Genomic DNA, 71,810 nt, shown 5'->3' on the forward strand with positions numbered 1-71,810 from the left:
AGACATTCAGAGCCGCTCACCACCAGAGGAACCACTGTCACAGACACAAACATGTTCCCCACTTTCACAACAAATGCATCACATTTAGAAATAAATTCAAAATAAATAGAACACGAGCAAATTAAGAAACATATTCACCAATTTGACAACACATAAAGGAAATGCACTGTCAAGGCTTACAGAAATGCGGCACTTCATCATCACCATCATCACTCTATTTATTTAAAACCTTGGAAAAACACATTGAGGGACAACCAACAACACAGCGTCCAACCCAACAGAAGGTTCCAGGGCACACTAACACTAATGAACATGATAGTAATCAGTAAAAGGCTAGCACTAGCAGGTGTACAGATAATACAGTCAATAATATTGGAATCACACCATCATTTGCTAATTTCAAACACTGAGGTCAATCTATTCATTCATTTTTAGGGTCTGCTGAAAACTTCCATGTTGTTGTATGAGATTTGCAGATCCAAATGCTGCATATTTCAATGTGATGAAGATGTTTCCTTCAATTGCTTGTGTTTATCTATTTGCAGGAGATTTATTAAAGTCTCACTCCACTCAAAAATATGTATATAATTTTCTTGTTCGAAGTTTGATCTTCGCTGTGCAGAGTAAAAAAGACTTTTCACAAGTGTTTTCACATTAATCTGCTGAAGACGGAAAGTTTCTCTATGCTAATTTGAAATCTGAATTTAAGGCGTGTACTCACAAGCATGATGTGACAGCTAGTTTGGAGCCAATCATGGGCAAGTTTACAACTGACACAAGTGTGATATGGAAACTTGAAGCCTCCAATGCAAGTAACACTTTGAGTTTCACTTTGAATGAAAGGTGCAGTACAAATTAAATGTATTGTTTCATTTTCTGTTATTATTACACACTGAGAATTGGCTTTACAGTGAAGTAGGAGACATCTTGTGTCCAGAAGTTAAACTTTTGAAATGAATCATATTTGCATATTTATAGATTCTCGAATTTTTAATGAAGGAAAAAGAAATATAATTTTAAGGATTTTAACGAGATAATTTAACTTTTTTCTGAAAAAACCATATCAGACACAAGTTATTATTCAAAGTACTGTATTAACAAAGCACTGTCATAAACAAAGCCAAGAAGAATCTTTGGATTGTTATACTTGTTCAGCCTGAGGTGAAGCTAAGGCTGAAAACAGCCAGACCAGGACCAGGCAAGTCAGACTCATATAAACCTGTTGTAAAAAAGTAAGCCTTGCTTAACTGGTAATCATGTTTCATGAAACACTCCTCTGTATTGTGTGTTGGCCTATTATATGATGATAGATGACTGTGAGGGACAGAAAAAGAGATTTAGATGATTTGGTGTGGTGTGGTTTCAGTGTGGAGCAGAGCTTTTACAAAATGATCTGACGAGTGACGTGTGGATGAACACCATTTGACAGGTAAACAGCATTTTCAGATTTATCTGGATTAGTGTGGACATGTGTGCGTGTGTGTTTGTGGTTCATTGCACAAATACCAATCTGTGTGTGTGTGTGTGTGTGTGTGTGTGTTTGTGCGTGTGTATGTGTGACATCAGCCCTGGAACCACACGTCTCATTCACACCTAATGATCGCAGCCTCTCACTGGCAGCCTCTCTCCTCCCCGACCAAATCCAATTACTGGGGACAATAGAAACCGGCTCCAGGCTCAGGACTCCATCAGCTCCTCTGTGCTCCTGCTCCCTGCTCCGAGACTCCTGCTGGAACCCTAATCATGTCGAGGGTCCACAAGGGCCACAAAGTACACCCACAGATACAAGTACAAAGAGGAACACAAATACAAACACATATCAAACACAAATAAAACACACAAAGTACAACAACAGTGAAAAAAAGAATACAAGCAAATATGAATAAGAACAAACAACATAAGTCAAGTTAAGTCAAGTCAATTTTTTTTTGTATAGCCTAATATCACAAATCACAAATTTGCCTCAGAGTGCTTTACAGTCTGTACAGCAATACATCATCCTCTATCCTTAGACCCTCGATTTGAATAAGAAAAAAGTCCCTTGAAAATGGAAAAAGGGGAAGGACAAGAGCAACAGACAAGGGATGCCTCTCCCAGGATGGACAGATGTGCAATAGATGTTGTGTGTGCAGAATAGAATACAGATTACAGAATACAGCACTGAATAAGACAACAAAATTATAATGGATTTATAATATATATATATGAAGAATGTAATGAAGAGGAAACCAAATAGCTGCAAGGTGCCACCAGAACAGAATAGGATCTGGGCCATGCGACAGACTACACATGCACACAGGGGAGACTCACATCACTCCATTCACATATATGAGCGAAGAGACAGGAAAAGACTTTAGGGATAAAGACATCATTCAGAGAGAGAGACAGAGACATGAGGTGAGGCAGAACTCCTGCTTGCCTGATATCAAACAGAACTAACAACTTGTTACACTCCATTTCCATCTTTAGTCTTATTGCCTCCACTCTAACCGAATTCCCTGAGGGAGAGGGATTCGATTTGGTCACCACTAAATGCTGGTGGTGACATGGTGGGTAATGTACTGCCAGTTGGGCGGTGCTTGGTTTTGGCTCGTCTGTTTTGGCAGCTGTGTCACAAACTTTCTCACATTACAGCTAAACAGTACACTAAAATACTGTATGGTCCTGAAAACATTTGAGACAAGAAATAGGCAACGCAGTAACAGAATCTTGATTCATATTTGATCAGCACTGCCTAGTTTACTCCTCCTTGGTTCCGGCGCACATCTTGACAACATGATGCCAGACCAGCAGAATCAGTCAACTTGACTCAGTGGAGTGGGCAAATCAAAGGTCTGGACCCAGGCAAAACTCCTGCAGGATGGGGAACCAGATCCAAAACCTCAGAAAATGGAACCAACAGCTAGGGAAGCAGAGTTCCAAGATGGGTGCTGGTCCAGCAAAAGATGCCCGAGAGACAAGAGAGAACAGAAGGAGAAAATAAGGAGAGAGAGGGAGAGAGGAGAGAGGGGCACACACCTCGGATGCTCATGTACTTGTGGAAAAAAAGGTTGAGAGATGCATTGGTTATCAGAACAGTTGCAGTAATCAATAATCTCAATGACAGGACAGCTCTTAGTAAGTTAATTCAGACAGAAACGAAGTTAGCAGAAGCACCTTAAAGTCTGATCTAACATGAATAGGAAGCCAATGAAGGGAAGCTAGAATTGGTGTAATATGGTCAAATTTTCTTCTTTTGGTTAAGATTCTAGCTGCAGAATTTTGTTTTTGGTAGCAACCTAGCTAACTGTTACCTCACCTATGCAAGCTAATGTTACCTTACTTCCATGGTGGCAAAATGCTGATGTGAAAAGCAAATATCCATTTTAATATCATAATAATTACAAAGCCGTAGTAACAGACTAGTGTAAACTTATAAATACATTTTAAAACTTTCATGTTAGACATAGCCCCTTGTAATTTAAGCATCTTCGCACAGCCGATTTTACCTCCTGTTTTGTTTTTTTGTTTTTTTTTTATATTTAGCAGGCATCAGGGCTCTCTGTGATGACATCACAAACGTTGATTTGCTGAGGCAGTTGTTGTCCTAGGGCTATCATACAAAATGTTGGTCTCAAGACAACAACCACTTGGCAAAATCAGGACATGCGCCCCCAGCCAAGGCACTGGCAAAAAGAACTGGAGTTGGTCCCCAGTCGCTGCATTGCAGCTGCCCATACTGCTCCTAGTGTGTGTGCATAGGATGGATCAAATACAGAGGATCAATTTCATTTCGATGTGTGTGAGTACTGAGAAATGACAATAAAGAAATCTTAATCTTACAGTGTTCAAAGGCTGCACTGAGATCCAGCGATAGAAGCACAAAGGTGGAATCTGAATCCAAAGCACATGACAGAAGCTAATATAAACAAATGAAACAGTTGAGCAAAAAAACAATACAAACACAAATGCAACACAAATAGAAACATGTGCAGACATGACACTGAATATTAACTTTTAATTATTATTAACTAACTTATAGTTCAAAACATTCAATTCTATACTAATCAAATCAGATTCTTACTGATGTCAATCCCACTCTATGCAAAACATTCACATTTTACAGCACCACACAATTCACATTTCAATGGCTCCATCTAGTGGCATATATATGGAACAACAACAGTTTATAGATGGAGCAGAATACATCAAGAATCCTCCTGACAAACCTTTTGAAAATCTATCAGTTACTTAAAAGATGCATCTCATCTAAAGGTCCATTTAGTAGCTTCTCTGGAGCTTGATTGTTCAAATTGAAACGTATGTTTCTGTGAAAGAGTAAAAACAAACAATGACAGAGGAAGAATTGCCAGATTTCAGGTGCATGGGACTGAGTTTTCAAGTTGACAAAACTTATTTAAGGTATTTTGAAGTGATGTTTTAGAAAGATTCATTTTATAAGCTTTCTGGCAGCTGCAACCACAAGTTCAAGAAAATACCACAGTATTGCTTTTATCTCTATATTTCAAGCCTGGTCATAATATACAGTTGGGACTGGATATTAATTGAATATTTGTAGTTGTAAAGCTCCTGAAAGCCACGGTATGTAGGATATCAAAGTTTCTGACTTTGGTGCACCCCAGTGGTAGCATAAATAATACACTAACTTATTAGTCGACTGACAGAAAATTCAGCTTTAAAAGCCAACTGAAATTAAATTGCCTTTTTTTTTTTTACTACAGCATACATATGTGCTCTGTAAATCAGTTGAAACCAAAAGGGAGGGATCTATATTTGAAATTATTTGATTTGACGATTGTGCCCCTACATTATTTCAATTGAAAACCGTTCTATCATCAGCTTACATAGCTGGAGTCCTTATTTTGGTCACACTGAGCCTGATAGCATCCTGCAACACAAAACAAGTGCTACTCTGAAGAACAACCCACATTAGCTTTCCTGCTAAAGTCTCCCTCTTATCTAACTTACAAACATGAACGTAATTATGTCTTGTCCTGCATATTAGTTTGTTGAACAAGGCATCACACATTCACTGGGGAAAAGTGTGCCACTAACGCCAGTTAACAGGCTAGATGACTACTTAGCTGCTCAGCTGCAGCTCATTAAACAGCATATTAACATATCTGAAAATGTCAACTTCGGTCCAGTTAGATGCTGGTTTGGTGATTATGCTTCAAAATCCCTACACACTTGTAGCTACAGCAGTTTGTTTACATTGTCTTTGTTCTGCAACTGTTACACCTCAACACGGTAGCCTGCTAGCTAGAGTCAATTAAATAAGACTCCAAAACGCCCACCCAGCCAGCAGAGGCAAAAAGGAGCATTTTGTGATATTTTTCCAAAGACCTTTTTATGAAACTGTTAACAATACATTAAAAAAACATGTCAACATTACCTTGTAAAGAGGGATAATTAAATGTGAATTCAGTCGCGTGAACGCCTATAATGGACGTGTTAACAGGATATTTTCTGTCGTCTTCAGACGTACACATTTGACGTTTTATTGCGAACATTAACGCTAGATATTTTTGGTCCAATCGGCCTTCCGTACACCCGTTCACTGTCATGCGTGCTGGTCGTTGAGCTTTATTTTGAAAGTTATCCCCGTAGCTGCGGCAACATGGCGAACATCGGCGGAGTGTTAATGGATGCTGAATACAGTTCGAAAACTCAAATGAGAAGCGACGCAGAGATAGACAAGAGGCTGGTGAGTATCTGCTTTCACACCTTTGTGGACTCAGTCAAACTAAACCAGACAGTGTTTTCTCCCTGCTAAAGCGTGTCTTGGTTAGGTAACCTCAATGACCGCTAACGACACTGCCATTGCATCAGGTACATGAGCTAAGCTAGCAATGTTAATAACACGAACTTGAGTCATGTTTTGTCCTCTAGCAAGCTTCAAGATAAATGAGTAGTACAAAAAACACAGCGAGTTAAAATAGAGACTAGACAGTGTAATACTCCTTGAAGGACATTCATTATACTCCAGTGTTGGTTATAGAACTCACCGAGCATGTTGCCTGGTTACAGTGGCACCCCATTCATTTATTGACACACTCATTAAAGTTTACAGACTTTTACCTGAGCAATTAGTCTCTTTTCAGAGTGTTAGTTTAGGATTTATCAAACACACATAATGAAACTGCCTCACAAATGCTCAACTACTCAACTAGCTGTTATGTAACTGCTGGGTGTTTGCTTTTGACAGGGGGGGACGTTGATTGCAGTCGGTCTTGGGGTGGCTGCTGCAGGTTTCGCAGGTAAGAATAGTTTGATAAAGAGCCAATAATTTGCCAAGATTTCTGCTTTGCTTTGAGTCGCTCTCTTTTCAATTTAAATTTTTTGTGTGTATGGAACTGTTTCATATATCTTGTGTTTGGTCCACAGGCCGCTATGCGTTCCAGTTGTGGAAGCCTCTCGGGCAAGTCTTCTCTGAAACTGTCAAGAAGATGCCCTCATCAGTGAGTAATTAGTTAACCACCTACACACCTGTGTCTGCCATGATGTTTATTTCCAGTCCTATTCTGCTCAATTTTTACATATCATTTGTCTGTTGTTGAATATATGGATCATTTGCAAGTTTGCCTGCACATAAGATGTGTTGCATCTTTCCTACTAAAGAATTAGCATCTTCAGCCTATAAAAGCCCCACAAACTGGGCCTGACATTACTCCAGCTGATGTGGATAATAACATGGAGTCCTTTCCCTGAGCTTGAACAGTTGCAGCATTAAATGAACCTGAACCCAGATTTTATCATGATGTTCAATTATCGTCTAGTTTCTGCACATACGACAAAACGCTGCCCAGCTTGATTCTGTGAGTTGGAAGTTGGAGGTATTTTTGTTGCTGCAGCTCTTCAACCAGTTCACTCTTGTAAAGTGTAAAAACAGTCCAAGTATAGGTTCAGACCATCTGATAATTCTAGCTAGAACCTAAGCTAAGTTAGCCCCAATGACTGCTAGACAACACTTCCTGCAGCTGCCTCACAGTACAAGTCATCAGTTCACCTTCACCACAGGCATCTTAATCTGAAGTCCAGAGTTTGCACTGCTCCCTGCATGCTTTCTGACCACTGATGTCTGCAGCTTTGATTCTTCACTGTTTTGTCTCTGAAAGTTGTTGTGCTCAGTATTTCTTTGTACAAGTTGTCGGTGGTCCAAAGAAACATTTGCACTGCAACAAACTAACAAACCAAAATGAAGCCTGTCCAGACGTTTTTGGGCCCACTAAGGTTCAGACCTCTGAGAATCAAACCTCTTGTGTCACCTCCAGGCTTTCTCATCGTATTACAAAGGAGGCTTTGAGCAGAAGATGTCCAAACGAGAGGCCAGCCTTATTCTTGGCATCAGGTAAAAGAATGTTTTTAATGTATTTTATTTAATACCCCTTATTGCTCAGATGATGGTGATTGATTACATGGATGTATTATTTGTTTTATGTTCAGCCCAGTCAGCACTAAGGCCAAGGTACGTGAGGCCCATCGGAGGATAATGGTCCTGAACCATCCAGATAAAGGTACAAGTTTAAACCCTGGATACATCCTGTGTTGCATTTATCCTCTATGCTGTTGATTCTTCACAGCTGAAGTCACCTTAAATCAACGCCATATTTTCTTTTGTCTCAGAGCTAATTTTTTTCTAGTTCTGACCCTCAAGACAAAAGTCAAATATCCACTTTGAGCTGGACAATCAATGAATTCAAGTTTCTATTTTTGTATGATGTGTAGAAATCCTAGCAATCATATTCAATTTGGCACATTGATGACAGACATGCAAGTCATGTTGCATTTTGATATTTATTTGCAAGCATGTGGCACATGGAGGCCTTACTTTAAAAAAAAAAAAAAAGAATCTTGTATCATATTTTGGTCTCTTGTGCAGGTAAAAAAACACTTTATATATTTGACATAACATAGCACAGCCTTCCACAACTTCACTCATTGAAAAGCTTGTGGTGGTGGAATGTAAAAGGAGTAAATGCAGAATCAGACTAAAGTTTTGTTTGTGTGCAGGTGGGTCACCGTATCTCGCTGCTAAGATCAATGAGGCCAAAGACTTTTTGGACAAGGAGACCCGGCGATGACCTGCACTATTAACCAACACTTTAAAGACTCCCATCTTCCTGTGCATGATCTCAGCTCCGTTGTACTGCACCTGAACCTCCGTTCAGGCTCTTCTCTAGTCATTAGAGGAGCAGAACAGCTACCAGTAGAGTCTCTAGTGGTGGCAGGGAACAGTACTGCTGCTGGACTCATCATTTTCTGTGTATGAGTGTTTACTGTCAGGACAGAAAGTATGACATGATAATGTAATCTATTTAAAGAACGGTAGAATAATGCATTCAAATATTTCCATGTTTAAATAGTCACTGTGCAAGTGGTGAAACATTTTTTAAAATAAATTAAATGTGAAAACATTGTTGTGTGTATTAGTGAGTGTGGCTGATTTTGTGGGCAGACCATCTTAAACTTATATTTTTACTACTGTAAACAGTGTCTCTGTCTGTGTGTGGCTTTCTTCTCTTCATAACAAACGCCTGGCTCAGGAGGATTGTTGTAGTCTTCATGTTTGAAGTAATAACTCTATTCTTGTTACTGTAACTGAGCATCTTTGAATTTTCTTTAGAACTTTTCTGAAACCAGTAACATAACACTTTGTGCACTGTGTGCATAACACTTTACATTTTCCATTTTATTGATTCCCTTTAAGCTTGTAAACTGAACATTTATAAATTGGCTTTTGCACTTAACAATTTGTCTGCTCAGCAGAGCATTCTGGCTTTATTTCCTAAAACTTAAATTACATAAAACAACATTAAAGAGGGTTTAACCTTTATAACATGCTGGTTTGTGTGTTTTGCATTTCTTATTCTAATTACAAAACAAAACAAACACAAATTGTGGTTGAGCTCAGCATTAACATCCTGATGCAGGTTATATGATTTTATCTTGATAACAGCAGTTTACTGTACACAGGCCTACAACAGGAACAACGATCAAACATGAAGTAAACAGTTTTAATCTATGACACATGAACCAATTATCTCCAATGGATGAACATGGCCCATAGGTGGCAGTGTTACTGTTGTGTAGCAGGAGGGTGTTGATGTACATAGGATGTGGCCAGCAGTAAAAAAAAAAAAAAAAAAAAAAAAAAGGGTCCAGTCAGGAAGAGGATTATGAGTCTTTCTGGTAAAATCAAAAGTTACATCCTGGATCAAATGTCCAGAATAGTCCCAAATACAATTTTTACTCCTGTTTGAGTCCTGGTTGCTTAAAGTTACAATCTTACCCATTATTAAAATTAAGAGGAATTGGAAAATTACAAGGGAAAATGGCTATTATTATTATTATCATATTTTACTACTCAGGATAATCAGAACACAGTTAAATGTAAAATATTTTAATTTGAAAATCAAAAGTGACATTTTTAAATGGAAAATTTAAAAGCATACGTATATATGCCCAAATGCAAAAGCTTACATTTAAATGTGTAATTGTGAATGAAAATGAAAACATGCTGAAATTTAAAAGAATGAGTTATTAAGATATAAAGTATCTTAATTCTTTGTTCTTTTCCAATTTCCTCCCTCCTTTTTCCATTTTGTATTTACCTTGTGTATGTACCTAACTGTATGCAAATGTAGCCTGCAGGTCTGACTGCTAAAAAGCACAGTGAGTGTAATGTAGCCTGCAGTGTACACAGGCTGGTTGCTCCTGTTTTACTGGTTAGTAACCCTCCAGCTAAACTGTACCCCCCTATAACCATATAAGCCTCTAGCTGCACCATGGCAACAGGTATTGTTTGTATCCATGGCTTCAAATGACTGAAGATAGAATGATTGTGTACATTATCCCAGTAAGTGAGTGTTTGTTATAGTAGTAAGGATTTCAGGGGTTATATTGGAGGGCAGTTTACCTGGCCGAACTGATGGCTCGTTAAGAGTTTTGAGTCCTGATTGGCTGAGGTTTGCACAGCTGCAGAGACCAGTAGCAGGTTATCAGGAGGACACAGCAGTGCCTCCATCACCAGCCCTCTGATCACACTGGTTTATTCCAGAGTCACAGTATAATATAGGCAGTATGAGCTGGCAGCCTGCTAATTATTCCCTATTCCACGTGGACACTACATGTTATGTTTGATTAAGCCAGTAGATGGCAACATAATACTGCAAATGGCTCAGTAACTGAGTTGATAAGAGTGCAGAGTGGTCAAATGACCATTGAAACATGTTTTTCTTACAATGTAAGTGATGGGGGACAAAATCAGTGGATATCTTTCAAAGTCAGTCTTTGTAGTGCCAAATTCCTTCTTTTTACCATACTTCCACTGTTTTATGATTAGTCAGTTGTATGTTAGTTGCCGTCTGTGGATGTTTAATTTGTTGACATAACCATTTTTTGTAATCCTAATTTAAAAATGAAGACATAAAAATCCCACTCTGACAGTAACTTCAAAAAGCTTCTTTATTTAGAGGATGATGTCATACTGATGTCATTGGACGGAGAGGACAGAAAGCAAGATGCAGCATTTAGCGATTACACATACAGCAGCAGTTATTGGTTAAAATACCAACCATTTACAACAAGATTTGCTTGAAAACAGTAAAATAAATAGAAAAGGAATCTATCTTATTCTGATGTCACCATGACAGCAAATGACCACCAGTCCCAGTGCTCCCAGTCTGTACACCAGACTGGCAGCAGAGGTCAACTCAGTCCCTGTGGTCAGTCAGAACCAGAGCGAGTGGCACAGGTTTGATTCTCATCATGAAGGCAGAGGGTTTCTACAGAGCAGTAAAGCGGTTGGAGCATCTGGGCCCTTGAATCATGTACGTATCCCGGATATTATTGTTACAGCTAGGTCGACTACAACTCCCACAGATCATTTCAACAAGAACCATCCAATCAGTGGGTTTTAAATTAACATCTATTTTTGCTAAGAAATCAATACATCCCTCCTTGGTGTTTGTTTCTACTTCTGCACTTCTTTAGTAAAATTTATAATTACTAAAAGAAAATGACTGGTTTTCAGCTGTTGATTGGTTGTTGAACATCAAGAAGGCGGGTCTTATGTTAGGTCATTGCACAACTTGCTGCTGTGAGTTTTTACAGTCTGGTAATTTGCCATCAGCACATTTAGACCCATGAAAAGACAGCTAACGCAGGGCTAACACAGTACTGTGTGTGCAGGAGCTGCCGGTTACTCTGCAGGTATTGAAATAACATGAAAGATAAGAAATGTATACTGCAAAATCAGTGCTAAGCTAGGCTCAGCACTCTGTGGAGTACAACTTCAACAGCATGATGGGTCCTTCCAAGCTTAAATCATTAATAGCGAACACTATGATTTGTTGAAAATGTTTTTAGGATACACAGTGTGATGTTCTCCAGTCAGTGGTGACCGGAGAAGTTGCAATATCTCCTAGCAATGCCAGCCTTCCAATGTCAGTCAGCCGTTGCCATGGAAAACAACCACTTCTATTCTTTTTTAGTAGAAAAATCTGCACAATATTTCCTTGCACACAAAGTGAGGATAATCTGCATTTCAGTTTAGAGGACGACTTAAAATTTTGGAGGAAATTAACTCATTACACCTGAAGACTAGCAGGAGGAAATCACAACAAACCTTACTTGAAGCTGATTGGATGTTGTTTTTTTATTGTTTCCTAATGCGCTCTGGGACTTATATGTTGATGTCGCTATAGATACAATCATGTACCTTTGACTTTTTGTCAATGAAGCAGATTTTTTTCAGCTAGTTTGTAGAGATGATTCAACCAGGAGAGTTTCATGTCCATGCTAGAGTTGAAATGCTCCAGTCACCTGACACGGTATATGGGAGAAATGTTGATGCAGGAACAGGATCAGGTTGCTGCACACCTGATATACTGCAGCTGTGAGATCCTGTGTTGGCCACAAAGTTTATCTTCTGTTTGAAGAGGGAAATACCAGGAGGCGACGCAGCACAGTAAACAGGAAAGGAGAGAAGTTGGAGGAGGCACAGACAGAAACCTTAGTCACCATGTTAGCACCATGGAAGCTCCACCCACTTCGGTGAACAAATGGCATGCTGGGAAGAAGGGTGTTAGGCGTATGTTAGGAGTATTCTTATCCAAAACGGGTTATTTTACCATCAGTCATTATCAGCAGAGCATTTAGAGACACAAGTATTAATAATTCCAGTACTTTACATTTGTGATTCAGCAGGTCACATTTGGAAGGAAATCTGCTGGATCGCCTCATGGCAGCAAAAACAGCTGGAGGGCGCTGCTGTATGTCCAGAGCAAACACTGGTGGAGCTTTCAGAATTCTGCTTTTAACGGAGTGAAAAAATGACTGAGTAATCACATCCAACATGTTTATCCTCTTGCAGGAAGGGTAAGCAATGAGGCTGATGGGAAATGTAGTCTTAATGTGGAGAAATGCCAGCAATAAGAATGATCTACTGTTGCGGTGAGACAGAGGCAACCAACAGCAGGCTTATCTGGCTTAAGAAAGCATCGGAGCTCTCGGTAGAAATTAATCAGCAGCCCTTCGTTAACGAGCTTCAGTAAGGCTGCTTGGTTTAACGTCATCAGCGATCCATTAGCAGTCCTGTGTAGCCCTCTCTAACTCTTCATCCTGTTGCCCCTCCTCCTCTTCCTCCTCCTCTTCCTCCTCATCTTGCTCCTCTTTCTCGCTCAGTTCCTCTCCGATCACGTCTAACCGCGCCTCCTGCCCGTTTAGCTTCTCCTCCACATCGTCATTATGAAGCCCCACCACCTGCAGCTGCAGCCGCCGCTCCTCCACCAGCAGGAGGCGCTCTCTGACACCCTCTGCTGCCGCCGCTGTTTCGCTGGGACTCCCAAAGTACTGCTCGCTCCTGAAATGATACCAATTCCAGTTAGGAGTTTGTACTATATGAACTCGGTCACATCCCACACTCCCATGTGGGTACAAAACACCAGTCCCCACAAGGTAAATTATTACATTTTTGGGTTAAGACTTGGTAAAGACTGGGGTTAAGCAGGTCGTGGTTATGGTTAAGGTAAATGTTCATGGAATTAATTTACATCAATGAAAAGTCCTCTGAAATGACAAAAACAGGCTTGTGTGTGTGTGTGTATGTACCCATCGGGGAAGATAACTGGCATGGTCAGTCTGTCCAGCAGAGTTTTTCCTGAAGAGTCGACTTCATCCAGAGACTCTGGCTCTACACATTCCTGATGTAACACCTGAAACACAGTACACACACGTACTGAAGGCATATTTATGGTGTGGATTGTGTCTGTGTGCATAACAGACTCCAGTGTTTGCCATTATTTAATATGGGCTTTGGAATCTGTTTGCATCTTCATATGTCTGTCACAACCTAATATCAGCCTGTTGATAGTGTACATAGAAGAGGCTTTAGTCTCCTCATTCACACACTGCTGTAACACCTGACACATTAACACAGTGAGGTCTCACCTTCTCTGCAGCGGTGTGGAAGCTCAGAGCCAGCTCCAGTCTCTGCTGTCTCTCCTCAGCGCTGACGCTGAACTGTTTCCAGACTCGGTTGAGTCTGGGCAGAGTGTCTCCCGACGAGCGCGTCGTACAGCGCAGAGACTGACAGAGGACGACAGTCGCCTGCAGCAGCTGACGGCCGTAGTCATAGGTGCTCTGGGGGAGAGAGAGGAAGACAGAGATAAGTTAATGTCAGTCAGTCAGTTTGTTATTTTTTGTTTTCAGAATTATTTATTTATTAAACATAATCTTTTTAAATTTAGATTTGACTGTTTAAATATTTTACAACTATTTGATGGATTGCCATAAAGGTTTGTAGACATTCATTCTTCTGCCCTACAAAGGAATAGAGCAGTAACTACGGAAACAGTGGAGTTGAGTAAAAAGAGTTTCAGACTGGCTGGTAAACTGTGAAACATACAGAAAAGTTGTAATGGATTCATTTTACGCTGACTGTTTTACCCCCAAAAACTCATTTTTCATGTTAATTGTGGATGTGAACAACTATATCTTTACATAAAGATGGATCAAATAACAGCATGTAGTCTGGAAGTGTCTCACCTGAGCAACATCCACAAACTTCCTGTGTTTGTCCAACATGGTCCTGGTCTCCTGAGACTCATCACCCAGTCTGACGTGAGTCTTCAACAAGGCATCCAACAGCTCGCTCAGCCACTCCACTGCCTGAACACAGATACATACACTTATCATCATCTCATCAATACAGAATGTACATATGTGTGCATGTGTGTGTTGTTGCGTTTGTGTGTCTGACCTGTAAAGCGTCTTCCTCACATTTGAACAGTTGGACCATCTGTAGCATCTTCAGCCTCCTCACATCCACCATGTCCTCACACCTACAACACACACACACACACACACATTCCTACTTTTGAAGGCTTCATTCACATAAGATAACCAGTAAGTGCTGCTACTGTCCCCTACAGGCTGAAGTATTCATTATGACATGTACATGCTGTTTAAAGATTGCAGTAACATCCACAAACACACTGTGTTGGCCAATCAAATATTTGCAAGCACACCTTCCTAGTAGATTACTTTAGAACTAGAACAAGAATGTCTAATTTTTACCATGCAACAGAGATAAAATGATTGTTGCTGTGATACTTTCTCAGAGCTGGAAAGTCCTGTCTAAGTGTATTATTAACTGCTGTGCAGTGTTTTGGCATCTTATAAGCCTTCAATCTTATGGATCTGCTACTCAAACTTATATTTGAAGACTCAGCTATACTCCAAGCAACACGCCCCTTTATTGTGCTGTTATTGGTCTGATGCCAGGTAAGACTCATGGGAGCTGTAGTTGTGCAATGTTAAATTAAAAATTATGTCCCAGTGAATGTGTCATGCTGGAAAATTTACTACAGATACACAGTTATTTAAAGTGCAACAGAAATTAAATTGCATTGTTTTTTGACGAGTAAAGCATACAAGTGATTTATACTGTAAACACAGTGTAATACAATACATACTGTAAATCACTTGTCCTGTGTTCTCTTTTGAAAATAAAATCTGAAACCAGAGGAGAGACATTTCTCTTGTAGTTATCCATCTATGTAGATGGAGTCCTTATTTTGATACAAATTAAATGTGATAAAAGTGAAAACGTGGTGTTCTATCATAGACAGAGCAGACGGTCACACTGAGCCTGATTGCATCCTGCTACACAACACAAGAGCCACAGACTCTGAACAACAACCCACATTAGCTTTCCTGTCAAAGTCTCCGTCTTATCTAACTTACAGATATGAACACACACCTTGTCCTGCAACTTAGCTTGTTGAACAAGCCACCAAACAGACATTCACCGTGGGAAAAGTGCACTGCTAACGTCAGTTTGCTGGCTAGATAGCTAATTAGCTGCTCAGCTGTAGTACATTAAACATCATGTAAACCTACCTGCAAATGTCACTTGAGTCTTGTTAGATGCTGGTGTGGTTCTTACTCTTCAATACCACTGCTAACAACACACTGTCTGTCCATGACTTGTAGCTACAGCAATTTGTTTACTTGGTCTCTCTTTTCCAATCACAGCCACCAGGAGGCTGACATAGGAAATAAGTATTTCTCATATTTTCCCAAAGATCTTTTTTTCTTAAATTATAAAAGGCCATTAACAATACATGCTGACAGCTCTGTATTTTTGACAGCTAAAAGGGATGATTAAATGTGATTCAAGTTGGACTTCAAAACTCAGTATCATGTTTCAGCTTTTCAGAAAGACTGATCACAGACACTCTGGCTCACAATGGCTGGAAAGCAGTCTGGACTCAAGCTGAACTCTGCTGTCTGAACTCAGTCCTCAGAAGTTTAGCTTGTTCTGACAGGTAAACATGTCTGATGTCTCTAGAACAAAGATTCTTTCAATCTGCATGAGAGTTTTACCTGGTTAATTACAGGAAAAGGAAAAGAAAAAGAAGAAGAAATACCTCTGCTTGCGGAGCTGCATCTCCTCCATCACAGCCTGGATGTGCTGAACGTTGTCCTGTTGTTCACCCGCTGGACTCTCTGTTTCTTCCAGAGACCACGACGGCTGGCTGCACATCTGCTCCAGCAACAGTCCGCCCTTCTGACGCAGAGAAGTAAGACCTGCCTCTGTAGAGGATAGAGGGGAGTTAATGTCAGAGAACGTTTTCTACACCCATCAGTTAACTGCTCTGTCACAGGTGTTAAATATGTAGATGTACACAGTTAATTAACACCACAAAAATATATAAAAGTTTCATGATTTTAGAGGAAATTTCTAAAGATTCAACATTCAGAGGACGAACCGACAGTCTGCAGCTTCTCCTCCAGCAGTTTGAGGTTTTGTTGAATCGAAGCTCCGTCAGCTGGAGCCACATCAGCACAGAGCATGCCCAGTAGACTGTCCAACTGCTGGGACAACTGCAGAGACAGACATAGAGATAAATCACATACACTATCACACTTTTAATTTCTTGTACAATTTCAGCTGCATAAGTTAACCACCGGAGGAGCTGCTACATTCCAAGAAATCGGATTGTTTATATTTTATCCACTTTTCATGAAACAAAGCAAGCAGTTTCCACCTGACTACAGTCTTTGTGCTAAGCTAAGCTAAGCAGAGACAGAAGACAGAGATGCTACACCTGTCCTCTTCTCATCAGTCAGAACCTTTATGTCCCACATGAACACTGAACTGATAAAGATCATTCTGGTGCAGGTGTCATGTACAGACCCTCTATATGTCCACAGCAGAGAGAAAAGGCTCTGCTCAGCTTCATCTTCTACAATTTTTCAACAGACTACTTCAACCTCCTTCTTTTTCCTCACAGATCAAAACCAACCTGGTAAACAGTGTAGCTACTTTTATTGAGCTTTTTCATACATATAATAAAATGTTTTTCATCCATGCAAAGTTTTAAAATGACCTCCTGATAAAAATTGCGGAAGTATCTAGTCAATTTTTGGTAAGGTTTGCTAACCAGGAAAGTCAAGTAAATTACTTGAACAGAACAGAAAAACTTTTTATGTGGATCAGTCTGGCTGATACTGGATCCATTAATAAGGTCAGTATCTGAGCTGATGGATTTGGTGCATCCCAGTTCAGGCAGTCTAAAACAGGAATACATTCTGCAGGGATAAAATCCATTAAAATCTAGAATCCAAGCATGACAAAGTATTTCATTTTTGGCCATGTCGCCCAGCCCTACTGTCACAATAGTATTATGCTCTGTGCTGTGACTGATAAGCTTTCAAAACTAATGGATGTTTTACTCAAACTGGACTTCCTTGATTGTATCTCATCATCATACTGCTCTCTGAAAAAGCACACCAACACAGCCCCCTGTGGTTTTTTAACACAATGCTGTTTTCAGTCTGAAAACCCAGCACCTGCACAAACAACAGCTGATACAGTGTGTGTGTGTGTGTGTGTGTGTGTGTGTGTGTGTGTGTGTGTGTGTGCGTGTGTGCGCTACCTCCTGTGTGGTGCTGTGGAAGCACTGCGCCGCCTGCAGGACGTTCTGTCGGCTCTCCAGCTGAGCCGCCTGTTGATAGCAGACATCACTCAGCTGCTGCTGCAGCGCCTTGAGCTCCACCACTTCCTCCTCTTCCCCAGCACTGAGCAAGGCAGCAATCTGCTGGTTCAACTCCACATACACCGCAAACCACTCCTGTACATACACACACACACAAAGACAGAATCAGCCCAATGCTCAAATTTACCTTAAGTGTGACTAAAATGGCTTCACTCCACATAGTGCATTGACTCAAAATTTAGCCAACTAACATACATGAGAACACCTCCAGACCTTTTTGAGTCACTGAACAAATCAACAGATTGTGTGACGAGTCTCAGCAATTGAAGTGATCACAACGTGAGAGTTATGTGACCCCGTTTTCAGGCTTAAATGCATTAAGAGTGAATTTGTTTCTGCACTCTTGTGATGTTTTCATGGTCAAACTTCAGACGGCAGAGTGGAAACATCAAGGGACAAAATCCTCTCAGATCTAACTTTAACCTCTAATCTGATTCATCAGTTTGTCCTTATCACATGATAATGTGTGTGTGTGTGTGTTCAGCGTGTTGCATTACACTGTGCTGGCTCTCGATCTCCTCGTGTTTCTGCTGCAGGGCCTGAGCCGCTCGCATAGAGTCTCCGATCGCCTGATGAGTCTTCAACAGCTCTGAACCTGGACCCTGCAGCCAGGTGACCACCTGAGAGAAAGACAGGAAGAAAACACTGTACACTTACAAACTGTAACCAAATACAGACTTAGCGATCTCCTGTAGAGTTGCTAGGTGGCAGGAGCTATTTCAGGCACCCCCGGTTCCATGAAGTGCCATAAATCTTCTCATAGGACAATGTTAGGTGAAGGACGCTGCCAACACAATACGATCTCTAACTTAAATCCATTTATTTCTGGATCAATTCTGAATGAGTTCAGCAACTGGATGTTTTTTCCCACAACTGAAACATTTTTTGTATCCATTACAGCTCTGATTCACGCCTCTGACTGGCTTCTTCTCCCTCATGACCACAGCCAAGGCTCATGGGTATTGTAGTAGTTAGAGCGATCTATCTCCATGTTTGTAGTGTTTGGACACAATCTCATTTAAGTGAATGGGAAGGTGTGTCCATACTTTTCAATGGCACTGTATATATAAATGACCCCAAATCAATCTGACACACTGCTAACCTGGGACAGGTAGTATTGTGGAAGTACTTTGGACATTGTGTTAAAAGGGCTTTATCTCCCACACAGTTCTTTCTATACTGATGTAAACCTCTTCATATTAAAGCTGAGACTTGGCACTTTAATGTTGTATCCGTTATTTTATTTCAAATTGAATGTGCTGAAGCACAGAGCCTGAAGAACAAACAATGTGTAACTGTCCAAATACTGTCTGGACTGTATTTCATGAAAGTTCACACAGTTTTGAGGGAATTCCAGACCTTGTCCATTAACTCTACCAATTAAGTAATGTTTTGAGGTTTTGCTGCTTTTAGCTTGGCAGCGAGTTCTGGTTACTAAAATATCTTACATCTGAGAATGCCATCCTTTAATGTGGAAGAGTGTGGTGGTTGCCAGCATCAAATCATCATCTTGGCTGCAGTGAGACCAGCTACTAGAGGACGTCAGCAGTTTATTTTCAACTCCGATGCTGAAGTTTCACTGATAAGTAGCACTGCAGTGAAAAAAGACGCTTTCCTAGAAATATTCTAGCTTAAGGCCTAAACCATGTGAATGAATGTGCCAGCAGCACTGTCTGCACAGGATCAGCTGCACATTTCATTTGGTTAAACCTTCAGGGAGAAAAATAACACCTATCAATACGTTTTGTTTCATTGCTACTTTTATTTGATGTAATGACTATATATTATTTACATTGTACTCTGTTTATGTATATGCTTTAGCAACATGTATTTTGGTAAACATCAGGCCAGTAAAGCTTCATTGAAGTGAACTGTACTGAGGTTGAGGTGTCCTTCAGAGACTCGGAGCTGCAGTGCAGCAGAGCGACCAGCAGGGGGCTCTCAGGCTCTCTGTGATGAGTTCATACAATATCACAAAATCATATATGATGATGATGATCACTGTCCATAAATCTTTTCTTATATGAATAATTTATATTAAAGTCACTATTGCTCTTTTCATCCATCACGTTTTCCTTTAGTTGCTTTGGCAACATAAATATATTCACGTTACAGTACAGCCAACAGCTGAAGCATAAGAGAGGTAGAATATAAAGAGCTGATCGAAGTATAACTGAAATTATTCAGGGGCACTGCAGCACTTTAGCACTGCACTAAATCAAAGACAAAGAAACAGCTTTCAATAGAGGCAGAGATCTTTTTTTGACTTTTAGTCTGTAATATGACTCAAGCTGTCAACACACTGGATCCTACACTTCCTATAGTGCAAGTTTACTCATTTTATTTCATGATTGAACATATTAAATATAATATATTAATATAAGCAAAAATATTTCCATAATTTTCAGAATGCACATTACATCTATTTGTGGAAACTCTGCAGGGTTTTATGTTTGGTTTTATATTGTTCTATTACACAATGAATCACATACAGTGTTTTCTTGAGCTGAAGTCAACATGATCATCATATTACTTACAGTACAGAAACATCTGCAACTGTCTATGCAGATGTGTGTCAGTATTATGATCATTGTATTTATCAGGTCAGTGATGTCTAGAGCTAACACACACGCACACACACACACACACTCACACTCATTCACACTCACACACGTTTGCTTAGGTCACTTTGGGGGACATTACATAGACTTACATTCATTTCCTGGAGACTTTCACTATCCTTAACCTAACCCTAAACTTGAACACTGACCCAAAAATCTGCTTTTTCCCAACTGGGGACAAAAGTGTCCCCAGTTGGACAAGCCACCTCCAATTAACTGGTCTTTAGTCTGAAATTTGTCCCCGGACATAGCCTATGACAAACACAAACACGCATGCACACACACACACACAAACACACACACACACAACGCCACAATCCAGAACTAGGCCAACCCCCCCCCCCACCTCAAATCCTCCAGGCTACCGACCGATATGTTGAGGTTACCATGGCAACCCCAGGCTCATCTCCAAGACAGTAGCATTACCCATCAGCCCCTGCGGCTGCAGGAACCCCGGTAATCACAGAGTATTCTTCTACTGAAGTGCTGCAGAGCGAAGCAGTGAAGCTATGCCTGCTCACTGACACGCTTTCTGAGGGTCCAGGTCAAAGGCTCACTGATAAAAGAATCAGGGCGAGGGACTTTTAAAGACTGAAGAGGCTGATACTGCAGTAGAACACTGTGTGCAGAGAGTTGTGAGCGTATAGAGGACATTTTTACACAATACAATGGCTGTGCCACATTTCATGGCCATCTATCCAACAGCACCTTTGTTGCATGTCTTACGCCTTCTCTCTACCCATTACTCATGTCTCTCTGCACTTTCAACTAACAAGGTAAAAATGTCAAAAAACCAAAATGAGATTTTCATCCTGTACCTGCATGACCTTGGCATGGATCTCGTCTAGCTGGGTGCGTTTGTTTCGCTGTCTGCAGAGCTCCTGATATTTTGTGTACTGCTCCCTGAGCGAGTCCAGCAGCTTCATCACCTGAGGCTGAGCAAGCAGCTCCTCCTCCATGGGACACCAGGCCGGAACTGGAGGTCAGAGGTCAGAAAGAGGTCAGACAGAGAACCTATGGGGTTATATTCCAGGACGTCTCCTTGTCTCTGGTCTAATCGTATAAAACTTATCTGCACGTTTTTACTCTGTAAGGCCAGTGGTTGCTGGTGAGGTACCTTAAAGTGTTTAATTCTCAGTGGCCTTCTGAGTATTTTAAGGACAATCCACATCTCCAGTGATCTGCAACAATTTAGATCATTTGTCCTTAGTCATCTCACTGAAAAGACAGAATACATGGCCAAAAAGCTATAGCTAAAGCTATATGTGGATGTATGTGTGGATGGGATGTAGCTGAACATGTTGTGGGTATTAATCTGCTGCTATAATAGCCTCCATTCTTCTGGTTTCAGGCTTTTCACCAGATGTTGGAACCTGGCTGCAGGGATTTGCTCCCATTCAACCACAAGAGCATCAGTCAGGTCCAACACTGATGTTGCTGGGTGATGAGGTCTGGCTCACAGTCAATGTTCCAGTTTATCGTTAAGGTGTTGGGTGTGGTTGAGGTCAGGGCTCTGTGCAGGCCAGTCAAATTCTTTCACAACATCTTGAGTTGAAATGTTAAGATCAGACTCTTATTTCATTCAAATAACCCCAGTTTGCTGTTCAGCTTATACAGGTTTGTATTTTCAAACTTTGAGTTAACATTAGAAGAGAAAAGTCTTATAGGATGAGGACTGATGTAGCGCTGTCTTGGGAAACAATTTAGGCCAAATCTAATACAGAGCAGCAGGACAGAGTCGCTAACGTTAGCCTACACTCTGATATAGAAGCATCCAGCACCAGCTGCCACATTGTGGGAGAATCTTCCACAGTGGATGTGCTGGACTATTTTTGTCTAGTAAATTTCTGATGTTTTTCAGCCGGGTGGAGGACAGCTGCTTCTGAGGACAAACATCATAACAGAGGTCTGAGTCGCTGTGGATTGAATTAATTCACACTTGTCGTGTCGTGCTTAATATGTTCCGTTGACATCTCACTTCTGGTGTTAAATCTTTACACAGTACCTACAACTCTAGCAGGCCACGCTGTACTCTCACTCACTACGTCATACCGTAGTACTCTGGAACAGCTGAATGGAGCATTCAAGTGTCTCTCTCCAACACCAAGAGCTCAGAGAAAAACCATGCACAAACCACTACAGATGACATTTGTTTATCCATTCATCCATCCATCAGAGCTGGACCAATGACAGTGAAATCTGGAAGACTGACAGCTACTTCCTCACCTCCCTGTCCTCCTCCTACTCCTCCCTCGGAGCCGTTGAAACGACGCTGCTGCAACTCCGACAACAACTCATGACCTGCAGACAGACAGAGAGACAGAGAGAGAGGAGAGAGAGAGAGAGGGTTGGTTTCAGATTTTTAAAAGTCTGTTATAAAAGCATCTGAAACAATAATGCATCAGTGTTTGTGTACATGCTGTGACATTATGAAGGGAGCTGGCAGAGGGAGGAGGGTGGTACCATAAACAAAGGCTCCTTTCACCTCTGCCCAACACACAGACACAGGCTGCTCAGTACAGTGAACACAGCCAGCTATCCTTCATCCATCCATCCATCTATCCATCCATCCCTCCCTCCATCTGTCCATCCTTGTCTCTATTTAGCTGCAGGTCTTAGTGGCAGCAGAAGACCTCCTTCAGGTCCTCCTGGTGTATCCTGAGTTGTTTTCAGTCTGGTGTCAGTTGGTCTCAGATATCATGTAGACCAACGTGTAAATATACCACCACATTTATGTAACGAGGCACATGTGTGGGCCTAAATCAGAGAGGATGGTATTTACCAGTCTGAAGGACAGTCTCAGGGTCAAAAGACGGCAGGAGGGCACAGTCTGCTGATCTGCAGGGGACAGACAAACACACAGCTCTGGATCACATCTGTCTACTGGTAGTACACTCTAAACTGTGTGTGTGTGTGTGTGTGTGTGTGTGTGTGTGTGTGCGCGCGTGTGCATACTTGTCCTTGTCCACCGAGCTGCTCTTGTCGCTGTCATTGATGATCGACAGCTCGTCCAGTAGCGACGTAGACTCCTTGGTGAACTTCTCAAAAACCTGCGATAATTGTCAAAAAAAAGAGTTCAGACCTGGTGCAAGGTTACCATGGCGATAAGCATTTGAAGTCATAAAAATATAAAATACATTCATGTATTTATGAATTAAATAGTGACCAGTCTTTTGTTGAGCCAGTCGTTGTGGTCGTAGTCCAGACTTCCTCCAAAATCGTCCGTCAGCTGACACGGTTCGATGTAACGAGTCAGCTTATTGGCCGAAACCAGGATCACCTGACAGGAAGCACAGACACCAGCACACAGAGAGCAAATTAATCAGATAATAAGCACAGAGTTTAATTTTGTAGTTTGGCTGACACATGGCATTAAGCTTAATATGCAGGCAACCGTTTTCATATCAGCCATATCAATGACAGACTGAACTCTCACCTCTTATACTTTATTCAGACATTCTGTTTACCAGCTCATTGAAAACAGAGTAACAGTCTAGACTTAAGTGTGAAACCTCCACCCACACTACCTGTACAACAGGAAAAGCTTCATGACATGATGGATTCAACATGAATACAATCAAAAACACATACTGTACATTATAAAAAGGTACAACATGTATTACATTAGCTGAGCTGTGAAATAAAGAAGATTTCTGGTGAGTTTGAAACACAATGAATAACAAAGTTAAAATCAATCTAGATACATGCATTTGCCAGTTGACATGTTTCATTTTTAGGTTGAACCCTGAGTTCTCTATTTTAGAAAAACACAGCAATTAAACATGTATATGTGACTAATAATATAAAGATTAAACTCATTTAAAGTCCAACTCCACTCAAAAATGTGTTTTTCCTTCTTCTTCCTCTGATTTTGCACTGTGCAGAATGACGTATGTGCAACGTTTGTTTTCACATTCATCTGCTGAAGGAGAAAGTTTCTTTGTTCTCATCTAAATCTTGACTTTAAGGCGTGTATGTCAGGCATTTTGCAACATCACAACTAGTTCGGAGCCAACTGCGGTCCAGTATGCAACTCATACAAGCGTGATGTGGAAATTTGAAGCCTCCAGTGGACATAAATACACAAAGAATGGACTTTGAGTTGAGTAAAACAACTTTTGTCCAGCAGTTAAACTTTGGAAATGAAAAATGTTTGCACATTCATAGATTCTGGAGTTTTTTGATGTATTTTGCTGTATCATATTTGTATGTATTAAAATATGTCTGTAGGGGATTTTAAAATGTTAACGAATAACATCCTAATTAGCATACACTGATGTTTTCAACATAACTATCTTATATAAGCTTTCTTCTTGAACGATGGGTAGTGTTAACCATGACGAGGTGAGCATCAAGCTATGTTGACTGGTGTGATGTGGCATGGCTGCATCGCCCCAGTGGCCTGCTATTGGCTGATTCAGTGCCTGAGGGCGGGTATTTTGGGTACAAAATTGTAGTCCTTTTGCAACAGTGAGGAGCCACTTCAGTCAACGCTGTAGAACCACACCTAGAGTTACTTTTAGCTTCTTTATACAAAGCCTCTCCCACTTATTACAAAAAAGTTGACTCATAAGTCAAAGCTTAGAACCATTCTCCATCATTTCTTCAATGTTTCATACCTACAGGCCTTGTTCACAGATAATAAATCTAACATTCTTCCTGTTTAGAAACACAACAGACTTTTTTGATCACAAGACAAACTTCTCCTTCATCCTCCCAGAGCACTTTCTAAATGTGGAAATAGAGCATTCAGTGTTTATGAACTATCTGCAAGCTGATCTGAAGCTTCACACTTCTTCTATGAAGTGTAGCTTTTACATGAAAATCAGCAGCATCATCTGTGTCTGTGCATATGTTTCATCCTTTAACATTGTTAAATGACTCCATAAAGCACTATAGAACTGCATTTATGTATGAAAAATTACTTTACAAATAAACTAGACAGTCTGACAGACAAATGGTGGTGAGTCTGTCCTCCAGTTGTCACGGCAGCAGATGCTGTCAGAGATACTGGACTCAGTTCAGTGTGTGTGTGTGTGTTTATTTAAATGTTAGGTCACACTTCTGAGCAGCTGTATGACACACACCCCGCTGTGACATCCACACACACACGCACATACTCCATAGTTTAGATGAGTCACATTTCAACACCCTCACTGGAATTGCCCCTCCAGCAGCTGTGTGTGTGTGTTCAAAGTGTGCTAGTATTAAAACTAAGTGAAGATGAGCAATCTAACAGACTGTAAACAGCAGCTACATCCAAGTACATCATTATTATTATTATTACAGCACCAAAGATGTCTTCTTTCATAGGTATTTGGTACTTGAACAGTCATAAAAATTACATGTTTCAATACTCACAACTTACACAAAAGCAAACATGTGACTGTGAACAGGATAATGTGAATTTGTGTCATTAAAACTGTGGCCATTCATTTACCAACTCTTAAATCTCAGATATCGGAGCATCCTTGAACACACCAACAGGTAGACTTTTCCTCTCAGCACACAATGATGATGTCATTTTGACCCCCAAAAAATAAAGTAATCTAATATTGACTGTGATTGATTATCTTAATGCGGCATATTCCAAGTCGCTAAAGATCCTCCAGCATGCTCCGGTTACCCCGGCAACAACCGTGGAGCCAACATGGCTGCAGAAATCTGGGTCACAGTGACTACTGATCTCTGTCAGTAAAACCATCTGTTGTAATAGAGGAGGAGGAGGAGGAGGAGGAGGAGGAGGAGGAGGAGGAGGAGGAGGAGAGGATGTTGGCCGAAAATCACACACACTCTCTCACACACACACACACACACACACACACACACACACACACACACACACCATTGATCCTGGCTCAGGTTTCCAGCAGCACTCGGGACGGTTAATGATGCTCAAGGTTATTATAACAGGCTCAGTTTCTCTGTTTGATATCAGGTAACATGATGGAGGTGTGTGTGTGTGTGTGTGTGTGTGTGTTATGAGTGTGTGTGGTTATTTGAAAGTTAGAGTAAAATTGAATTAAAATTAAAAACTGGTCTCGCCCCGCTGTATGACGGCAGGCTTTTCACTCCGCCTTCGAGTACGACCGTTCAGAACAGTTATAAACACTTTCAGATGTGGTCAGACAACACGTTATACAAAGCACCTCATTTCAACCATACTGAGCCCTTTAGTATTTAGGCAGAGGAGTCAGTGGTTAGAAACAAGATTTCAGGGACTGGCAGAAATGGGAACACAATAAATAAAACGTTATTAAAAATGACAAAGCTGAAACTAGTCAAAGTTACAGAAAAGACTGTGGAGCAAACTGAAAAACTAACAAGTGTTATGATGTGCTGGACACCATTTTAGGCAAACGACTAGCCTGTACTTGGATTCAGCACTGAAGAAAGTTATACAAAATATTTACTTCTGATAAAATAGGCTTAATAACTTGGATTTGTTTATTATAATCTGCTAAACTAGACGGGCAAAGGTTGGATTTTGTCCGTCTATGATGTGAAGGTCCTCAGTTGAGGATTATATGTAAATATAATATTGGCAGTATTTAGTAGTTCATGTAAAGAGGAAATCTCCCTCAGCATTCTGACCACATCTGTATAGAGTAAAGCAGCAGACCTGCACATATCAGAACCATTAAGAACCATTCAGAAAATAACTTTGAAATGAGTTAGAGGGTCAGGAATTTCAATTTATCTCCATGGAAACACTGGAGGTCTTAAGTCCTGTCTCACAGCACATTTTTATCCCCTTTGTGGCCCAGCGTGAGGGGATAAAAGAGCTCAGTCTGCAAGTCCAGAGAGTGGAGATTTGGCTTCAGTCAATCTTTACCATCTTAGTTTATTATGTTTAGCATGTTAGCATGTTAACATTCACTAATTAGCACTAAACACAAAGTACAACTGAGGCTGGTGAGAATGTGATTAGTTTTGTAGTATTGGACAAATTAAAATTGGACCAAGTCAGGTACAAATTTTCAAAATCCTCAAAGACTTCTGGTTCCAAAATGATTTCAGTTATCTGTCAGCGCTGGATTCCTGCATAGTCAGTGAGTGGAAAGTGAGCGTAAAGTTGCTAATTCCAGCGTGAAAAAGAGAGCTGTGTTTAAAAGGACACCTGAGGCTAGTTGGTGCTGAAGCAGTTCACCGAGCAGCGGTTGGCAGACTCACCTCAAAGCCCAGGCGGTCTTTCTCCTTCCAGAAGCAAAAATGTGTGACTTTTTTATCCCAGAATTCATCTGGTTTCACCACGCAGACCAGCGACACCTCAGCTGGGATCACATTCTGAAACAGCATCATCATCATCATCATCAACTTTTAAATATCCTGACAGAGTAACACAGTAGCATTTCTGTCATTATTGGGACCCATATTTCTCTCTACTGGTAACTGTTTAATGTGTTTTTACCTGCAACATGAGCACCACAGTCTTCACAATGTTCCACTGAGACTTCCGTCCATCCACGATGACGGTGAAACCCCGAGCCTTACACTTCTCACTGAGAGAGAGAGAGAGAGGGAGAGGGAGGAAGTATTTTGATGAACAAGGATATTCAAACAATGAACACACACTATACAACACTACACAATATACTTGCCTTAATCAAAAAAATTATTTGTTTTACAGTATTTCTTCTCTTCCAAAATCTGTGTTTACATTAAGATAAGTGTGCAGACTGTCAGTGTGATGCATTCACATCCCATTACTGAAAATGGACAAATTAGCTGCCAAATCAGAAGCTTCTGGATAACAACGCTGTCTTACAGCCAGCTTGAGTGCTGAATGTTGGAGCTTCTGAACATTCAGAGACTTAGAATCATAATGACGTCTACTTACATGGATTTAAATGATAATTCCACTTAGTTACAACTTGGCTCTTATTTTCGTAGTTTTGGATATCAGTTATGATAACATTGCACTTGCCAAGTTGCTGCTGTGTGCTCAAATCTCAGCAATAAGTTTCGCAAGAACAATGTTACCATAGCCAATATAATGATGACCAATATAATGACAAGGAAATACCATAATGATTCAAATATAAGACAACATTCTTCTAAAAATTACATTTGAAAAAGTTGGGGTCGTCTTATATTTGAGGACTACAGTTTCATATTCACAAAATCAGATATTCCTTTTGAATGGAGAGCGTGACACCGGCTCCTACAAAGAGTTGCATTATGGGTTGTTCGTAGCAGGGCTTGAGACTAACACCATCCTAACGTCCATGCAGTCAGCATGCTCCAATCTCTCCAGACCACGTGGGTTATCAGGAGCAGAAACGGACCGCAGCAGGCAGCAGACATGGTAGGCTACATGAATATGAAACTGTGCTGCAAAGGCACAGATCACCATGGAAACGTTTACAATTACTGAGGCAGCATCTCTAATCTTTAAAGTAAATCATTGAAGAAAACACTCATACATCAACAGGAGCAGATTTAGTGATTTGGGGCCTCAGTTTACGTTGACTTTGGTACGGTTCAGGGTCGGTGGTGAAAAAAGTTAGTCTGGAGCCCTGGTTTGTAGTTTCAGTGTTACTAGGCCAGTGAGTATCTTAAAGTCCATTCATAGTGTGTTTTTTAGACTTAATTGCCCCCCCTTAATTGGATCCTGTAAAGTGTTTTGGAGGAAAAAAGTTCCTGATGAGTGATAACGAGTAAAAAGCTTCTCCTGAAGTCTTCACTGCAGAAACAGAGCAGAGACTGACTCATCTGTAAAGCAGCTGAGAATTACTGCTGTCACAGATGATGAAGAGCTGAAAATTTTTATGGACTGAAAATTGCAAACTGTCAAAGAAAATGATCCTGACTGTAAATGTGAGATTGATGTTTAGCTTTAATGGAAGTAAGTATTTCATGTTTCACTTTGTTAGTGTGTTTGGGAAACTTTCCTAGCAGGACTACTCTGATACTCTGAAAGTGTGTCTTAATCTTCAAAGAGTCTTTTTCCAAAAGCAGCTGTTAGAAATTGGGGGGGCGGGGGGGGGGGCTCTTCAGTGACACAACTCCAAACATGTCCAAGTATTACAAATGAGATGAAATAGTCTTATGTAAACATAAATGCACACAGGCACATACGGACTGTTGCTTCTGCTGCCAGCACTCCGTCTACGTGTGTGTGTGTGTGTGTGTGTGTGTGTGTGTGTGTGTGTGTGTGTGTGTGTACCTAGGGATGCTGAGCAGATAGTCCAGTGTGACACTGAGCTCCTCCATGCTGGTCTGATCCGAACTAAGTGGGATGGTCAGGATCAGACCACTGCGCCTGTCTTTGCCCCCTAAAATGAAACAGATAGAGAGAAATCTGATTACAGACCAAACTGCATGTAAACTGTCATTATACAGTCCTCACACTACGGTAACACATGTAGACATGGTATCTCATATTTTGTGTGTGTGTGTGTATTTTACCTGACAAAAAGGCCAGTTTCTTCTTGAGAATGGAGAGGATGGTGGTCGCTTCCATGTTAACGTTGGACATCTGTAGACACACATACCCACAACACTTAGTGAAGGCATGTCTGTTGTATGGACGAGTATCTGAACCCTGAAGACCAGATGGTGGCCACTTGCTCACAGACTCTCAGTCCACACTACTCCACAGTCTCACACACCAGTGCACAGTCTCAGATACCAGTCCACAGTCTCAGATACCGGTCCCCAGTCTCACACACTAGTCCACAGTCTCACACACTAGTCCCCAGTCTCACACACTAGCCCACAGTCTCACACACTAGCCCACAGTCTCACACACTAGTCCACAGTCTGACGCACTAGCCCACAGTCTCACACACTAGCCCACAGTTTCACACACTAGTCCACAGTCTGACGCACTAGTCCACAGTCTCACACACTAGCCCACAGTCTCACACACTAGTGCACAGTCTCAGACACTAGTCCACAGTCTCAGACACCAGTCCACAGTCTCAGACACCAGTCCACAGTCTCAGACACCAATCCACAGTCTCAGACAGTAGCCCACAGTCTCACACACTAGTGCACAGTCTCAGACACTAGTCCACAGTCTCAGACACCAGTCCACAGTCTCAGACACCAGTCCACAGTCTCAGACAGTAGCCCACAGTCTCACACACTAGTGCACAGTCTCAGACACTAGTCCACAGTCTCAGACACCAGTCCACAGTCTCAGACACCAGTCCACAGTCTCAGACAGTAGCCCACAGTCTCAGACACTAGTCCACAGTCTCAGACACTAGTCCACAGTCTCAGACACCAGTCCACAGTCTCAGACACTAGTCCACAGTCTCAGACACTAGTCCACAGTCTCAGACACTAGTGCACAGTCTCAGACACCGGTCCACAGTCTCAGACAGTAGCCCACAGTCTCACACACTAGTGCACAGTCTCAGACACTAGTCCACAGTCTCAGACACTAGTCCACAGTCTCAGACACCGGTCCACAGTCTCAGACACCGGTCCACAGTCTCAGACACCGGTCCACAGTCTCAGACACTAGTGCACAGTCTCAGACACTAGTGCACAGCTTCAGACACTAGTGCACAGCAATGGACATGCAAAACTCTGTATGAACTGATGTTACTGTATGGATATCATCATATCATATCAACTCCAAAGCATGACAGTCATATTACAAGTGTTAAAGTCAGCTATTAAACAGTGCATGCAGCAGCACAGACACCAGCATCCCCCACTGAAGTATTACAGGAATATTACAGAGACAGCACAGTGATTTTCCAAAAGGATTTTCTCTCAGCTGGCATTTCTCCAAGCAGATTCAGATTCTTGGCTTCACATTCAGCTCAGTCAGTGATTTACTATCCCTTTATCAGTGTGAGTGTGTTTGTGCAGTTAAAGCAATCAGTCAGTAAATCAGACAGTCAGTTTACATTTCTATCGATTATCTATTATAGATCGACTCGTCAATAACGAAGATAACTGTTAGATGCAGCACTAGTTTGGACTGCTGGTGGAAACCATTACAGATATTAGAACAGCTCCTTCTCTGGTAACCTTTGAGGCCACACACCAAACGTCACCTGCTTTCTCTCTCTACATTGTATATTATCTTACCACAACCATCTGGTTGCTTCAACATCTGTGTTTGCTGTGACCATTTCTCTCTGCACTTCGCTGGTTTAAATGACCATTGTTTCTTTCTTTTATCATTGAACAATTGATACTGTTTCATATTGTATGCTCTCATGCCTGTACATTAAAAATTAAACTGGGGCCAGGTGATGATTAGCTTAGCATAAAGAGTGGAAACAGGGAGTTTTCCTGGCTCTGTCCAGAGGTAAAAGAATCCACCTACCAGCACGTCTCTAGCTTGTTACATTCATACAAAAAAACAGGTTGTAGTTTTTCTGGGGGGGATTGTTTCTTGACTTACTAAAACCATGACTTATTGTTTTGACACTTCAGTTTTTGTAGGGATTAAACAAACAAGATATAACATGTTAATTAGTGAGCTTTAGAAGGTGTTCATAGGTGGATTTTGTTATCTAAGAACAGAGCCAAGCAAGCTGTTTTCCCCTGTTTCCTGTCTTTAATCTAACTTAAACTAAACTACACTAACCATCACCGGACTGTAAAATCAAGATAGACATGCTTCTGCTATGAATCTTCTCTTAAAACTCTCAGCAATAAAGCAAAAAAATACAAATAATAATTCATTTCTTGCTGAGAGTTTGATGAGAAGATCAATATAATATTCTTTAATAATCTTTCAGCTCTACTACATGTTTGTACATCTGTTGTTTTCATCGACTTCTGTAAAATGTGTATTTATTTATTTATTTATTTACTCTAAGTAGTAATATAGTGATGCATCTTTCTGTTCACTTCACTCATTGCTTGTAATTTGGAACTCCACACTTTCATACATGCATTGCACTGTCATTTGTATTTTGCACCTGTCTAGGGCTGCAACTAAAGATTATCGTCATTATCGATGAATCAGTTGATTAATTTTCTCGATTAATTGATTAGTCCATAAAACGTTAAAAATGACGCTGTTTTTCAAAGCCCAAGACAATGTCTTCAAGTGTGTTGTTTGGTCCACAACAGTCAGCAACCCAGTTAATCGACATACAGGACTAAAGAAACCAGAAAATATTCATATTGAGAAGCTGGAACCAGAGAATTTGGATGTTTTTTCTTTAAAAAAATGACTCAAAACGATGAATCAATTATCAAAATAGTTGGCAATTAATTAAATAGTTGGCAGCTAATCGATTAATCAAATAATCATTGCAGCTCTACACCTCTCTGAATTACATTTTCTACTTTCTGTACATACAGAATATTTAAACTATGTGTATACTGGATTTATTCCACTATCAAACGTCCCTCAGGTTGAAAGAAGTTCTGGATCATGTTGACACACTTTTCTTTAATAATGTGAAGACTGAATGTCTGCAGCCTTCATGCTTTATCATTTCTCATCACTCTTCACACATTTGTTGTTTAAATGTTTACTTTTATACTGTTACTAAACATTTTAGTGTCAGTCTCTGCTCAACTTAGTTCCATATTTATCATTATATTGTTGTGGGATACAAATGTGGTTATTATTGTTATTTCTGATGATTAATGAAACTGCTGATTGCAGCACCAGTCAGTCAGTCAGTCCAGCTGCAGAGCTTCATCTTCATCCTGCTCGTCCTCAGCCTGCCTGCGGCCTGCCTACAGCTGCAGGACAGCCCGGACAGGCTCGGTTTGGCTCGGCTTGGTTCGGCTCGGCCCACAGACACAATGACCTACATTCACGGCAGCAGGCTGCGGTTGCTGCGGCTCTAACCTTCCTCACCTCAGGATCGAGAAGCTCAGCATCGATAACTCCAGGATCAATCGGCAATAAGTATTGATGAGGCTTGTTTCCTTACCTTTCAGTCAAATCTGTGGCATTCTACTCTCCCGATTTTTTCTCTCAGTCCTCCTCCTCTTCTCCTCTGTCTCTCCTTCTCTGCAGATCTTCCTCTCTCCCTCCTCCTCCTCGTCCTCTTCCTCCTCCTTCTCCTCTCAGGCTGCTTTACCTGAAGATATTTAACCCTTTTTCCATTAAAAGCACATGAGATCTCAGTTTATTCTCCGCTCGCTTTGAACGACAGTGGAAACACACAACGCAGGCGGTGCTGCTCGCTGCCCTGCGCAGCCGCAGTGAAGCGCAATTAAAGAATGCGACTTCCGTTATAGAGACGTTCCAAATAAAAGCCCGAGTGACCACACTTCTCAACCTTTTCTGACCAAATTCCAGATGTCTATTATACAGCTGTGTATGAAGTATTCAGATCCTTTAAAGTATTTAAAGTACTTTAAAGTACCATTACAGCAATGTAAAAATACTCCATTACAAGTAAAGGTCCTGCATGGAAAATCCTACTACAGTAAGAGTACATAAGTATTACGAGCTTGATGTAGTTAAAGTATTGCAGTAAAAGTATATAAGTATTATGAGCTTGATGTAGTTAAAGTATTGCAGTAAAAGTACATAAGTATTATGAGCTTGATGTAGTTAAAGTATTGCAGTAAAAGTAGTGGTTTGGTCCCTCTGACTGATATATTATTATATATGACATCATTAGATTATTAATAGTGAAGCATCAGTGTTAGAGCAGCATGTTACTGTTGTAGCTGCTGGAGGTGGAGCTAGTTTACACTACTTTATATACAGTTAGCTAGTTTAGTCCAGTGGTTCCCAACCTAGCGGTCGGGCCCCTCCAAAGGGTCAGCAGATAAATCTGAGAGGTCGTGAGATGATTAATGGGAGAGGAAAGAAGAAAAAACAAAGTTTTGATAAACAAATCTGTTTTCAGTTTTTGGACTTTTTCTCTAATCTTTGATTTTTGCTGAAATATTGGATCATTTGAACATTTATTGAAATGAAAGCATGTGAGAAGTTTAAAAGGAAAAATCACTGTTTGGTGGAGCTGTTAACAACTCATAGACATGTGAAATGTGACCCCGACTACACACTGCTTTTTGTTAGATGTCAAAAGCCAAAAAGGTTGGAAACCACTGGTTTCATCTTTAACAATGTGTTGTATTTTAAAAGCTTGTTATATTATCCATTGTGTCAAATCTTCATCTGAAAAGTAACTAAAGCTGTCAAATAAATGTAGTGGAGTAGAAAGTATAATATTTACCTCTGAAATGTAGTGAAGTGGAAGTATAAAGTAGCATCACATGGAAATAAGTAAAGTATAAGTACCTAAAAATTGTACTTAAGTGCATTACTTGAATAAATGTACTTAGTTACTTTCTACCATTGCTATTATGTGAATCTGTGTGCTGAATACTGTTGTATTCTGTCATCAGAAGCAGAAGCGGGCTTATAACAGACTGCATAGACATACAGACGGGTGGCAAATTAAAGTAAAAACCAACATAAAGTCTCTTAGTAAGGTGTTGGGCCATCATGTGGCATTGATTCTACAGTCTCTGGAACTCTTCTGGAGGGATGAACACCATTCTTCAAAAAGATATTCCCTCATCTGGTGTTTTGATGATGGTGACTGTCTAACACATCGGTCCAAAATCTCCCATAGGTGTTTAATTGGGTTGAGATCTGGTGACTGTGAAGGCCGTAGCATATGATTCACATCATTTTCATACTGATCAAACCATTCAGTGACCCCTCGTACCCTACCGATGGAGGCATTGTCATCCTGGAAGAGATCACTCCCATCAGGATAGAAATGTTTCATCATAGGATAAAGGTGATCACTCACAACAACTTTGTATTGATTTGCAGTGATCCTTCCCTCTAAGGGGACAAGTGGACCCAAACCATGCCAGCAAAATGCCCCCCACAGCATAACAGAGCCACCAGATCCCCTCACTGTAGGGGTCAAACATTCAGACCTGTACTGTTCTCTTGGTGAACACTACACATGCACTCGCCCACTTGTTGAGAATATGGTGAACGATGACTCATCTGACCATATCACTTTTTCCCACATCTCTGTAGACCAGTGCCTATGGTTTTTGCACCACTGAACTCTCAAATGTTCATCATTACCCTCTTTGTAATGAGGGGTTTATGCACTGCAGTTCTACTATAATATCCCTCTCTGTGTAATTGTTGACAGACTGTACTTTCTGACAGTCTGATAACGTCCTGCATTGACGTTCTCAGTCATCTGAGGAAGAGTTGCTCTTCTTTTTTTCCTATCATATCGCACTACTGCACAAGCTTCATGATCATTAAATGTGCGCTGTCAACCACAACTTCTGACTCTTCTTACTGATGTCTTTCCCATAGATATACATGCAGATGTCACTTTAGTCACTGTTCCTATTGAAACATTAGCCAGTTGAGCAGTCTTTGTGACTGAAGCTCCTGCCTGTGCCCCAACAGGTTGATATTTGTTGTAGTTTTTCGTGAAATGTCTGGACAACTATTGGGTGGATTGCCATGAAAATTTTACATTACAGTTTTGTGCTTTAGTGGTGCATACAGTATTACTAAACAAATGTGCAAATAATTAACTCACCACAAACTAATGTTGGATTTTGGACCAGTGAAGAAAAATGAATCTATTCTTAAGAGTGATGCACAAAAACTGAAAATATACAGAAACTGTTATTTTCCCCAAATATCTTGACAGACATTATCCAGGATTTGTAGCTCATGTTTTCTGTAATATTTACAGAATTGCACTGAAGCATTTTCATTTAGTTTTTTGTGAAAAACTATATTTTCAATGACTTTATTTTAAGGACCTGATGAAACTGGTGCGGCTTCATAAATCTGGGGCTGTGTATCCGGGGAGGGGCCGCGGGCAGTGAGGCCACGCCCCTTCCAGTTTAAACCACTGATAGGTTTAAGTACCCTCAGGAACGGCCAAACTTTACGTTCAGTATCAGATTTATGTTCAAATAATAAATAACGACATAATAAATAACGACAAAGCTAGGTAGATTTAATAAATAGAAATATTGGAATAGATTTAATAATTATAAACAGAATTCTTATTATTCTTATCAAAAAATAATAATTTAATTTTAATTTTAATGTTGATTATGATGTATGTCAGTGAACAATATGTACTCAAATAATGAACATAGAGGTTTTCTTACTGCTTTGTATTGTCAATTGTGATTTATTAATTCATCCATGACATCAGATATATACACTTCCTTATTCATCATACTGGTCAAAAACAAACAATACATACTGTATAAACACAACTAAAAAATTTAAGATTACATCACCATTTTAGTTCTGATGTAGTACTACTACTGCTGCTGCTACAGGAGCAACATTAAGTTTAACCTCTGGAGTCTGTGCAGGATTCACACACTCAAATTAACTTTCATGTTCACCATCACTTCATGTTTATGATTCACATATCTGTCCACTTTCATGCTTTTCATGCTGAAACCAATCGCTACATTTGTGTCATGTTCTTTGTCTCAAATGCATCAGCATTCCAATCCATGAGCAGGAACACAGTAAACTAGATCTACAGCAAATGAAGTAAAGTGCTGTGTGATTTGAAATATGCCCTTTAAAAAGGTTCTGCCAACTTCACTTTTCCTTTGATTTTAATTATTTTAACTACTGAGTTATAGTCATTCTGTAAGTCTTAATTTTCAGTGAAGCTTTGCAATAGTTTTGCTTACTGTCTCATTGCTGCTCAGAACTCTGACCCTGCTGAATGGAAAGACAATAAACTGTTGTTATTGTCACTAAGGTGTCAGTGAATGCATCACTAGAGGCTCTGCGGGTCCTCTTTCAGTGTTCACACGTCGTCACCTGGTGGACACAGGAAGCAACAACATCATCTTGACGAAACAACAAAACATAATTTATGAAACATAAAATGGTTTTGTTGTTTTTGTCAGTCTCAGTGTTGTCTATAATTCCATTTTTTCATTCTTTTGAGTGTCAAAGAGTCTTATAGGTGAGTTGTGCAGATGATCTCAGGTGCAGTAGTCTGGTCTTTAGCTGATTTCCCATCATCCTTTGGAGGAGGAGTGGAGTCCCATGGCCACCTGAACCTGGAAGCCACATGAGGAGAGCATTATTTAGGTTGTGCTCACACAATCTTTACATCCTATTATACATCCTAGTGTTTTTTTGTCATTTTTTGTGACTGCACAAATCTTGCTCCATATTTTTAAATGCATTTTTTGTTGTATATGTTTTATATTTTGGTATATTTTCATACATATAATATATATTTATTTTTCTCTGTACTTGTTGGTTATTTGGTGACAGGTGCTTTCTCTGTTCTTATGTCTGCTCTGTTTGTCTTTTACTCTAATGTCTTTTTTCTGATAGGCGTGGGGATTTTAAGCCATTTAATACAGTTCCAATATGGCTAAGAGCATAAAACAGTAAAATAAGGCTCTTATATAAAAGTATGAATGAACTAAGGCAGTCTAAATCTTGCCTCTGGAAAAGAGAATAAGCCCCCCCAGACACACCCAGTGAACAGTGTAATATGACAGACTGACCGCTGTGAGAGCGCCAGCTGCTGGATGGTGTCAGGTAGCGGCTGTCTGAAGGTCTCTGGGAGGAGGATGCAGAGTAGAACACTGAGCAGAGACAGACTGCCCACAACGATCCATGGCAGGAACTGATAGAACACAGCTGAGGACAAAACCAGAACAGACCATGCTCAGACTAGTAAGTCATAGTTTCAAGATTTGTCCAATATAGAACTTAATGAGCATTTAAAGAGTCAGTTCACCCAAATGACAAAAAAACATATTTTTTCACTTACCATAATTGGTGTCTATCCATGCAAATAGTTTTGGTATTGCTTATCTATGTTTTCAGATGATTCACTTCAGTCAACAGTTTTAGGGACCATTTCTTTGCTATGGTATTGTCCAAAAGAAATCAATCTGTATGGTCTGTTACAACTGAGGGAATATATAATTTTGTAAATTTGGTGAACTGACCCTAAAAGCAAGAACTGGCTGTATCACAAAAGCAACCTCACAGAAACATGATGACACAGTATGACATTACTGATGCTGCATAGCATGCTACGACTACTACTACAACTACTACTAAGACTACTACTGCTGCTGCTATTGCTGCTACTAGAACTACTACAGCTGACATTGGTGTCACTGCTACAACAGCACATATACTGATTCTCTGCAGACCAAAACAGTTATTAAAAAAATATAAGATTCAATTGTAATATAAGAACTTTACACTAATCAAACTGGTTCAAACAAATCCAACTGAAGGTTAAAGTGTGTTAGATTGAAGTTGTTATACTATATGTACACTGTTCACAGTATGATGTATGAAGTGAAAGTTCTCACCCAGCTGCAGCAGGTAAGGGGAAACAGAGGAGCCCACTCTGGAGAACATAGCACAGGACGACATTGCTGTGTTCCTGATGGATGTGGGAGAAAGCTCACCAGTGTACATGTACAGCACCCCGGTGCCTGCCAGAATACCAAATTTACCCACCAGCACCAGGGACAGGGTCACAGCTGGATTACCTGCAGGAAGAAGAGGACTGTGAGCTAGTGATAAAACAGTGAATCAGTAAATGGTCTTATAGCTTTCATTGTTGATATTTTGTCCAATAAAGGCTACATATAAAAACTGACCACCTTTCAACAGTCAACAGCTGTGGCAAAACTGACAAACACATCTCGTATTCAGAACCAGTGCAACACCTCTCTGATGTGAGTGTGATGTTTTGAGGCTTTCTATGTGGTGATCATGTAATTTTTAGTGTGTTGAAGCAAAGGCCTTTTTCACAACAGACATTTTGATGTGTCCACTCCATTAACATACATGAGGGGTCAAAATATTAGGACCACTTTTCAATATAATGCACTCCAGTACACCACCACCACCCACTACAACCTCAATGATAAACGTAAAGTAGAATTATCACCTCTCTGACAATGTCAACAAAAACTGAAAATGTATAAGCTTCATAAATGTAGAATTTATGTCAGAGCTGTTGAATTGGATTGTGTTAGATTGCACAGGTGTTCCTAATAAAGTGGGCGGTGAGTGTATATTAACTAAGAAAGAGAGCAGAGGAGGAGTAGAGCTAGATTGTGCTGGTCTTACTCACTGTGCAGAGAGATCTGGATGAGGAGTAATGCTAGCGCCCCCAGCAGGGTGAAGCTGGTGAACGACAGGCGGCGAGGAAGACTGCGTGCCGCCAGCCAGCTGGCAACATACGCTGGGAGCTCAACAGCCGATACCAGGAAGTAGTTCAAGAAGGGGTTGCCATAGAGACCAGACATGTTGAATGACAATCCAAAGTAGCTGACACTTATAGAAAACCTGTAACAGCAAAAGAACAAGGCTTGCTATTGCTAGCAAGGAAAAAAGAGGGAAAAGTTCCTGAATTCCAAGTGCTTTAACTCACCAGATAAGCCACAGCTTGAGCGTGATATGTCGAATGTTTGAGGTCCTCAGTAGGTCCAGGAAGCTGAGGGACTCAGACTTCTGGCTAACTGTTTTTTCAGTCTGTAGAGAGACAGAAACTACAATGGCCACTGTTCTTTATTGTGTGGGACAAGTCAAGGATAAGAGGTTCTTACGTTGGTGGGGAGGAAGATCACATTTGGAGCGTCCACTCGGTTCTCCAGAGCTGCCAACCTCAACAAAAGTTCTGCTTCCTGCAAACGGCCACGAGACACCAACCAACGAGGGGACTCTGGAAGCAGCCTGGTGGACAGACAAACAGACAAACACAAAAGTACAGTACTAGTTAAAAGTTTGGACACACCTTCCCATTCACTTGAAGTGTGTCTACACTTTTGACTGGTACTATAGATCCTCTATAATTTATTAGATGAATAGGTTTGGGGAGAAATTCAGCAAAGACTATATAGTAGATCATCCTGGTTCATCCATCTGTGTGTTATACAGACTCTTCCTCATTCCTCTATGGTAGGAACAAGTAGAAGGCATTATATAAATGCAGTCTATCTACCATTACCATTTGTGCCCAAAGTACAAGGCACCAACCTTGTGCCTTGTACTTGGGCTTGAGTGCATTTTTGAGTATGTGCAGCAGGCATGTTCAAGTGAAAACAGGGTATAAAGTTGCACTTAAATCATGCAGCAGGGCATTCCTTGAGTAGGGTGTTACAAAGTGGACGAGGGGCTGTGCTCCTGTGTGGATGGGAAATACCAGTTTGAAAGCTTATCAAACACCAAAACACTGTGTAGCTGTTTATAATACTATGAGACAGTTTTGACAGTTTGAGACATTTTAGAATATTGGGAAGTTATCACAATGGCAGTTATTTTATCTTCCATGGCAACAATTACATGGCAAAGCTCAAATATGGTGTTCACGGTAAAAAATAATCTTCCTGGAATGTGCACATTTTTGATCTGGATGACGTTGCACTGTGTTGTGGCAAAAATTGCACCAGGTTCAACTTCTTTACCAGATGACCCTGCATGTTTTTTTCGGAGCCCTTTGCATCCCAAATGAGTGTTCCAATTCATATTAAAGAAAGGGTTTGAAGGATTCTTTTGCATTCCACAGTTAGACAAATTCGTCACCAAGTGGATCCTGACATATTTCATACTTTTCTAAAAGTCTAACTATGACAGTATCACCTGCAAATAATTAATCAAATAGTTCATAGGATATGCAGATATACCCTCCCCTAGTGTAATCATGTCATCTTACCACCAGAGGGGTAAACAGGCCAGGCCAGGCACGGCCATGATCAGTGACAGATGTCTCCAGCTTCTGACCAGGCTGGCGGTGCCAGGCAGCAGCATCATACCAAACACGTAGAAAGATGGCAAGCACAGGTTGGAGAAGAGGACTCTGGTCGAACCAATCAGGATCTCTGACCCTGTAGAAAAAATGTGTTCACAAGAAGTACAATCAATGTATTTCTGTTTCTGCATAAGTATAAAATAATGATGTCTTCGTAAGTAGAAATAAATCAACCATGTTTGCGAAAGCTTGCCAAGCCGACAATCATTTGTCCGCGTTATTGAAAAGTTCTTGAATTGCTTGAAGGCACTGGCTTTGTATGTATGTAAGGTCTCAAGGTTTCAAATGTGTCCTCATTTTTGTGGACATGGAGTCATTCTGTCCATCAATGAGACTCCATTGAGATCAACAACTGAACAATGATAAAAGCATGCAACCAGTCTAGAGGAGGATAAAAGTCAAAGGTCACAGTTTAATAAAAATGAAAAACACATACCCAGAACAAACACAACTATATAGCCAGCAATTTGACCCAGGCCCAGCATGAAGAAGAGCACGGTGAAGACAGGCCAGGAAGGAGCAAAGGCCACTGCGCTGCTGAAGATACTAAGCGCGATGATGGCACCAAAGAGAACAGGCTTCCTGCCAAACCTGAAGTAAAAATACAAGAGAGCGGTGTAAGGCACATCAGCAACATGGTCTTCTCTTCAGACGTTAATGTAAAAGAAGAGAGACACTCAAGTAGGAAAATATTGTTGGCAGTTAGCATGATGGTCATCCAAGTCAATGGTAGACCATGAAAGCTCAAACAATTTCAAAAGTAGTAGTTACATGGTATAGGTCTCTAGATTTTAGGATTAATATAAAAACCTTTCAGCATATATAACCTCATAACAATGTTGCCCAACAGTTCCTTTCTCCATGAAGAGTGGCAGACTCTCATCTCTTTGGTCAATGCTTGGTTAGCTCACAGCTAATTAGTAAGATATGTTATGGCAAAATGTTGTACCTCTGCTGACTGTGTAGAAGCTGAGGTAAGCATGGGAGACAGTTTGAACTGAAACTGAAAAGTACCGGTCAGAGATCTGTCCAGAGAAGAAGCATCCGCACAGTCCTCCCAGGAAGTACATGAGAGAGGTGAGGGGCTGTTTCCATTGGTCGCTGCACACCAGGTTAAACTGGAAGACAAGAGACACAAGGTACTGTAGCAGATATCAAACTATAAACTGGATAAAACAGCTGACATAGAAATGCAATGTGGAATAATACAACACATACAGGACTGTGCAAAAGTTTTAGGCACTAAAAGTAAAGTGAGGATCCTTTCAAAAATAATGCTTTAAATAGTTTTTATTCATCAATTAACTTAGCAATTAACTAAACAAAGTTCAGTAAACAGAAAAAACCTAAATGAAAACAATATTTGGTGTGAGTACACTTTGTCTTTAAATCAGCACCAGTTCTCCTTGGTACAGTTTTTCTGTGGATTTAGGTGTCTCAGTTGCTTCTGTCTCTTCATGTAATCCCAGGCGGACTCCATGATGTTTAACTGCTGGACACAAGGTATCTGCTACTTCACTGAGAGATTTGTTCTCAGTGTATGTGCACTGGAGGCTTCAAGTTTTCACATCACACTTATGTAAATAGCATAGCGGATCACAGTTGGCTCCAAACTAGTTGTGATGTCACAAATCATGTTTACACTCAGGTTTAAGGTGAGCACAGAGAAACTTTCCGCTTTAAGAAGATGAATGTGAAAACAGCCTTCTAGTGTCAAAACACTATGTCATTCTGCACACTGAAGCTCAAATGTCAAACTGAAGTCACAAGAAAAAAAACACATTTTTGAGTGGAGGGGGACTAAAATAATTTTTTCTGCCACAACAGAAATTGAAATACAATACAATGAAGGACTTCTTTGTATTTGCACATACAAATAATCTGTCTAAATGTCCAATCTGGATTCACTAAACATTCTGTTTTCATTTGCATTCATGAGCATAAATTGATGACTCCTAATTGCTCCTTTACTGAGGAGATTATTGCAACCTTTGTTATCATACATTATTTGGCAGTGCAGAACACACACTATAATTTTCTGAACCAATATTAATTAAAAATCTATTTTAAGTAAAAATTAAACTGAGAAGTTTAGCCACTGCAGTGTTATGCTGCAGAAGCAGTGGCATTACACCACACAGACAGATGACATAATGCAGGATACACCAATCCAGTCATTTCCAGTTTCTCATGGCAGCTTCCTGACAGTCATTTGAGGCAAGTCAATGATTGGTGGTCACTGAGAGAGGTCACGACCTCCCAGCGTTTTACAGACGAAAGCTGTTCTGACCAGTCTGGATCCTTATATAACATGCGGGAGTCTAAACAGTTATGCAAAGTGGGCAGTGGAGGGAAGGTCACTGATATTGAATATAGTATAGTAAAAAAATAAATAAATAAATAAAAATAAATAAATATACATACGGTATATATATACACACACACACATGTATATATATATATATATATTAATAGTAAATTGCATAACAATAGTAGCAGCAGTAGTTCAGTACCTCAGTGACTACAGTAGACTGGTAGTGCTCAGTACTGTGGGTCCATCCATCTTTACAGCCCTCCTGCTTCAGGCTGGAGAGAAGGACATCTGGATTTGAACCCAGTGCAGTCAGGTTTTGGATATGGTCCAAGCTGGGTGTGATACCCAATGCAGACAAGTTCTGGACCAGGTCCAGCTCATACCGGCTACAGCTGCTCTTCTCCGGCCTCCCAGCCACAAGCTTCACAGGAAACAGGAAACATCATCATTATTTCTAACCTGCCTTGCAATGGCAGCCTGGGGAGGTAGACCACATCAGTTCAAACTAGACCAGTTCTAACCAGCACAAGGATCATAGCCTGGATCCAGTACATGGCTATACAGTAAATTATTAGCTGACCGCATTTCCAATTATTTGAAATCCTTGGGACTCAGCTGTGGTATGCCTCAGCACTCACCTGGATTTAAAGGGGAAAAATCTGACAAATTTTTACTATGAATGTCCTGTGTGACATGGGAGTCTGATCAAACAATGCACTTTTTTCTCAACCAAGGTAGTTTGTACATTAAAATAACTAACTAACCAAAATTACTCCTTAACCTTGTCAACAGTATAATTTTTCAATGCTGTGTGCGCCACAAACAAAATTACTTTCACATCCCTTGTATTGGGATGTGGGTGAGAGTTCAGGTGGTGGTGATCACAAAACTTGGGCAAAAGTGAGTATAAGATGAGACTTTATTGATCCCCAAGGGGAGAGCTGAAAAAACCTAAAAATATCTGCATGGCCAGATTCCACTGGGGGCGTGACTTGAATTTTTTGCTTCAGATTTCGGTGAACTGACCTTTTCAATTTGAAGTTATATAACTCTTATAAAACAAGAAGTCAAAAGTTCGACTGCAGCTGCAAACAATAGGGGGGGTCAGGGGGCATCCACGCATTGTACCTCTACTTAAAACCTATCAAGTCCTTCATGTAGATTTCACAGAAAAGAAAAAAAATCTTGCATCAGCATTATTTGAACATGCATGCAGGCATCAGTTTTCATAGATTATTGATCACGTATTTTAATATTTAACATAAGTGGTCAGCAGGTCTGTGCAGAAGTGAAGTTTGTTGTCAAATGGTCTCCAAAATTTGATTTTCTATCAATGACAGATTTCACCATGACTATCCAACTCTGTGTAGATAGAATGGATATTAAAAATAAGGTTGCTTTATAATCCATAATTTTCTTCAAAGAAAGCAGATCACATGCTTTTCTGTACTTTGCATGCATGCAATATTTAATATTCACTCTCTTTTTAGCTCTGGTTTGGTCATCACCAACCCCTGAGAAAAATATCTGGCTCTTAAGCTGCTAAAAGCTTCACTATCTATCAGGTAGTGCTCAGTGGGGTTTAAGTTCCAAAGAGATGCAGCTGGTTCTGACCTGTACTGGGATGCTGGCTTGGATCCAATCCTGGCTCAGGTTGCTGTGGATAGGGATGTGGCAGTGATGGGGGGGGCTAGCCAACAGGAAGATGACAGACAGGAGGTTGTATCCGCATGGAACGGAGGTGAGACAGAGCAGGAAGAAGACTCTCCTCTGGTACGGGCCCCAGGTCCCCAGGAATGACACTGACTCCTCATAGTCCTGCATTTTACTGGACTCTACTTGAAATCTATTTATTCTGTTTTGTTGTATATTACTTTACACCAACAGTTATTACTGTGACTACTATAGCTACTGAAGCAACTATGACAAGTAGGCTGACTATTATAGCACAAATCTATCTTCAAATTACTTTCAATACTATATTTAAAAATATTACTACAAAATATATATAAGTGAAGATATAAGTAATATTACAAAAATGACTACAAACACTCTGATTATTACACTATCACTTCTATTTACTACAATAAGTACAAATATTATGTGTCTCTGAAAACAAACACTATTAATGCTCCTGTTGCAGCAGTGTTGGCTCTCTGCAGGATCTCTGTGGCTTCACACCTTTATCCAGGCAAGGAAAAAGAACTCCACCCCTCTTCCTCCCCCTCTCATCCTCCTGCCCCTGTCACTCTCCTCCTCCTCTCAGAAGTCGAAGTTCTCATTGAAACTACTTATCAAAACTCCTCATGTTAAAAAAAAGTTACCTCATATCAGAGAGAGAGAGAGAGAGAGAGAGAGCTATGCACAAAGAAACATTGTGTCCATTTTGAAAGACATACACTCGGATTAAAAACAAGGCTGGTTTTGAAAACTATGTGAAATAAAATGTATCCATGAAAATCACTCTCGGATTACTGATTAACAGGAACATTTTAATAACTTCTATACTTTTAATGTAGGAGAATTTAACCTTTCTCTTTCATTCCCTGTGAGTTTATTTAAATTTCAAAAAGTACATATTTCTCCTTATCGTTTTAATATATATATACTAAATAATAGTATATTACCAAAAAAGTGCATGTATGTCATCCCTGGTAAAAACCACAATTTCACTGCAGTAGAGTTCACATTAAGGAGGCGCTGTGGGATGATTTATCGGTCAGGATTACCAGCAGTGGCAAGACATACCGAGGTAAATGTCACATTTTAACTCAGATGTCAGTATTTTTGACTCTTCAAGCTTGGCAACTATCTTTTATATAATAATAGCATCTTTATTTATCATGTGAAATTATCCAGGAATCACATGAAAATTTCACATACATGTGAATATTGTATGTATACATATTGTACTGTTATGTCATATTTTTATATATTTATACCACATTATATTCATTTATATTCATTCATTGTTTTATTTATATTGTATTTACAGTGTGCTTGATTATATTTATCATGAATAAATTAAAAAGTACACATAAATATATATTTCAAATGTACTGGATCTACTCTGTTACTTTGATCTGGAATATCAGGAAACTGCATTTTGCACATTTACCTAAACTGCTTTCAGGTTATACTGTAAATGGCTTTCTAACCTCAATTCAGTTGTCATCTGTAGAGTATTAACTTCTGTATTCTGTTCCTTCCTCTCTGCTCTTTGTCTTGTGCTGCTGTAATGTAATGTAATGATCAATAAAGCCTTAACTTATCAGCTTGTTTTGATTTGTAAGGAGACTCACAGTACACTGTAAGAAAAAAAAACTGTAAAATATATAGTAAAATACTGGCAGCTGGGTTGCCAGCCAGTAACTGTAATTTTTACAGCAATCTTACTGTAATTCAATTACCGTTATTTACTGTAATTAGAGAATACAGGGAAATGCTGCATTTTTAAATAACACAGTAACTTATCATATGCACATTTTCCAGTATAATGCTGTAATTTCTACAGTAAATTATCCAATTGTGTGAATTTGCTGTATTAGAAGGAAATATGTGAAATACTGTATATCCAGTATATTCAGCTAGTTTAACAGTTAATCAACAGTTACTTACATTATAAGTTTGCCATCTACGTTGTTTAATGCATGTAAGTAAATTCTGCTATTACTTCATAGCAGAATTTATATATATTACTTAACATACAGCATATTAACAAATCATTTGCAATTTGTAATTCACAACTGTTCAAAATGGTCTTACAAAGTCCTTCAAGTGCATAAAGGATCTTTTAAAAATGTATATTCCCATATAAAAGTCAATATTCAAAAAATGGTCTCAGTAAGTCAGGTAAAGCAAAAACAAAAACACTGAGTGGGTTGAAATGACTTGTAACCAAACAGATGATAAGATACATAAAGACATATCTCTAAAATAAGTTCACATAAAGGCCTGGTTCACTGCCACTGAGGTACGATTTGAGAATACAGTCCTAAAAACAATACAAAGTTCATTTTGTACATGATTTTTTAAAAACTTCACATATTGACCAACATGGTCATTAAACAATACAAAAAGCCAACATGGCAAAAGCCAACAACACGACCCCAAGTGAGTCTCTGTTAAACTTATGAACAAGAAAAGGATGAAATGGAGAGTACTTCAGGTCCAGATCTTGATCAGAAGGTCCAAGGAGTAGCTAGAAATATTAAAAAGAAGAAAAAGGACAATATATTAAAATCACCCAATAAATACCCATGACAATAACAGAGAGAGAGATAAAGGGATACAGATACTGTTTTTTGTTGTTTGTCTTTTTAATATTATGTCTTGACTAATGATAAGTCTGTGTGTATGTGTGTGTGTGTGTGTGTGTGTGTGTGTGTGTATATATATATGCTTCTTCTTACCATTTTAGAAATTCCATCAGTTTGCAGAGTAGTGGAGGCATGCAGGTTCACTGCGACCCGTTTCCTCTGTACAAGTAGCCCTGTGGTTTTAGATGTCACTTTCCCTTTTGGCGTTTTTGTCCCTCTCTCAGGGTTTAATGCCTGTGAAGTGCCTGAAAAGTGTCAGGAAACACATACACAACATTCAGTGCAGGTTTTTCAGCTTTACGATGTATGCAATCACATTTTTGGATTGGGAGTTTTCCTGCCACCATATATTCTTACAGGAGTCAACATCTACATATGTAAAAGGCATGTTCAGAAGTTGTGAGAGTTCAACACTGACCTTTGAATGAACTCCAATGTAGGCTGCCTCCTCTTGAACTGGGTGCCCTCACACACAACCTCACTTTCAATGCTCACCATCCAGCCCCACTAGTCAGATCTTTTATCCCCTTATGACCCTGCTTGCACTTTGAGATCCTCAGGCAGGGGCCTCTATCTGTCCAGACTCTTGGTGTAGGACTGAGGGGGACAGAGCTTTTTGAAATAAGAGACCTGAGGCTCTGGAACTCCCTGCCTGAGGAAATAAGGCAGGCTGGATTCTTTTTTTAAAAAAATGTACTGTTATCGCACCACCTTCCCTGATTTCACCTAATTCTAGTTTTATTCTGTTGTATGGGTTTTAATATTTTAATTTTAATATTGCTTTTATTCTGTTATTGCTGTATTTTTATTTGTTTTTTATGTGAAGCACTTTGTAACTTTGTTTTGATAAGTGCAAAGATGTTATTATTATATAAAAGATAGTTGCCAAGCTTGAAGAGTCAAAATACTGACGTAACATGTGAGTTAAAATGTGACACTTACCCCAGTATTTTTTGCCACTGCTGGTAATCCTGACCGAGAAAGGTCCCACAGTGCCTCCTTACTGTGAACTTTACTGCAATACACCGTAACAGTTTCCATCGTTCCAATGACCTGCTAAAGCCAGGGGTCACGCAAGATGGTAGGTTGAACAGTTGTGTTTTTTGGAGCTTGTCAAAACTGGTTCCAAGGTTTAGTTTAGTCAAAGTTTAGACAATTTAGTGTGGACAGTTGATGATTATCCACTCTAAAGATAGATGCACAAAAGCTGATTAAACCAAATATTAAGCCAAATTAAAACTGGACCTCTCTTGCTCCCCACATGGACTGTTAACCTGCATGCAACCAAACCTCCAGATGGGCTCACTGCCAATTTTCATCAGTTCTTTTGAGGGGATGTAAGAAATGTATTATTCAAAGCTTTAAAGGAGTATATAGAGAAGAAAGAACTGGTGTCAAGCATGAAACAAGGTTTCATCACCCTGATTCCTAAATCTGGTAAAGATAAAAGAATATTAGATAATTTGAGACCAATCACATTGCTTATACCAATTATAAAGTACTTTCCAGGGCTGTTGCTGCTAGGCTGATGAAAGGTATTTTGACCAAAATTAGTGAGACGCAATCAGATTTTTGAAAGGAGGGTCAATTCATAATAATACAAGACTTGTATTAGATTAAATTGATTATAGCTGTAGGAAGTAAGTGGGTTTGTTTTACTTTAAGATTTTTATAAAGCATTGATTCTCTTGAACATCATGTCATACTGAAAACTCTGTATTGCTTTAAATTTGGAAAGAGATTTATAAACGTAATTGGAATGCTATATAATGAATCAGTAGTTCTGTAGTTTTTCTTTAAGATTTAAGATTAAGTGGGGAACACGTCAAGGATGTGGCAGCTCGCAATTCTAAACAGGTGGCTGCACAGAGATATCTGGTATCTGATATATTTGGGAGAGTTTTATTATCCAAAATGGATAGTTTGTCCAGACTCATAAACCTATCCTTCTCCTTACCCATATCAGTGAGAATGATTGAATCAATGAATAATGACAATTTTAAATTCATATGGAGAAACAAATGTCAGCACATATGGAAGAATGACATGGCTATGAAGATGGGGGTGAATGTGATTCTCGAAACATCAGTGTGGAACAACAGATATATATTTGCTTAGCAGGAAATCTGTGTACATAGAGAACGGGAGAGATTTGGGCTGTTGCTCATTTTATGGATGATAATGGAAATTTGTCTCAGCATGAGGAGTTCTGTGAGAAATTCCAACTCCAATGTTCTGTTAATAACTATAACAGAATGATAAAAGCCAATCTCTCTGAGACCAATGGTTAAAGAAAACATTCTGTACTCTCCTGGACTAAGGCAGCTTTGCATTGAAAGACTTTTGTGACAGTAAATGTAACAACAAGGAACGTTACCCTAACCCAGTAAGAAAAAAATATGTTCTCAGGGAATTTGGAGTTGGCAAGGTTGAGAAAACAAGAAAAAGATATATTTAATTTCCACTTCCTCCTAAGATAAAAGAGGTAAACTTCAAAATATTAAATGAGATTTACCCAACAAACAAATTCTTGATATTGAGATTTAATTTTGATGTGAATAACTGTGTATTTTGTGAAAGGGTAATTGAAAGCTTGGAACATGTGTTTTTCATTGTGAATGAGTGCAGTCTTTCTGGAGTGACATGCAGACCTGACTACATCCAGGGAGAGTGAGTTGTCAACCTTCACAGTGAAGACAGTCAAGTTTGATCTTTTTGTTGAAAACCGGAACTTGGACTTCGTTCTCAGTATTGTGTTGTCATTGGGGAAGTTTTTTATTCAGAAATATAAATACTTTAAGACTAAACCCAGTTTGAACCACTGGAAGAATTTGTGTATTTTTATTTTAGTTTTATTACTTTCTGTCACTTTTATTTGGTTTTGTTCATGTTCAGCCTGAGTCAGAAGATTTTTGATGAATAAGACAAAAAAAATGGTCTCATTTGTTAGCACATCTTGTTCTCAAACAAACAAAAAAACAAACAAAAAACTGCCAAAGCCCACAGAATGCATCAAGAAGTACCAGCTGTGGCCTGGAGGAAGGCAGGGTTGGACAGTTCATTTAAAAACCATGAGGTGTTATACCTTTTTCAAGCACTCAATATAGAGTTTGAGGAACGGGACAAACTATTGTCCAGATACATATGAGCCGGGGAAAAACCTAGGCTAAGGTACAATTTTCATCATGGCTTCGAGGCCTCAGTATATCCCAGATACTGTAAATTCTTCTTCATCACAAACATGTTCCTCTATTCTCCTGCCATTGTGTGTCTGAGAAGACTGCATGTGTTTGTGAGGCGTTGTCAAGATTTACTGGTTCATGAGAGGTGCAAGCTGTGACACCCTGAACTGAAAGTGTCTCATCACATTTTAACTAACCTGACCCAGTATTGAGTGTGCAGTAAATGATCAAACCAGTTAAAAGCTTCCAGTTCAGTCCAGCTCCCCCACTGTCTCCGTTCGCCTGATGACCTCAGCAGTACCAGTTTGTTCAGGTCAGACTGACTCAGTGTCTTTCTTTCTCTTCGGATAATCTTGAAGCTGCACCAAGATTTTTGGTGGTCAAAACTACTAAAATACAAAGCTCACTTTTAGTTTCTTGGAGTTTGATGTCCTGTAATGAGATCAAGACCGAAACCAACAACAAAAAAAACACAGTCCAGAACTGTAACAAGGCTCAAAGGTCAGTCATCAGTTCTTCTTAGAAACACAGTCTGCAGATTCTGAATTACAAGAAGAAGGAGGAGGATAAAAACCAGCTGTTTCCCATCTGTGTTACCCATCCAAGGCTTTGAGTGAAACATATTTTCGACCAGTGGCTGTGTTTTACTGAAAAAGTTACTGTGTTGATTATAAATATGTCAGGGAGTTAACGCTTTCTGCAGAGGAGGAAAAGGTCAGAAGCTGTTGTTTCTGTAGCTCGTTGAATGTTTGGCAACTGTTTCAATTTCTGCAGCTCTTCTTATTAAACTGCCTCACTGTCCACATATTGTCAGGTCAAACAACCAGCTTCATTTTAATGTCATTCATGAGTCAACATATGCCTTCATGTTAATGCAAGTTAAGTGCCCTCTAGTGGGCATGAGATGGAGTTATTATGATAACATAAGAAAAGGGAGGTCATATAAAAGCCATTAAAGGATTTTGCTGGTGATTTTCTATATTTTTCTTATTGTCAACAAATGTCATGTACAGAGCGAAACCAACAATGAATCATCCTACTTAGTAAGTATAGTCCATGTATCCAAAGTCTGATACCTTATTCCTTTGTGCCATACACCTCTGTTGTTGTCCAAAAACTATTAAAAACATATCAATGAGCAACACTGCTGCACTGGGTGACATGTTCCTTTGTCTCTGAAGACAGTGATCACCGTGGTTTGTTTAGGCATGGCTCCAAAGACTAACAGCAATGAGATTGTAACTCTCAGGAGAGCAGTTCCTTGTAAGGCAGACGCCACTGCGCACGCATGGGAACGCAGTTCTGTTTACAGCTTTGCTAGCTTGAGCTTGTTGTGCTACATAACACAACCTCTTGTTTGTGCGATAGATCTCTCAAAGAACCTCAGTACATGTGCAGTGGCATCTGCCACACAAGGAACTTCTCTCCTGAGAGTTACAGCCTTATCTCTGGGGGAGGCACAGTAGAGGATGTGGGGATGTCAGTCCAGTAGTGCACTGCAATTTTGGTGCCAAGAATAAGGGCATCTTGTGCTGTCCACTGCTTGCCTGCTCAGAGTAAGTCAAAAGCTTGGTGCACTTATATTCTGTAACATTTTGTCACTTTATCTTTAAAGGCACACACATATAAACCTTGCTGAAATCACACAAACTGCTTTTTCCGTGTTTTGCTCGTCTTTACACATTCCATAGTTTTTGTGGTGGTGGTATAAATCCCTGCAAGAATGAGTGAAGATTAATGAGTGACTCTTACCAGCATCTGTCATCCATAACAGCTAGCAGTCTATACTAACGCCCTTTCCTTTACCCCAGTGACTCTCTTTAAAGCCATCTGAAGACAGCAGGTATCTGGAATGATGTAATGCATTTTTTGAGGCACAATTACACATGCATGATCAGCTGGTTCCTGGAGCTCTGCAGCTTTACAATACAGGTAGATGTGACTGTGATCTGGGTTCACAGAAATAGGGCTCTTGGTGTCTGAGCAGCGCAAGAAGTCACTTGAGTGTGTAAAGGTAAATGGTTAATAGTGAATGGACTGCATTCAGCATCCTTATCCAAAGCATTTTACAATTTGTCCATTCACACTTACAAGATTGAGACTCTCATGTGACTTGTTGAGGTTACATGAGACTCGAGGTTACATGATATTCTTTAAAAATCAAGTGGAGGTCTTTAACGTGGTGGTCTCATGAGGTCTCTTGTGGAACCCTCGCCAGAGGGTGAATTAAGGGTTTGACCTGGACTAGCACAATGAAGTACACTGCATTTGGCATTCTCATAGGACATAGGACGTTCTTCAGAACCTTCTCCCTGTGTTTACGTTCTTGCTCCCACCCCAGACACAACTAACCAGTAAGCAGAGTGAACGTTCTCATGAGGGTTTTAGTGATGCATTCTGGTTTTCATCCACTTATTCGGACCAGAGCAAACGAACTACAGGTTTGAAAACGCCCTATGAGACTCTTTCAAATAATATGGGGATCTTTAGGGGTTCCCTAGATTTATTGAGGTTACGTGAAAGTCAAAGTTTCATGGTCTTTAGTGTCACGTTTGACCTGTTGACGAGACATGAGAACAGCTGAGATTATGTTTCTAAGGTCATATGAAAGTCAAATGAAAATCAAATCAAATTAAACGAGAGTTGTTGAATTAAAGTCATTAAACTCACAGTAGATGTGTTGAGATTAAATGAAGAAATGATCGATCTGATCAAAGAACAAGTAAACAAGACTCAGAATCTGACAAAGCATTCAGTACAAACTTATAGCACTTGACAGTTTTTCAACCAGTAACAAGGTACTGAAGTTAAATGCCTCAGCACTGTATCAAAGTCCATTTTTTTATTTAAAAAGAATGCAGGACTGATGTAGGACGGCCAGCAGTTTTTAATTAAAACAAATAAAACAAAGTTACAGAAATAAAATGATAAGGAGAGAAAACTACATAATCTCAACCTGACAAGTTTGCTTTTGCATATTTGTGTCATCAACATAAAAAACAAGCTCAGAGAATAAATACTGTACACAAAGAAGAGGACAGAGGTTCTCTGAAGCATGAAGTGTTGAACTTCAACACGTCTGAGAAAGATTGAACGCTGCTGCTCACCTTTAACACACAGTTTAACAGATTCATCCCTGCTTTTCTTTACTATTTTTTGTGTGGAGTCAGAGAAAGCTGAATCTGAAGTACTGAATATCCTATATTTAGCATGCTAACATGCTCACAATGACGATGCTAACATGTTCATCATCTTAGTTTAGCACGTTACCATGCTAACAGCTCATTAGCACTGAACACAAAGTGCAGCAGAGGTTGATGGGAATGTCATTACTTTTGTAGGTATTTGGTCATACATTACAATTCATCCTCTGAGGCACAGAATGTTGGTACCAATTTCAATGGAAATTCATCCAATAGATGTTCAGATACTTAAGTCTGGACCAAAGTGGCTGACCAACAGACCAAATGACATTGCCATCCCTAGAGTCACGGCAAGTGTGGCTAAAAATGTTTGATGGAATTTAATTTTAAAATCTGATTCACTGAGCTAAACTCTGTGTGCTGTAATTAACTTGAATGTATCAGATGTGTTAAAACAACTCTGCTTGGTTCAGAGAGGAGCCCTGTGTGAAGACATTTGGGTGAGCTGCTCATTTAAACTGTCTCTAAAGAAAACTTTTTTAAATTACTCACTGTTTGCATGTCCTCTGGGTTTTATGGAAAATGAGATTTTATTTCGGAAGCAAAGTGATTAAATCAGATGTTAGAGGTTCAGTCCAAGCACACACACACAGACACACACACTCACACATACACACACAGACACACAATCTCAGTTTTCAACACAAACATAATGACAGTTTGAACAGAAATGAAAGTTTCTAACATCAGCAACTATAAACAACACTTCCATTTCAACAGTGCATCCCTGTTGCTTCATCCCCGTATTGCAACTCGGTCCCAGTATCAAGACTCAGACTAGTATTGAAACCTGGCTCAGAAATGAGACTCGGCTCAGAATTTAGTATCGAGACTCTGTATTGCTGATAAAGAAGCGGAGCAGCTGATCTGTACATTATTGCATCATGATGACATCATCAGACAGAGGAAGTTCAGTTGAACAGCTAAGAGCTGCTGTTTTAGCTATTGTTACACAGCCTCAGGAGGTTAAATCAGCATCATCAACATGGATTTGACACTTTCTCTTCTTTTTACAGTTACATGTTGATGAGACAGATAGGGTTACTGCACCATGAGACCAAATACTGCATAGATTAACACACACACACACACACACAATGTCATTAAACCTGTTTGTTCATTAGTGGAAGACTGAGATGCTTCAAGTTATTCAGGAGGAGGCAGGAAGGCAGACAGGAAAACATTGACCATTTGAAACCATAGAAAATGACCACTGGTATAAAAATCTGTTTCATTAAATGATGATGAAATCAGCCAATTGAGAGGTCTGATCTTGTCCACACAGCATTCCTTAACGTATTCAAGGGTTTCCTATTTTAACGAGAAAAAGTCTTTTATTCAATATTAAATATGTTTTTGCTTTTTAGTAAACTCGCAGAGCAGAGGAAGTGACTGTCCTTCAGGTAAAAGCTGTTTGTTTGAGTTATTGACACTGCTGATAATCAATAAGATAGGAGCCTTCAGAAGGTGGAGATCAACAGAGTAGACAAACGGTCCTGTTAGATCAATCACCTTGTCAAAGTCAGAGGAGGCGGAGCTTTTACACCTCAAATTCACCTTTGTGTAAAGTTGTCTATGGTGTTTTCTATGGTTTCTCCTGGTTCTTTGAAGCCCTTTCACGGCTGTCAAACAACCACCTGATCATTTAAATGTTTTAGATGAAAGTAACAAAATGCTGATAGAAGCTAGCAATGAGGATCGTAAGCATTTAAGACCTGCTAGTACCCCCTAGAGGCTGTGGTGTTCATTACAGCCACAATATGAAAGTGTTGGACACAACAAACAGCATACTGATGTTGAGCATAGAAATTCATTTGTGACTTTGGGATCAGTATGTTTTACAAAACACATAGGTCCACTTACTAGCTTTTTCCTATTTTTTTAACCACATCTCCAGGTTCACCTAGGCTTATACCATGAGCACTTTATTAGGAACACCTGTGTAATCTAATGCAATCCAATACAGCAGCTCTGCCATAAATTCTACTTTTAGAATATATTCCAATATTTTGCCACCCTCATGTATGTTAATGAGGTAGACAAAATATTAGGGACACTTTTCAATATAATGCACTCCAGTATACCACCACCACCCACTACGACCTCAATATTAAACATAAAATAGAATTATCACCTTTCTGACAATGTAAACAAAAACTGAAAATGTATAAGCTTTGTAAACGTAGAATTTATAGCAGAGCTGTTATATTGGATTGCATTTGATTGCACAGGTGTTCCTAATAAAGTGCTCAGTGAGGGTATAAGCCTAGGTGAACCTGATGATGTGGTTGAAAAAGTAGGAAAAACACAATAATGAAAAACGAAAAAAATATTGGGGGTGAAAAAATTGGTAGAAAAAGAAAAGGAGATGTTGTGTTTTAACAAGCAGCCAGCCCACAATCAGTAGGTATTTACTGACAGCTAGCAGCTAGCTTAACGTTAGCCCCAGTGTCAGCATAACGTCCTGTCCTCTCAGTGAAGCTATTTTCACAGCCTCCAACTCTGAACTAAACCAGCTGCTTCCTGAATGACACCTACCAATGGATAACGTTAGCAAGTCAGCTAAGAAGACACAACATGTAAATAGGACAACTTTGCAGTTACCTAGAGTGGCATTTTTCCTCTTTTGGTGGCTATCCACTGAACACACAAACAAACCCTCCATCAAACTACCAGTAAGACAGCAAACAAGTTGACCCCCAAATTGTGGAAGGACACAGGGTTACTGGGATTAGTAACTGTAATGTAATTCTGAATCTCATGTTGTAATCCCTTATATTTGTTACTGCAAAAATTAATAACTTTACTTTGTAATGCAGTACAGTAATGTGTAAACACCGGACCAAAACCAGTCACAACATCCACTGGGAGGGTTCAAAGGTCATCCACCAGAAGTCAGTGGATGGCCTGAGAAAGATCAAGGAGATCATTCATATCCAATGCCAAAGACGATCTTTAAACAGAGACAGGGGTTACATCCCCCCTCTCCCCCCTGCTATCACATGACTGAAGTTCCAGACTTTGGTCACGTGACTACACCTGAGCCATCTCCATTTGCTGATGAACACTCTGAGATGCAGTTGAAAGCTCAGAATAAACCCAGTAAGTGGGTAAGTTTGTCTCACTACAGGTGATTTAGCTCTTCTTAGAGCCCTGCTGCTAGTGGAGCTAAAACTGTTTCTAGAGGAGAGGGCATGTGGTCTTTCACATCTAAAGGCTTCAATGAAAATCTACCAAAGAATTTCAGATCATACAGTTGTTTGACAGTGGTGAAAAAGCTTTTGGTGAATATTTACAATGTAAATTAAAATAAATGATTAGAGCACAGATAAAGCAACCAGAAAAATTCTCATATTTTGTTTTGCTCATGGAAAGTCAATAAGCTTATTCAAGGAAAACGTTCCTTTGCTGTTGCAGGTCTCAGAAAGTTCCAGTGATGTGTTAGAGTCTTAAAAAGGTCCTCTGACTCTTAAAAGATCTAGTTACAGTAAAGGTTCTGCTCGGACACTTTAAACTCCAGAAAGTTCTGATCTGACTCAGTGAAATCCGAGAGGATGAGTGTTCACACCAGGCAAGTTAGGAGGAAGGGCGTTTTTCACTGTAAAACCAGGAAGTAGCCCAGTCCAGAGTCCAAAGTGAGTCTGTAACACACCAGCAGTGCAGATGTCAGGGATGACATGAGGTACAGGCAGAGGTGTGGACATCAGACATAAGGAGGAAGAATTTATGTATTCATACTTCAGTTCAAACCCTGGTTCAAAACATACAGCAATCTGAGGCAGCAGGAGGTGAGAACAAACAACAAACTGTCCTGAAGCGACCATCCTGATGTGACTTTGTTTCTGGTTTAAATAGATTTTCATCTGGATTTTTATCTTTTCATAAACCCAAAATAGAGTTTTTTTTTAGTTTAGGCTCCCTTGTGGGATAGTTAAAAGTATATTTCTATCAAAGGATAATTCCGGTCTATTCCAACTTGTGGTCATGTCCTCTGTAATATTTTGGGGATATTGGGTGGGGTTACTTCATTACCATGAACTGTAGTTTATTTTGAATCAACCAGACACACCGTCTTGCTGGCAGAAATACTTACTATAGCACCAAACACGGATTAATCCACTGCTGAAAATAGTCCCCAACAAATGCACAATTTCCTCCTGTTTCAGTAATGTTTGCTAAAAATGACAGTGGCCAAAGTGGAAATTACTGAGCCTTGCAAAAAAAAAAAAGAGCCATTTTTTAAAGATATAAATGGGCTTGAGGCTGAATGACGCAGACAGGGTTGATGGCAGAAAGTATTGAGAGACTGATTAACACATTGTTGGCTTTGGTCTTTTAGTGAGATTTATTGTCAATAATGAAAGTAGAATAACACCAGCCTCATCCTTTAATTTCTCCTCCACTTCACAGTTTGTTTGATCGAGATGCTGTATGTTAGGAAAGAGTCGAACATGAGTGCAGGGATGTCTGAAGGACTCTGGAAGGACAGCTGTGACATCACAGTCCAGTGTTGATATGACATGAAGACAGCTGCAGTAGTATTCATGACGTCTGCTGAGTTCTCTGATATCACATTTGCGCTGGTTAGCTCCTCCAGCAAGAGGAAGAAGAACATCTATGTTCAGAGGAGATTTGTTCAGACAGAACCAACCCCCAAACTCTGAGGACTCGACCCAACCTGACCTGAACCGAGTTCTGGTTCAAGACTTGACTTTCTTCCACCTTTGTCTCTGGTCTCAACACTGCATAGCTTCATCTTTAGCCAGCCAATCAAAATACAGCATATTACTGACTCCAGTGTGCCTTCACCATCTTAATTTGTGAGCAGGTTTGGGTATCATTTAGACTTTTTAGATTCTGCTTTTTTAGATTCACAATTACGGTTCCTCTTGAATCCTGGTTCTGATTCTTTGTCATCTCAATAAAACCGAAGTTAGAAGCTAAATCCAGTTTCATTTTCAGCAGATTCACCCATAAAGAGTCATTTGACATTGGCATCATTGACAAGGTACTTTGGGGTTCTTTTTGATAAAAAGGTAAAAGAGAGAAAATAATAAGCTGAAGGTTTCACTTCATTTTACTTGAGTTGGATGTCCTTCAGTGGCTGATTCTGGAGCATCACAATGACTGCAGGAGACAACAAATAAGCTGCTTTTTTGGGGGGGAGACATTAAGACATTTCCAGGACCTTATTACTTTCTAGAAAATTTGGGGCAGCTCTGTAATTTTTTCAGGACTGGGCTCAGGTCATAGACTCTATGCTTCAGGTCTGTGGTTTACTTAAAGTGACGTGTCCATGTCTGACTTGGATACAATCATCACAGGTTGTCGTTGGGTCAGCTGTGAATTTTCAGACCCGTGTAGATTTCTGATCCAGACAGGAGGAGGAGGAGGTTCGGTCCTCCTGTGTCTCTTTTTGACGCCTCTGTCAAGTGAGAAGGTTGCAGGTTTCAATCACTGCTGCCATGATGGCAGAGCTGAAATCTGTAGCTCCAACAACCATGAGGACATCAGTAGGGAGTGAAGAGAATTGATCCTTGGCTCGCTCTGATTGGTCCAGGAGCCGGACGTAGGAAGGATGCGGTGAAGAGGGACGAAGTGGCAGGAGGGCGAGGATGGAGAGAGATGGCAGGAGAGAGGGGTGAGGAGGTGGGAGTGAGGAGGGGTGAGGAAGAGAGAGAGGAGTGAGTGAGTGAGATGGAGGAGGGAGGAAGTGAGATGGAGGAGGTGAGAGAGGAGGATGGAGGAGCGAAGGGAGTAGAGAGGAAGGAGGGAGAGAGGGAGGGCTTCACCAACTCCTGAGAAGAAGAGGAGACAAGATGAGACAAGACAAGAGGAAAGGGGATTGATATATCAGTGTTTCAGATTATGTTCTGCACATACTCTACTTAACTATGGTCATATAAACAAAGTAAATTTGAATTTGAGAGCAAGGCAGAGAGAAACTTACAGTGAGGGAGCTGCGCTGCTGTTTGTTGTAAGGGCTGTATTTGGGTTTGCTGGGTTTTCCTGCCACTCTGTCCTTGTGCCTTCTGCTGGAGATGTGCTACAACAACAACAATAAACACATTGTCATACTGACAACAAAGCTGAGGACAGAGAAGCCTGTGACTCGTCTGGCTGTGTTTTGGAATTTAATGAAGGAAAGAAAGAGTTGAAGACAGAGCAACACTTCCTGCTATGCTGCCGCCTATATAAAGACAGAAGAACCAGGTTCTTTACAAAAATCAAACTCAAATACCAAGAATTGAAAATGTTCTCAGACCAAAACAAAAGTCTATATTAACTTGGAGAATGAAGTGGGACCTGTTCCAGATAACATGTTTCACAAACTCTGAACCTAACACTGAACTTTGAGTGGACAAACCCTGACAGAACAGTTAATCACAGTTAGTTCAATCAACTCTGAGTAAGTTAACTCTGAGTTAAGTGCATGCATGGTGAATAAAAAAAGACATCATCAGTGGAGCTAAGATACATCAGTTCACCATGGCAAGTGATAAATAAAGAACAGAGCCTCCATGTTTATCCAGAAGTGCAAGACATTTGAACGCACATCTGTTGCTGATGATGATAAAGTGGTTAAATGTTACTGTGCATGTAAGGGATAATACTCGACAAGCTGCATGTCCCATGATTCTAATGAATGACACGGGCTAGTCTGGTTTGCCCCTGTAGCACTGTCCAATCAAAAGCAAATAACTATGTAAAGAGGAGATCACTGTAGCTTCACAAGCTGCAGCATAGCACCAATTTTTGTGAAATGTAATTTAAAATCATCCCATCAAATAGCAGATCAGATCAAATTTGTTGACCATATTCCATATCATAACTTTTACATGTTACTGGGTGTAAATATTTAGTGAAAACTCATTTATATGTAAGATGTAGATTGTGTGGTGCAACCTGTTTTAATTTAGTGATGTGTAAATATCCCCTTAGTTAACAGTTGTGTTAAAACTAGCTGGTACAACCAGCTCCAGAACAGGAACACATAAGCAGTGTGTATGAAGTAGTGATGATATGATGTTATTAGAATGTTGGTGCCTGCTGTGTGTTTCTACCTGTTTAAGTTGGATCTCAGAGTTGACGTGGACGTCACAGATCTGGCAGTGGAAGGTTTTGTTCTGCAGGCCGGAGCCCTTCAGTGCGGAGCTGCTGCCATTCTTAAGCTTGCCTCCAGGTCGAGGGTAGGCCTTGATTGGCCCAGCGCCACTCCGAGCCTCCAACATCGTCTTGTGCTTCGAACCTGCAAACAGAGATGAGTTCTATGAAACTAGACACAAAATGATGAATATATCTCTTTGTGTTGGTGTTGCATAGTGTTGCAGCTATAAAGCCATATTGATATTATTTTTTATATTTCATCCCATTGACAAACACTCTATATTTGCAATTCTTGCTGCTTATATTTCATATTCCTTCCGGGCAACCACTGGTTTCAGTTCATTTCTATGAAGATCAACCTGCACAGACAGAATTTGTTGAAGACAGGTAATCCAATGGTAATCATCATCATTGGTTGGTCCATTCAATGATGCTCTAATTTTAAGTACCAAAAACTGCAGTTCCTTGAATGGCCACTTGAGGCTGGCTCCAAAAGCGAGTAAATCCCTATAGACCCCCATGTTAAAATGCCCAACTTTACAGCAGAAATGAACATGTTTACATCTTGGAACAAAAAGCGGTTTTGGTCTCTATAGCTAATTTCCTCTTTCATGACAACTGTAGAGGGGGGTGAATTTTTTATAACTCACCCATTTAAATTTTATTAAGCTGTAAAGTTATGCATAATTAAGGACGTGGCCGTTTTGAGTGACAGGTCGCTAGCCGCTAGGTGGCTTGTTTCAGCAATCAAGCTTCATTCAGCCCACCTCAGCTCCACCTCTTTGCCCATTTTAGATTAGCCAGGAGTTGGGTGGAGTCAGGCACTGCCAAGATGGCGACGGCTGGAGCCGCCCGCTCTTCGGAAACCAGTCGGTGACGTCACAGTGGTTATGTCCATATTTTGTACAGTCTATGTACCTAACCAATGCTGTTGCCATGGTAGCGATTTGTCAATCACAACGTAGCCATGCCCTAAAACACTCCCTGCTTTATCATTTATTTACTCTAAATGGGACCATAATTTACAAAATGTCATGATATTGAAGAAGACTTGAAATGAGCGATTGAGACCATAAACTCATTTGGAAACCATTTACTGTGGTAATAAATCAAGTTGGTCATTTTCTCATAGACTTCCATACAATCGGACTTCTTTCTGGAGGCAATGGGGTTGCCCCCTGCTGGACATTAGAGAGAATGCAGGTTTAAGTCACTTCCACATTGGCTTCACTTTTCAGACCTGGAGCTACATGCTTGGTTCAGTTATTTCATTTTCATCACAACAATTGCAAGGTAAACAGGAAAAATACAGCAATCACATTATATACCAGGAATGTACTCCTGCAAGTATTTGATTGACCAATGCAGCGCTTTGTTGACACTTCATTGCGTTTCAGCAAAAGTTAGGCCAGGTTCAACTTGTCATTTTTTTTGACTGAGCCCCCTGTACTGGCTTCCCCACTGCTTTAGCTGAATGGCCTCATTGAAATGAGAACATCCCAAAGGCATTGGATGGGGTTGAGGTCAGAGCTCTGTACAGGCCAGACAAGTTCTTCCACTCAACTGGGAAAAGCATTTCTTCATGGAGCTGGCTTTGTGCACAGGAACATAATCATGTTGAAACAGGGAAGGGCCAAACACAAACTGTTGCCACAAAATTGGAAGAAAACTATTGTCAGAAATATCATTGTATGCTGCAGCATCAAGATTCCCCTTCACTAGAAGTAAGGGGACAAGCCGTAAGCGGGAAAAACAGTCAAAAAGTACACTAGTAAGTAAGTATGAGACAAGGGGTGGCTACATACTTTTGGCCAGATTGTGTATATATGGTTGAAACTAAAATTCTGGCCACTTATCAGCATCCACAGACCACTGATAGCCCAGTATGTTGTACCATAGATCACTGCTGGTTGGAGTAACTTTTTAAAGATAATAATTTTTTGTCTAGGTATAATTGCTCTACACATTCAGAGCAGCCTGTTTGTATGTTTGTCTTTCCTCAGTGTGTGCAAGGCGGGTGGTGAGAATGTGACATCAACATATACCCTCTGCAGGTTAAAATCAAGCATGTGAATCTAATATATTATGACCCAGATGACTTTCCATACATCATCTTGTTCCTCCTCACCTGCATTATGAGCCTCCAACTGAGACAGAGAATTGACAGCAACTTTACACAGAGAGCAGTATAGCAGCTTCTTCGCCTTCTCCTCCTCCGACTCCACTGAGAGAGGAACATCCTGGGTGGAGGCCTGGGAGGAAGGAGGACCAGGGGAGGAGGAGGTGACAAGTGCTGGTGGAGGGGCAAGTGGAGGGGCTTTGGAAGAAGAGGAAGAGCAGGAAGAGGAGGAGGAGAGGCCCGGGGCAGGGAGAGCGGAGGGGGGGCTGGAGGGGGGAGGCTCACTGCCCGCTCTGCTAGAGGAGGGGGAGGTGGAGGAGAGAGGGGAAGAGGAGGGAAGGAGGAAGGGTTTGAGAGGAGAAGATGGGTTGGCGAGGCTGGATAAGAGCTCTGGAGGGAGGAAGAGTAGGAAGAAGACGAGAAGGAAGAAATGAGACAAACCCCATGATATAAAAACCAAACTCCAGAATAAAAAATCATCAGTAATGTTATTCAGATCAATATTGTTGGTGAATAAAATCAACCTGTGTGCTGATTGGTGCCGCTGTTAGCTGAGATTGGAGGGGCGGGGCCAGCAAGACTAGAGCTGCTCCCATTGATCTCTCCAGTGATTGACATCTTGGCCTTGGCCTTGTTCTCCTGAGACTTGAGCTTCTTGGCGTGACGACTGCCTCTGTAATGAGCATCTGCCTGAGACTGGCCAGAGACAGAGAGACAGACAAGTTTTATTTTTCTGTGGGTTTTGTCCCCCATCACTTACATTAAAATCACATTGTCTTATTAGACAGTATGGATGGGAGGAATGATGTGAGGATGGAATGTGAGTATTGTTTTAAGACCTTATCCTTTAATACAATCTACCATTAAGGGTTTATTTCACCAGTATTTCAGAAAAACTGAGGCAGATTCCTTCCCATTTTACGTGCACTGAGCATATTATACATCAAAGTAGTCGTTGTCAGTGATATCTACCCATGCTCTCTTCTAATGTCATCTTGCCAACTTTCAGCTGTGATCTCCGCTCTCTAAAATATGTCTACATCCGGATACATTATCTGGATAATGACATCTGATCATGAACCTGGTGGAGCATTTCCACCTGTTTTAATAAGCATTAACTTGAACTTGATTGTATTTATTTAGATGCATATTGATGAGATGATAGCCACACACTCACATTTTGTGAGTATATTGTCAATCAAAGTTTTAATCTTGGGTAGGTGTGCAAATAGCTGCACAATGATGTCACACATATGCAAATTAGGAACTTCTAGCAACTTCTGAGCAGGCTATATCTACTGAAAATACTTGGGAATCAAACATCAAATATCATTTACACCTGACTGGTCTGGATGTTCAGATAGTATTCCACTTGCAGTTTGGTCTGCATGCATTTACACCTTCATTAGTACGTGTTTTTCCTGACCCAGACAAGATTTCCATATACAGATCAGGAGATGGGGTATTAGGTCTACACGGTCATTTCTGAACAGTGATGCAGTGTATGAACAGTTCGGATAAACAGGTGATTTCTAAAGTGTACAAACTGTTCATGTTGGGTGCCTCCACATACGTTACCAGTGTAACAGTGTGTCAGCACACCATGAAAACACTGTCCTCAAGTGACTGTCTGGGAGCTCCATGACTCAACTTTTTCTCTTTAGTCCTCTCCTTTCCTCTCCCCTCTGTTCCTCTTTACTCCTCTCCTTTTTTCCTCTTTACTGCTGTCGTTTCTTCTCTTCTCCTGTCTTTTCCTCTTTACTCCTTTCCTCTCCTCTCTGTTCCTATTTATTCCTCTCCTCTTTTCCTCTTTACTGCTCTCCTTTCCTCTCCTCTCTTTTACTCTTTAATCCTCTCCTCTCTTTTCCTCCTTACTCTTCCCCTTTCCTTTCCTCTCCTCTCCTTTTCCTACTTACTCCTCTCCTCTCTTTTCCTCTATGCTCATTTCCTTTCCTCTTCTCTCCCCTCCCCTCTTTTCCTCTTTACTCCTCTCCTTTCCTCTCCTCTCTTTTCCTATTTACTCCTCTACCCTCTTTTCCGCTATACTCCTTTCCTTTCCTCTCCCCTCCTCTTTTTTCTCTTTACTCTTTTCCTTTCCTCTCCTCTCTACTCTTTTCCACTTTACACCTCTCCTTTCCTCTTTTTTCCTCTTTACTCCTCTCCTGTCCTCCCCAACAGTGATTCCTGTTTTCATGTTCACTCATGAATAAATGAACCAGCTCATAAATTAGTTATATTTGACTGGCATGTCATTAACGAGGCAGCTCGTCACTGCTCAGTAGTCATTATGTGAATGAGCTGAGTGTCGTTTACACAGTGCTGTGTTAATATGGAGGGATAGAGTTTACACCTGATTATACACACCTGCTGTTTTGTAGGAACACCTGGCAGAATAATCTGGTACACAAAAACAAGCTAGCAAACAAGCCTCGAAAAGTATCACAGTCTCAATTCAATTACTCAGCTGCATAACATTTTCCTTAGTAGAGCTCTGCAGACACAAATGTTTGTCATGTCCTTATGAAATCTCCTTATAGGAACATTCCAGCATCAATTTCATTCACTTTAATCTCTGTGTGTCTGGAGATGGGTCCAGATTGTATCTAGCGTAGCTTAGTACAAACTGGTTGCGGGCAAAAACAAATGTGAAAACATGTAAACATGTCCTGGACCTGTACTCGATGCACTGAGATGAAATGGAAGACAGAGAACAAGAGGAACTCTAGAAATGTTGGATATTTGCCTTCAAATGTGCTTCAGACATTTTGATCACAGCAGGACCAGAGTGCAGATGAATCACATGACAGGATGTTGATCATAGAGGAATATTAACTAAACTGTCCACAAGAAAATTAAGAACCAACAACTACACATACACATACTTACATCAGAGTTGAACCTCAACTGGCAGACGTTACAGGAGATGACCTGTTTCTTCTTGGGCACCATGGTAACACCAAAGGTGTGGTTGATGACCGCCTTCTGCACCGGGTCCATCTACAAGAGACACACAGAGTCGACTCAGGATTCATTGAACAGTGATGACAGGGTGACAGGTCTTTTTATTGCAGTCAGTCTGTACTGCCTGTAGCTACAACACCCTGTCACTGTTACTGTCACTCACACACACACCTACCGTGTTGAAGTTTGGGAAAAGTCCAACAGGCGACGTCGTCTCAACAGGAAATGACAAGAACGGTTTCATCATCACTGAGGGACCGCTGGCGCCTATCAGCCCTGGCAACGCACCACCCACTGTACCACACCCACTTCCTGGAAACAGAGAGACATCGGGTTTGAATAATTGATTTCTAATAACTGAGCTGATGACACTATGATTGGAGGACATGAGTTGCTCGGTGACGTCCCCTGGCCAGAGAAAAAGTGGAGAGGGCTCTTTTGAGGTGGAGGACTTTCCCTATCAGAATCTCCTGAAGTGGACATTAGTGTGGTGGAGGACCATGGTGATCCCGAGCCATATCATACACATACACACACACACACACACACATATCTAACTAGCATGCTACAAGCTGCGGCCGTCTGAAGCCATGATACACATGGCTAACATAGCCTCAGTGGCTAACTGGAGCTCCAGCCAACACAGAGCTGAAAGAAAGAAAAACAGTGCAACGACATTGAAACCAGCCAGAAGTAGTTCTTAAATAAACTTGTCAGAGTTTAACACTGTTTATTTTAACATAAAGACAATTTTAGCTTCAGGAGCTGACAGCCGCTAACAGCAGCAGAGTCTGGAGCTTTGGTTACACCCGCTGCTGTGAACAGTATCAGTATATGAACAGCGGCTTTAGGAGCCTAAACATCCCCTCTCATCCGAGCTAGCTTCAGAAACCTTCCTAAATGTATTTTCTCATTTTTGTCTTTGCGGAGGGAAGATGCTTGAGCTTTTTATAATATTAAAAAATACTTTGTGTTCTAACTCAGTGATTCCCAACCTGGGTGTTGGGACCCAAGACATTCCTCTTTTGTTCTTGTGAATTACTGGATCATTTTAGCTCTTCTATATCTGCGACCAGTAACGATGGGTCAGGAGTTGATTTTTGCTTTGTTGGTTTTAGCATCTCTCTGTTCTGCTTGTGAATCTTAGCGATTTGGTACTGCACTTCCACATATTCAGATATTGTAGCTGTCAGAAATTCCTGTTACCTATGACTTAGAATAAGGTTGACGAGAATATTTTTTATGGGGTTAGAACAGTGACAGATTTTGCCAAATTTTGGCATTGAAAATAAAATTTGCCATTGAAAACAAATCCTAAACTGATAAAGGAAACACTGGCATTCAAACACATTTATTGGAGAAAGTTGTATTGGCACTGAAACAAGTATTGGCACTGAAAAAAGTTCCACTGAAAAATAAAACATGGACAAAAAAATTACAATCCTATAATCTTCTTATCTGATCATATTTTGATATTTTTTGCATTATTATGTGTTTTTCAATGTCAATCTTCAGTCTTTTTTTTTTTTTACGCTGTTAGTGTTTTTTTCATTGTCACTGGTTTTCAGTTTCAACTTTCTGTCACCATTTTGGCGTAGAGGGGAGGGCCCCCTACTGGGCCTACATTACCCAGTATTCTGACAAAGATATCTGAGGGCAATGGCATCATGGTGGAGATTTTGAGCCAGACTGTTTTCGCTCTAGGAATGTTAATATGTCACTTTATTACTTGTCACTATGTCACTTTATAATGTAATATTTCTTCAGGCAAGAAAGTAACGATGTAGATTCCCAGTATGTGGTTAGTTTATCCAGATAATGCATATTTAAACCAAATTTTATTTTCAATGCCAAAATTACCTGTCACTGTTCTGGCCCCATAGTTTTTCCCACTCAGCTGCTTGTAATTACAGTCTGTATGACATATGACATGTGACATGAACATGACATTAACACAGAATTAACCTAAAACCTAATTGTAACCTAACAACTGAACCACACTGAGGCTTTGAGGCCAGCAGTGCTGGTCCATTAGCTTGAACCTCAACAAAGACATTGCTAAGTGACACAGACAGTTCTTGGCAAAATCTCAGAGGACCAAATGGAGTCATTCTGGTCATTTATATTGTTGAAACCTGGAGACTTGAGCAGCTGATCTGCTTTACGGTAACAATATGAAGAACATATGGAGCTGTAGCAGTCTGGAGGCAGAGAGAGGCAATAATACAGAGAGAGAGAGAGAGAAGGTGAATGAGCAGCTGACTTAATGAGTGCATGTGTCAAGTTGCTGCAGGGCTATTAAGAGCTGCTGTGTACATCTCAACTCTCCATCTCCATGTAAAGAGGCAGAAAGTGGATAAGTGCATTTACCAGTCAAGGTTTTCACACATCATGTGATATATCCATTACAAAATAAAAATGCCTGTGAATCCTTAAAGAAAAAAATGTGTTTTTTATCATTCATTTTATCACAACCTGAACCATTACATACGATATACATTTAAAAGCCACCAAGAGTCGTATCAACATAATATTTTGTGTAATTCATATGTGTGATGGCCTGAAGAAGAATGGTGAGACCTCTAAGGTCTGAATCCAAATTTAAACATGCTTTGAGCTGTGTTTGTACCCAGTTACATATGAGCAGGTGTTACATATACAGTACATACACAGTATACACAAATACGAAGAATAGATCTGATGAAGAAGTGTATCTTGTCTGTCCGTTTGTGTACGTTTATAGTCGCAGCTTGTAGAAGCCCTGCAGTGAATTCTTTCGTAACAACAGAGTGTGGGTGGAAACACTGAGATCAACTGAATCAGCCCTGACAGAGGAGGAAGGAGAGGAGGAGGAGGAGGAGGAAGAGGAGGAGGAGGAAGAAGAGGAGGAGGAGGAGGAGGAGGAAGGAGAGGCGGAGGATGAAAAGTTTTGGTCTCGTTGGTTTTATCCATCTGCCCAACTTAACTTATGTAAACCCATTTTAAATGCACTATAAACCAGTCTAACTGATTGTGAATGCCTTATAAATCATTCATCCCCATTCTATAAGCACTACAAGTCATTGTAAATACACTATAACCAGTTGAAACTCATTCTAAATGCCATATAATTGATTCCAACCCAATATAAATGAACTGTAACTCACTGTAACACCAATTCTAAATGTGCTATAATCCAATTGTAACACATCCAGAAGGCCTTATGATTCATTCCAACCCAATGTGTAGGCACTTTAACCCATTCTGCCCCATAACCCATTTAACCTACTCTAAATGCACTGTTGATGATTATTAAGACAGTTTCAAACGTTGATCTGAATAAACTGGATTGGGAGGTTGGGTTTCAGAGTTGACATGTGGCTAGCTGTGGATTAGCTGTGTGTCATGCTGCTGCTCTCTGAGTTTATCCTCAGATGGCACAGCTGTGAGTCACTTTCTGTATTTATTACCACAGCTCATTATTAAGTTCAGAACAACATGACACAACGCAGTGCTGTAATCAAACACATGTATCCCGACACACAACAACTCAGATCACTGTCTGGATCAACTGTTATTAGCTGGGAGATTATTCATAATAGTAAATACAGATTAGTGTCAATTTTTAAAGACAGTGTAATGTGACAGGAGGACCTGCCAAAATAAAAGCTTCCCCTTCCACAGTACAGTCACAGTGAAGATTAATGTTCGTAAACAAAATCTGAACTCCTGCATACAACTAAAAGGTATTTTAAACACACTGTGAAGCAGAAGTATTCATCAAACAACTAAATCACATTGAGTAGTTAGTGGTAGTTTCCAAAGTCAATTTGATTGACAGTTTGTATCAACATTTATCAAGTTGTGAAGATCTCCCCTGTGTTAAGCAATGCATTGTGGGACAGAGAACCCTACAAACTTCTGATAGGCTACTGAGACCACCTCAAAGACCATCTGAACCATCTTAAAAAACCCAGAATCTCCTGAAGGACGACTCACACAACACAGGAACCAAATGAACCTATCAAGGACTACTGAATCCACCTCAAGAACATCTAAAACATCCAGTAGAACCATTGCTCCATTGAGTATCAAAAGCTCCTTAAAATTTCACCATGACCCTTGTCTCCAGAGCCATCTCACCACCTCTAATTTTTTTCCCTACTTTTCTTCGGCTCTTGAAGAAAAGTGTTGATTTGTGGGACAATGAAACCCTTGAGATTGGATTACGCTTGAAATGAACTAGTCCATATAACTTATGTTGTCCAACCAGTCCTGAGGCAAGAAGCGTTTGTGGCTATTCTGAATGGCAATACTTGAAGGCAGAATGAGTAACATCTAGAAGGACCACTGGAACTTCCCTGGAAACTTTGTCAAAGACATATTTTACATTTTTCCAGATGGGATTAGCCCTTCCATGTTGAGGTGTGGGACAATGGAACTTTTACAATCCTAAAGGACCATTTGGACTTCCTTGACAACACCTAAAATCTGTTGAAGGACTTAGAACACCTCAAGGACCCCGAGAACATCCTGAAGGATTATTTGAGCCTCCTCAATGACCCCTTAAACTTTTACAGTCTCCAAAGGTCAGACAGTGCTGTCTTGGCACTGTCTGACCTTTTTTCCACTGTCAGTGTTTCAGTGTCCATCAACACCACACTCAAACATTCAGTGATGTTAATAATGTATTTTTAACTGTACTTAATTTAGTCATTAATGTGAATATATGACAGACTTAATTATATTTAGTCTGTAATGTGAAAGTTGGTGGACACAGCTCCTGTTCCCTCTACGATCAGAATGAATTGGAGAGATCTTTCTGTGTGTCTGTGTGTGTGTGTGTGTGTTTGTGTGTGTGTGTGTGTGTGTGTGTGTGTGTGTGTGTGTGTGTGTGTGTGTGTGTGTGTGTGATGAATAGTGTGGTGACAGAGTCATCTTAATTCTGTCCTTCTGTCCCCTGAGATCTGGTTACAACACATACACATATACACATACACAGTAACCCTTCTCTCTTACAGTAAGTTGCTGTTCTAAGAAGCTGCTATAAATACTGATATATATCTGTGACTGAATTCACACTGAAACAGTCTGTAAACCAGCATAAAAAACATCTCAACTTAATAACAAGACAGCCAGTTTTATTTCAGGCTGTTGGTGACTGGTCAGAAGATTTGTGAAAGGCGGTGTTAACTATAAACAAACTAACACTCATAGTTAAAAGCTTCTTCAATTAGTGTGCAAGTCCTACTTTACTGAGATTCAAACTGGAACTGACCCGTTTGGACCAGCCTGACACTAAACTGAGCATTTTAGAACTGAATCAGTCTGATACTGGAAATGATCTGGTTTAGATCAGTCTGATTTATTGGTACTACCCATTTTAAATCTCTTCTAATGGCGCGTTCACTCCAGAAATTTCAGCCATGCTGCTTTGAGGGGCTTGGTGACATACTCTCAGGGCTGTAGCTGGCAAGCTAGCTGCTAATATTCTAGCTAGTCAGTTGCTCTCAGAGCTTCTTTCCATCTTCTCTATACAGAGCCATTTGCTCCCCCTGAAACTTTATTCTCAGGATTGTATATCAGTTCATTTAATTAAGAGTTATTGAAGGGGGAAAAAAGCTCTCTGAGCTATCGCTTGCTAGTTAGCTCAGTCACTAAAAGGACAATAAGATACAACATACAATTTATTCAAAGTCAGTTTTCCAGCTTCTAAAA

At 40.2% G+C, this 71,810-nt stretch overlaps 4 protein-coding genes across 4 annotated transcripts in view; 1 reads left to right on the forward strand and 3 right to left on the reverse strand.

Moving 5' to 3' along the window:
- Positions 1–5,476: 5,476 nt before the first annotated feature.
- dnajc15 (DnaJ (Hsp40) homolog, subfamily C, member 15) lies at positions 5,477–8,417 on the forward strand. Its single transcript, XM_067604480.1, has 6 exons — positions 5,477–5,707; positions 6,209–6,260; positions 6,388–6,461; positions 7,275–7,351; positions 7,447–7,517; positions 8,014–8,417. The coding sequence occupies exons 1-6, from the start codon at positions 5,621–5,623 to the stop codon at positions 8,082–8,084; spliced, it is 432 nt and encodes a 143-aa protein (XP_067460581.1). The 5' UTR covers positions 5,477–5,620; the 3' UTR covers positions 8,085–8,417.
- A 2,032-nt stretch (positions 8,418–10,449) lies between these two features.
- On the reverse strand, positions 10,450–33,322 carry sestd1 (SEC14 and spectrin domains 1). The gene is made up of 19 exons (XM_067604482.1): positions 33,055–33,322; positions 29,600–29,669; positions 29,358–29,466; positions 27,600–27,690; positions 27,362–27,475; positions 23,355–23,468; positions 23,144–23,238; positions 22,971–23,026; positions 22,415–22,489; positions 21,007–21,164; positions 18,065–18,187; positions 17,448–17,642; positions 16,278–16,392; positions 15,936–16,101; positions 14,264–14,345; positions 14,050–14,172; positions 13,453–13,644; positions 13,114–13,217; positions 10,450–12,865 (listed from the first exon to the last, which is right to left on the reverse strand). Exons 2-19 carry the CDS (start codon positions 29,667–29,669, stop codon positions 12,589–12,591), a joined length of 2,259 nt encoding a protein of 752 aa, XP_067460583.1. The 5' UTR covers positions 33,055–33,322; the 3' UTR covers positions 10,450–12,588.
- Positions 33,323–36,387: 3,065 nt separating this feature from the next.
- LOC137193203 (solute carrier family 22 member 4-like) lies at positions 36,388–45,388 on the reverse strand. Its single transcript, XM_067604483.1, has 11 exons — positions 44,837–45,388; positions 43,422–43,643; positions 41,923–42,026; positions 41,345–41,499; positions 40,813–40,984; positions 39,707–39,833; positions 39,532–39,632; positions 39,232–39,446; positions 38,459–38,641; positions 37,634–37,769; positions 36,388–37,174 (listed from the first exon to the last, which is right to left on the reverse strand). Exons 1-11 carry the CDS (start codon positions 45,044–45,046, stop codon positions 37,072–37,074), a joined length of 1,728 nt encoding a protein of 575 aa, XP_067460584.1. The 5' UTR covers positions 45,047–45,388; the 3' UTR covers positions 36,388–37,071.
- Positions 45,389–53,592: 8,204 nt separating this feature from the next.
- znf385b (zinc finger protein 385B) overlaps positions 53,593–71,810 on the reverse strand; it is a 71,807-nt gene continuing 53,589 nt past the window's right edge. The window contains exons 6-12 of the mRNA XM_067604484.1: positions 66,289–66,425; positions 66,039–66,149; positions 63,677–63,848; positions 63,162–63,542; positions 60,991–61,175; positions 59,877–59,972; positions 53,593–59,724 (exon numbers count right to left, since the gene is read on the reverse strand). Coding sequence (XP_067460585.1) covers positions 59,437–59,724; positions 59,877–59,972; positions 60,991–61,175; positions 63,162–63,542; positions 63,677–63,848; positions 66,039–66,149; positions 66,289–66,425 — 1,370 coding nt within the window. The 3' untranslated portion in view covers positions 53,593–59,436. The remainder of the gene's footprint in view (positions 59,725–59,876; positions 59,973–60,990; positions 61,176–63,161; positions 63,543–63,676; positions 63,849–66,038; positions 66,150–66,288; positions 66,426–71,810) is intronic.

This window comes from Thunnus thynnus, chromosome 11 (genome assembly GCF_963924715.1).
Source record: "Thunnus thynnus chromosome 11, fThuThy2.1, whole genome shotgun sequence".
NCBI lineage: Eukaryota > Metazoa > Chordata > Actinopteri > Scombriformes > Scombridae > Thunnus > Thunnus thynnus.

What these genes read in the sequence shown, in the direction of transcription:
- LOC137193203 (XM_067604483.1), bottom strand. Translation starts at nt 45,046, where the DNA reads ATGCAGGACTATGAGGAGTCAGTGTCATTCCTGGGGACCTGGGGCCCG. An exon ending in TATAGTTGTGTTTGTTCTGG is followed by an intron (nt 40,985 to 41,344) that starts GTATGTGTTTTT and finishes TTTTTTCTACAG; the next exon opens with GGTCAGAGATCCTGATTGGT. An exon ending in CAGCTGGCGCTCTCACAGCG is followed by an intron (nt 37,175 to 37,633) that starts GTCAGTCTGTCA and finishes TGTGGCTTCCAG; the next exon opens with GTTCAGGTGGCCATGGGACT.
- sestd1 (XM_067604482.1), bottom strand. Translation starts at nt 29,669, where the DNA reads ATGTCCAACGTTAACATGGAAGCGACCACCATCCTCTCCATTCTCAAG. An exon ending in AAGACCGCCTGGGCTTTGAG is followed by an intron (nt 23,469 to 27,361) that starts GTGAGTCTGCCA and finishes GCTTCCTGTCAG; the next exon opens with GTGATCCTGGTTTCGGCCAA. An exon ending in AGTTTGTGGATGTTGCTCAG is followed by an intron (nt 13,645 to 14,049) that starts GTGAGACACTTC and finishes TCTCTCCCCCAG; the next exon opens with AGCACCTATGACTACGGCCG.
- dnajc15 (XM_067604480.1), top strand. Translation starts at nt 5,621, where the DNA reads ATGGCGAACATCGGCGGAGTGTTAATGGATGCTGAATACAGTTCGAAA. An exon ending in CAGAGATAGACAAGAGGCTG is followed by an intron (nt 5,708 to 6,208) that starts GTGAGTATCTGC and finishes TGCTTTTGACAG; the next exon opens with GGGGGGACGTTGATTGCAGT. An exon ending in GGCTGCTGCAGGTTTCGCAG is followed by an intron (nt 6,261 to 6,387) that starts GTAAGAATAGTT and finishes TTTGGTCCACAG; the next exon opens with GCCGCTATGCGTTCCAGTTG.